Source organism: Chenopodium album, chromosome 9, assembly GCF_948465745.1.
Source record: "Chenopodium album chromosome 9, dcCheAlbu1.1, whole genome shotgun sequence".
Classification (NCBI taxonomy): domain Eukaryota; kingdom Viridiplantae; phylum Streptophyta; class Magnoliopsida; order Caryophyllales; family Amaranthaceae; genus Chenopodium; species Chenopodium album.
In genome coordinates, this window is record NC_137842.1 from 66,416,084 (window position 1) to 66,485,662 (window position 69,579).

General features: G+C 35.0%; 8 protein-coding genes across 10 annotated transcripts; 5 read left to right on the top strand and 3 right to left on the bottom strand.

The window, feature by feature from the left end:
- Nucleotides 1-4,724: 4,724 nt before the first annotated feature.
- On the top strand, nt 4,725-9,057 carry LOC145560244 (putative pectinesterase 11). Its single transcript, XM_081621499.1, has 5 exons — nt 4,725-5,225; nt 6,204-6,363; nt 7,119-7,307; nt 7,553-7,797; nt 8,701-9,057. Exons 1-5 carry the CDS (start codon nt 4,915-4,917, stop codon nt 8,912-8,914), a joined length of 1,119 nt encoding a protein of 372 aa, XP_081477625.1. The 5' UTR covers nt 4,725-4,914; the 3' UTR covers nt 8,915-9,057.
- A 1,147-nt stretch (nt 9,058-10,204) lies between these two features.
- Nucleotides 10,205-17,814, top strand: LOC145560245 (protein THALLO-like). 2 transcript variants are annotated; one of them, XM_081621500.1, is made up of 17 exons: nt 10,205-10,374; nt 10,481-10,640; nt 10,785-10,879; nt 11,119-11,224; nt 12,046-12,191; nt 12,359-12,505; nt 12,639-12,778; nt 13,457-13,544; nt 13,714-13,893; nt 14,722-14,895; nt 14,978-15,055; nt 15,147-15,283; nt 15,403-15,535; nt 16,695-16,969; nt 17,051-17,114; nt 17,214-17,282; nt 17,388-17,814. In XM_081621500.1, exons 2-17 carry the CDS (start codon nt 10,535-10,537, stop codon nt 17,514-17,516), a joined length of 2,067 nt encoding a protein of 688 aa, XP_081477626.1. In that variant the 5' UTR covers nt 10,205-10,374; nt 10,481-10,534; the 3' UTR covers nt 17,517-17,814. The 2 variants fall into 2 exon arrangements, with proteins under 2 accessions (XP_081477626.1, XP_081477627.1); XM_081621501.1 differs by having other exon boundaries at nt 10,206-10,374; nt 15,153-15,283.
- A 798-nt stretch (nt 17,815-18,612) lies between these two features.
- On the top strand, nt 18,613-28,817 carry LOC145560246 (putative pinoresinol-lariciresinol reductase 3). The gene is made up of 5 exons (XM_081621502.1): nt 18,613-18,792; nt 18,902-19,036; nt 20,496-20,733; nt 20,879-21,082; nt 28,495-28,817. The coding sequence occupies exons 1-5, from the start codon at nt 18,613-18,615 to the stop codon at nt 28,659-28,661; spliced, it is 924 nt and encodes a 307-aa protein (XP_081477628.1). The 3' UTR covers nt 28,662-28,817.
- Nucleotides 28,818-30,576: 1,759 nt separating this feature from the next.
- Nucleotides 30,577-33,124, top strand: LOC145558851 (phenylcoumaran benzylic ether reductase POP1-like). The gene is made up of 5 exons (XM_081620197.1): nt 30,577-30,859; nt 30,981-31,115; nt 31,789-32,026; nt 32,217-32,420; nt 32,687-33,124. Exons 1-5 carry the CDS (start codon nt 30,677-30,679, stop codon nt 32,851-32,853), a joined length of 927 nt encoding a protein of 308 aa, XP_081476323.1. The 5' UTR covers nt 30,577-30,676; the 3' UTR covers nt 32,854-33,124.
- Nucleotides 33,125-34,854: 1,730 nt separating this feature from the next.
- LOC145558852 (protein RER1B-like) lies at nt 34,855-39,911 on the bottom strand. The gene is made up of 4 exons (XM_081620198.1): nt 39,647-39,911; nt 39,065-39,450; nt 35,461-35,641; nt 34,855-35,356 (listed from the first exon to the last, which is right to left on the bottom strand). Exons 2-4 carry the CDS (start codon nt 39,406-39,408, stop codon nt 35,303-35,305), a joined length of 579 nt encoding a protein of 192 aa, XP_081476324.1. The 5' UTR covers nt 39,409-39,450; nt 39,647-39,911; the 3' UTR covers nt 34,855-35,302.
- An 8,146-nt stretch (nt 39,912-48,057) lies between these two features.
- LOC145558853 (uncharacterized) lies at nt 48,058-58,668 on the top strand. 2 transcript variants are annotated; one of them, XM_081620200.1, is made up of 5 exons: nt 48,058-48,248; nt 55,607-56,900; nt 57,041-57,066; nt 57,262-57,561; nt 57,654-57,823. In XM_081620200.1, exons 2-5 carry the CDS (start codon nt 55,682-55,684, stop codon nt 57,669-57,671), a joined length of 1,563 nt encoding a protein of 520 aa, XP_081476326.1. In that variant the 5' UTR covers nt 48,058-48,248; nt 55,607-55,681; the 3' UTR covers nt 57,672-57,823. The 2 variants fall into 2 exon arrangements, with proteins under 2 accessions (XP_081476326.1, XP_081476325.1); XM_081620199.1 differs by having other exon boundaries at nt 48,060-48,248; nt 57,262-58,668.
- Nucleotides 58,669-58,811: 143 nt separating this feature from the next.
- On the bottom strand, nt 58,812-61,040 carry LOC145558002 (SNF1-related protein kinase regulatory subunit gamma-1-like). The gene is made up of 6 exons (XM_081619160.1): nt 60,947-61,040; nt 60,525-60,760; nt 60,114-60,221; nt 59,853-60,014; nt 59,393-59,688; nt 58,812-59,294 (listed from the first exon to the last, which is right to left on the bottom strand). The coding sequence occupies exons 1-6, from the start codon at nt 61,038-61,040 to the stop codon at nt 58,910-58,912; spliced, it is 1,281 nt and encodes a 426-aa protein (XP_081475286.1). The 3' UTR covers nt 58,812-58,909.
- Nucleotides 61,041-61,377: 337 nt separating this feature from the next.
- Nucleotides 61,378-65,870, bottom strand: LOC145558854 (glucose-1-phosphate adenylyltransferase large subunit 1-like). Its single transcript, XM_081620201.1, has 15 exons — nt 65,581-65,870; nt 64,909-65,207; nt 64,394-64,516; nt 64,070-64,240; nt 63,875-63,967; nt 63,685-63,768; nt 63,550-63,605; nt 63,336-63,429; nt 63,057-63,242; nt 62,853-62,933; nt 62,647-62,733; nt 62,463-62,567; nt 62,241-62,347; nt 62,038-62,098; nt 61,378-61,907 (listed from the first exon to the last, which is right to left on the bottom strand). The coding sequence occupies exons 2-15, from the start codon at nt 65,134-65,136 to the stop codon at nt 61,806-61,808; spliced, it is 1,578 nt and encodes a 525-aa protein (XP_081476327.1). The 5' UTR covers nt 65,137-65,207; nt 65,581-65,870; the 3' UTR covers nt 61,378-61,805.
- Nucleotides 65,871-69,579: the final 3,709 nt, after the last annotated feature.

Consider the following 69,579-nt stretch of genomic DNA (forward strand, 5'->3'; position numbering starts at 1 on the left):
CTCCTTTGCTGGGTTACATGGAACTGCAGTACTTCCAACTGGGTTCTTCAACGCTGTTACATAACAGGCTTTTGACATAACCTGGCCTCCATACACCTTTTCCACGGCTCCCAGGTTTGACACATAGGCTATAGCCAAATGGTATGTTGATACCACAGCCTGCATGTCATGAATTATCGGTCTGCCGATAATTGCATTATAAGCCGACTTGACATCCACCACTAAAAATTCTGCCATCACATCCCTTGCTTGTGGCCCATCACCCATCCTTACAGGCAACACAATACTCCCCTCTGGCCTCACTGTCGACCCATTAAAACCAATTACGGGATATGATACCGGCTTCAAGTATTGTCTTCCGATATTCATCTCTTTAAAGGCTTGAATGAACAGGACATTTGCCGAGCTACCCCCATCTACTAGTATTCTTTTGACATCAGCACCATTTATCCTGGTTATCAGGACTAACGGATCGTCATGCGGGAATACTACACCTCGTGCATCCTCTTCTGTAAATACAACTTGCGGTATTGATGCCGGCCGAGGACGATTGTCTATATCTAGAGCACACACCAGATGTCGGTGCTCCGCCAAATGTTTCTTTGCTCCACTAATCGTTCCCCCATGAATCGGCCCGCCCGTTATCACATCTACTCTTCCAGTAGATAACGGCGGCATTCCCGTGTCCCCTTGTCGGACTATCCTCCCTTGAGTCCTTTCGGGCCTCGCTTCTATTTGTTGCCTCTCAGCTATTTGCGCTGGTTGTTGATTTCTACCAGTATTCAACCGATACTGTGCTAAGTGCCCTTTTCTAATCAACTCCTCAATATTATCCTTCAACTGAGTACATTCCTCTGTGTAATGTCCCACATCCCTATGAAACATACAATACTTCTTTACATCTCTAGACTTCGCCTTCATCGGAGTCGGCCTTGACCAATCTTCTCTATTCTGATTCACTGAGTAGATTGCGGCCCTTGGTGCATTCAGGGGAGTGTAGGTGCTGTATCTCATTGGGAGTCTTGTCGGCCTGGTATCTTGCCGACTTCCTCCTCCCCTTCCTGGGGCAGGAGCTCTTGACCTGTTTCCTCCAGATGAAGTCCCTTCATACTGACTTGGTCCCTTTCCAGCTGCCACATGTCTACTACTTGTTTTCATCAGCTCTTCACTTTTTATGTAATCATGGGCTTTACTGAACGCCGCTGCCAATGTCGGCAGGCTTTTTCTTGTTAGATATCTTTTGAAATCCGAATCAACCAACCCATTCATCAAAGCCATCACGGCTATCTCCTGTTGCAACCTCGGAATTGTGTTTGCCTCATTATTAAATCTCCTGATATAATCCCTCAAAGATTCATCCGGTTTCTGCTCTACAGCCATCAATTCTCCAGAAGTTCTCTGCCTTACACTATTACTGACATATTGCCCTACAAACATCTCAGTCAGTCTTTCAAAGCTGTCTACTGACCCAATTTCAAGGTTGTTGAACCAATCGGCTGCAGCCCCAATCAGAGTTGTCGGAAATACCTTGCACCAAACTGCATCCGAGTTTGTGTATAGCATCATGTGTCCCTCATAGGACGTTATGAATCTTGCTGGATCCCCTCTTCCATCATACCTACAAGTCGGCATTTTCACCTTCTCCATTGGTTGATCCAAGATGTGCTGGGCAAACGGGGATGCCCTTAACTGCACCACCGTGCGCACTGCTTGCCCTTCCACTTGCGAACTCCTTTGTTGCTGAGTTCTGGTGCTCATAGCACGGCTCGAGGATTGTTCATCCTGCCGTAATGTTGTATGCGTCCTTACCGGCGACTCATGTCGGGGCCTCCTTGACGGGTTCTCCAACTGATTATACTGTTCTTCTTGGTTTCGGTGCAATACTCCTCTTTCTGCCTGAGCAGCTTCTCTTTCAGCTCGTGCTGCCTCTGCTTCCTTCCTTTTCCTACTCATTGCACTCATCACCCTGGCAGCCGTTTCCAACTCATCCGGGGTGAATGCTGCCATAGGATCCTCTGCCTCCCCTCCTCCTGCTGGGGGAGTTATCGGCATATGGAACTGGTTATCCTCTAGGGTATGGGTTTCATCTACTATCTCCACCTGGGGTTGTCCTACTGGTGTTCCATTGTTTCCAGTCATGATTGTTGTTGTTATACACGTGTTTTATTTTTGTGTGAGGTTCTTAGGCGATAGAAGTGATCAACTGCTCCCCTCCTTCTAGCGCCAAATTGTTTCTGTCTGATCCCGACTCCACAGAGAACTTGGACTTGAGATCCTGATACTCCTATCGGCAAGCTGAGAACCTACACAATGAGAAGAAGTTAGCTAACCCCGGGGTGATCCGGGGATAACCACTCCGATGATAAAGTCAGAAAGGTGTTTAAGAAAAAGAAAGTAAGAGAGAGAGAAAGTAGAGAGAGATTAGAGAGATAAAGAGTGTAATTAATGTCCTCATTAATGAGGTCTTACCTACTATTTATAATGGTTTATCTTGACAGGTGGCTCTCATCCATGCAGAGCCTTTTGTGCCAAGTGTCGAGCTTCTGTTGCCACGTGTTACATTTCGGTGGGCCGACATGTCTTCAATCTGTGACATATCAGCATCTTCTCCATGATTACTAAAACCTGATCATGTTTTCATAAGATATCGGTCATGCCAGATATCATCCCATACACTAACCCATCCTCCTCTTATGATAAAAATCTATGTGTTGTTTTCTTTGTGTAACAATTAGCATGTAGATTGTACGAGTTACACCAAGTTGCCAAGTCTTGGAGTAGTAGCTAGGGATCGAATAACCAATAACGCCAACGTGAGATATGCATGTTGACCTAAAATCACCTAATATGCTAATGTACTTATCCATCATTGGTTTGGTATGACATTTTCAAATGTAAGAATGTCAAATTTTGTAATGGTGAACGTAGTTAAACAATCTCATCATTTATGCGTGTCACAAAGAAAGACTGCGCCATCTCAAACACACGTCTACTGTTTATCAATAATTATTGGCTTAGAACCAAATACTTTGACAAGTATTAGAGTTCAGTTTACTCAAAATTCTAGTAAGAATGTCAAACGCAAAATCTGGGATTATAACCTGTAAATTATGTTCAACTCATAATGACCGCCATCTTTCCTGTCAAATAGAAGACTTTAATTAACAGTTGTAATTTAATCATCAATTTATTATATTAAAATATTTATAAAGCTTGAACATTAATCAAAACATCCAATATAGTAGCTTCTTTGGATTGCAGCAATATTTTCTATCCCTTTTTCCTCTACCCCACCAATTTATGTACGACATCATTAATAATAACAAAATAAAATAATCGGTATACTAAAATAAAATGTAATCTTTAATTAACTTAATTTCGTTTAGAAAGGACCAAATCAATTATAATCTCATCTTAGTGACTTGGAATGAAGCTAATCTTCAATTCTTTTCATATTAGCCATTTGAATCTGAAGTCAAAATATCAATGCTTCTAGATTTCATTGGATTGATCATAACACTACAAGAAAATAACCTTTTTGTAGCGATTATTTTAACATTTTCTTCAAAAAAAAAAAAAAAAACATGCGTATGAACTTTACAAGATTCAAACATGCAACCTCAAACTCTTATATTAAATGTTTCACCAATAAGCTATGACATATTTTATGTAGTCTTTGTCAAACAATATTTATATATCTAGTGTTGAAAAGGCTTTTCGTATCGATGTTTAGGATTTAGTGGCGATTGTAAATGATACGATTTCTCAAAGTTATATAAATGTGTAAAAATAGTGTGGATATGTATTATTATGCTTTCCGTATCGATTTTATATGGGAAAACCATGACGATTGTAAAAATGATACGACATCCTTAATTATTTCACAAACATACTTGCATATTGTAGCGAATGAACAATCGCTACGAAAAGTGATTTTTCTTGTAGTGTAACAATTTTGTTATCTCTTTTCCAATATGATGATACATACATTGTCATGTAAATAACAATTCAAAAAGATTTACTACAAATTAAACCGTATAAGTTGTCATGAATATATCGTTACATGCATCACCACATCAAATCATCAATACAATATTTTTATTTCCGATTCAATTATAGATTTCAATTGTGAACAATTTCATAATCTACTTCACATTTGTGTTATTGTATATACATATACAAAATAATTAAGAAACGATTATAGATAGATTTACAAAAAATTTAGAAATGACTAAAAAAAAATGTTAAAGGTCTCATGCAAATTGGAGAACAATAGAACTAAAACAGCACATAATTTGCATGCGACCTTTAACATTTTTTTTTTTGAACAAAAGAACTAAAACAGTAAGTAATTAATTTGCGTTTATACTGTGAAAAATTGGGCAAATTACCTAACTCGAAAACTCATGGCATGGAGTAGTAACTTCTAGTACGGAGTAACTTGCAATAATTGTAATAGACTAATACATAGATGAGTTGGTTCAACTATTCAAGCAGCCATGATAGCACATACATTGCTACCTAGTTATGCCAAGAAGTTCTAAAATTCTAATCATGAGTGATGACACGAAAACGTAGAAATTAAAGCTACCATGCATGCTTGTACGTTGTTGGTAAGAAATCGGCTAACTACATGAAGATCATATAATAATAACCATTACATAAAAGGTCAGCAATCATCACATATACAAATAATTCGTCAAAACCTTATATTATACGTACAAATTAAATATACTCAAAAACATGTATAATAAATACTTTCACAAACACGTACCTTTTGCTTAAAAATCTTGAGCAATAATAATTGAGAGAATTAATTGCACATACTATACTTTCCTTAGCTTTGTTCTTCAACTCTAACCCTTTTGCACTTCCATCGAGTAAGGAGAATTTTGTTTGCAAGAAACCAATCACATGCGCACATGCATGGGAGGAGGTTGTAATTGTGGCCTTTATATTAAACATCTTCGATGCCTTAATCATCGTTGTTACTACTACAACTACATTGTTATCTTGTTTGAAAATATTGTAGTCTTCTTCATTTTATCAACACTTATGGCTTCCTCCTCGTCTTCGGCGGCTCCCACGGACACATCCACGGCGGTCCTTATTCGAGTCGATCAATCCGGTCACGGTGACTATAAGAAGATACAAGATGCAATTGATGCTGTGCCTTCTAATAATACTGAGTTTGTTTATATTTGGGTTAAGCCCGGAAATTATAGGTAATAAATTTTATTTGCAAGCTAAGTTTAAATGCATGCATGCATGATTTTATACGTATGGTGTACAAGTATTTAGAAATGTGAATGTTGATTTTTGAGCTAAACGATAAATGTCTACTGTTAATTAGGTCTTATGATAATTCAATAAATCAGCCTGAAAAAATCCAACACCCCTACAGCCCTACGCCATGCATTAATGCATGACTCAGCTCATTTGATTATTTTTTTTATTATTGTTATTATTATTTTTTATTTTTTTATTTATTTTTTGTTCTGTTTATCACATTTTTGTAGAAATACGATCAATTAATTCATTTAGACTTAATTAGTACGAAGCAACACACAATTAAATCTATCTTTATCGATCCCCTTAGAAGGGTAGCAAAAGAAGTTAATATAGAATAATAGATGATAATGAATTTACATATATATTATTCTACATGACATTATGATGATAATAAGTGTTTATAATAATTAATAAGTCCAGGTATTATTACTTTCCACGGATTATATTGTGTGGTAATGAAAATTGGATCGATCTTGGATAGATATTTTGGAACATCTTACTTGCTTCTTCCTACGTACGATCTATCTATTATAGTTGCACACAATTTTATTTTATATTTAGACCGAACACTATTAATCACTAGTGACTATTGACTAACTAGATGTGAAAAATATTATATGAATTCTTCACAAGCAAAACGCATTTGATTTCATAGGAATTAACTAGCTCTCGGAGCGATCCGAGGATACTATTAACTGTTCTAACTAAATTCATATACTACCTCCGTTACAGGTTATGTGCAACGATTAGACATTTTCCTTCTCTGCTTTATGTCAAATCGTTGCACATAACCTGTAGCGGAGGTAGTAATTATTTTGGTTGGTGTGAGGTTGCATACATGTTTAATCTGAGGCTTAATCATGTTTTGGATATGATGTTAGCATGATTATTATTGCAAATCCTTGTTGCAGTGAAAAGATTGTTGTGCCAGCTGATAAGCCATACATAACTCTAAGTGGAAATCAAGCAAAGGACACCATTATAACTTGGGCTGATGGTGATCACATTTATGATTCCCCTACTGTCTCTGTCTTGGCTTCTAATTTTGTGGGGCGTTACCTTACATTCGAGGCAAGTTTATTTATAGTCTTATGCAAATTTCTATACTATATGTCATATACTCCTTGTACATTTTACAAGTACTCCGGTACTAGTTTACACGTACAACACACAACATTAGAGCACACAAATAAAAGCCCTAAGGTTGTGTTTGGGAAGATAGATTTCATTTCAAATGCATCATTTGAATTATGGAATTTGAGTATTTCAAATGACATGGTTTACCTTGTCATTTGAAATCCTTACCTTCATGGGTTATTACTTGGTAGTTGTATAATTTAGGCAAATTCCTCATTTGAAATTCTTGGACATCCAAACACTATAATTGTCCCAATTCCGGAATTTCAAATGAAATTCTAGAATCCAAACACACCGTAAGGTATTTTCTTCATCTCACAAGATTTTTCCCTAAAAAGAACCACCTCTTAGCTCTGTACTTTGTATTATTAATTATTAATCATATACAAGTATATTTCGTTCTATGATATCCTAAGCATTAACCTGTGTACTCCGTAATAGTTTATGGACATACTTTTTAGGTAAAAAAATTGGTATAAACCACCTTTTTTGTCCAACTTTTTTGAAAAAACCACCTTTTATGTTTTTTTTTTTTTTTTTTATAACTAAACCACCTTTTAAATACCTAATATTTTGATTGCACCACCCCTATTTCAAATCTAACGGATTGCATCTCAACCAATTTTGCCTACTTTTTATTAATAATTAGTACCAGTACTAAACGTTCTCTTGATTATATGTACGTGCAGAATACGTATGGGGCAAGAGGGAAGGGAGTTGCTTTGAGAGTGGCAGGGGATAAGGCTGCTTTCTACGGCTGTAGGATGATTTCATACCAGGATACTCTCCTTGATGATGTTGGAAGACACTACTACAAAAATTGTTACATTGAAGGAGCCACTGATTTCATTTGTGGCAATGCTGCTTCTCTCTTTGAGGTAAGCTTCAATTCTATTCCTACAAAACTTTGATCATTTGTATCAATTAAATTGAACTATATTTGTCATAGTTTATCAATGTTGATTTATTATATAAGTTGAAGATAACAAGACCTTTATAAGATGTATCACATTATAGCAAAATAAAAAATGGAGGGATAATGGAGAATGTTTATTTTTTTTGATAAATTTGTGCTAGCTATATTTTTCTAATTATTATTCGTATTTTTGTATGATTTATACAGAAATGTCATATACATTCGGTGCTAACGACCGGAAATGGAGCTATTACTGCCCAAAGGAGGGAGACACCGTGGGAGAATACGGGTTATATCTTCCTGGGATGCAAAATCACCGGCAAAGGGGTTGGAACAGCAGACCTTGGCAGGCCATGGGGAGCACATTCGAGGGTCATATATACACTAAGTTACTTGTCTAATGTAGTTTCGCCTGAAGGATGGAATAACTGGAATGATCCCAAAAAAGAGAGGTATACAAAGTTTATATATATATATATATATATATATATATATATATATATATATATATATATATATATATATATATATATATATATATATATTAATTCATGTAAATAATATGGAGATGAGGAGATCGATACATCACAATAAGGCATAAGTAATTTCTCTACATTCTTAACGCTTAAGTGGCTTATTAGTTATTTTGTGTAACTTTGATATTGTTGATCAATTCAAATCAACCATTCATCCACTTGACTTTATTCATAACCTTTTTTATATGCTCGAGTTCACTCACAAAGTAGTAATTTTTTTGCTAAATTGAATTTTAAAATGAACAAAAAATATATTTTTTTTTGACAAGAATGAACAAAAAATATTAAATGTGCAAAAATAATCAAATATCTTGCACATTTAATATTTTTTGTTCATTTGTGTCTTATTCTTTCACCCTCTCTTGTGGCTTTGAATAAGCTTTTCCTTACCTTATAAAAAGTAGAAAATTACTCTTATGAATAGTGTTATGCCAATAATTATGCCCTTCAAATGTGTATTTACATACATACCCTCATTAATATGTACAAGCTACTTTTAATGATTAGTGTTTAGACAACTATACCCTCTAAAATATTTATTTACTTTTATGCTTTCATTAATGTTAATTATCTTGAACCTTTATACTACCCACATAGTTGGTTATATATTTTCTCTTATAGTTAATTTAACTAAATTTGTGATTTAAAAGCCAAACCCAAAAAACCTTCTAGATATGGCTAGCTATGACGCGTTAGCTGTCCTAGTAATAATAAAAATAACAACAATACTAATAATAATATTGTCTTGGTGTTTTATGTTTTTTTTTTCTTTTTTCTTTTTTTTTACACAAAAGATTGGTGTTTTATGTTGTGTTGCAGTAATGTGGTATATGGAGAATACAAATGCTACGGACCAGGGTCTAATAGAGCAATGAGGGTTTCATGGTCGAAGAGTCTCACTAATGATGAAGCTGCACCATTCTTAAGCAAGGACATGATTGGTGGAAGAGCCTGGATTAGGCCTGCACCAACCAAGTTTAAGAAAGGCTTCTCTGCCCATTCTGCTGTGAAGCACCATTCAAATAAAAATTAATTTATTACGTCACATTTTAAAATACAGAGTATATCTACGTATATCTTATTATTATTTTTTTTATTTATGTATATATACAATGTATTATAACATCATTATTTATCTTTGTTGATTGTTTCGTATTTATTAAGTTGAAACATGTGAATTTAATTAGCCAATCATAGAAAAAAATATGAGTAAGTAATAATATTTAAAACCCTGTAATTCCATTTTCTAATCGCATTTTTTATTTATTGGCACTAATTTTTTTCTTTTTTTATAAGAATTATATCATTACTTTTTTTCAAAAAAAAGAATTATATCATTACTGAACAACCATATAGATAAAGATATGTAAACCACATATATTAAAAAAAAAAAAAAACAACTTTTACAATTAAAATAAATAGGTGTAATAATAACTCTACTCTTTTTTCCATTCTCTCGTCTTTCAATGTATTAGGAACGAATTCTTTTTGTGAAGAGGGTTCTACTATAATACGAAGTATATAAAAACCAAATGTTAGTATATACCAAGTATATATAATTGTAACTGAATTAGTTACAAATTTACAATGGGTATTTTTATAATATCAAAATGTAAATGGTAATTTTTGTTAAGGTAAGATTAAGCCAATTCAACTTTACATTTCAGTGCTTGACAATAATGGGGAAGGTAAGGAAATACCCTTACGACCCTACCTCATCATCACGAGTTTAAGCTCCACCAAGTTCACCAAACTTGCTTGGTATATACAGACATACAGTAATCGTAAATTGTAAGGTGATGCAACTACAAGCCTTGAACATATACAAAGGGAGTATAAAAAGTTTATTAGGAGTAGCATTGATTTGATTATCAAAATAAAACGACCTTTGAAGACTATCTTCTCAAAATTGAATACACATGTTGTATTGTGATTGGTTGGATTTTTTAAATAAATTTTATAATTTTGTAAAAAAGATTTAATTAAGACAAAAAAAACTAAGCACCCATCTTATCAACTCCTCATCTGTCACTCGCCCAGCACAAAACCCCCACACAACCTCCATCTAATCTCATTCCCATCTTATCAACTCCTCACCTGTTAGGCTGTCACTCGCCCAGCTCAAAACCCCCACATAACCTCCATCTGATCTCATTCCCATGCCTTGGTGGTGGTAGATTGGTGGTGGTATTGGATGTCGAGAAGGGGTTTTTTTTAAAAAATAATTAAAAAGTTATTATTGTTATTTTTTTTAACTTTGAATTAATGAAAGATGTAAAATATAATTAATTTTTAGTTTTCTTTCGGAATTCCATTCCGTTTACCCTTCTCCAACCAAACGCGCCTTTATTATTATTTTCATCCAACGAAAATAGAGCGTAAACCATATACGGAGTACTATTGTTCAATTAGACAGACACAAAACCCCTCCGCAGTTTGCCGCCTCTAAAACCCCTCTGCCCTGCCTGCTTCGCCGCAACTGATCGAAAGCTCGTACGTTAGACTCGAAAATTTATCAATTTCAAATTCATACTACATGCACTATTTAATTTTCCTTCCATTTATTTCTTTTTTGCTAATTTTTTGTTTGATTTTTCAGGGGTTTAATTAATTTTAATTTTATTGGGGGTTTTTGCATTGTTTTCTTGAGAAAATGGGGAAGCGTGGGAATAATCAGAAGAAAAGCCCTCAAATTTCGAAGAAAGCTAAGCTGCATAATAATAAGGATGTAAACAGTATGGAGGATGAAATTGATGCCTGTAATATTTTCTTTTCATTAATTATTGTATTATTTCATGCACTAAATTAATGCCCTTTTAATTTTTTTGGATAATTAGTATTTTTTTTGAAGAGAAAGAGATAAATGGGATGTGGGTATTGATGAATGTTTGTGTTAATTGCAGTTCATAGGAAGAGGGATATAATTCCATTGGATATAAATGATGATAATGTTGATTCTGATGAAGATGATGAAGAGCTGCCCGTTTTTGATTATGAGGTTTGTTTCTTATATTTGTGTGTATGATTTAATTGAGTAAATGCTATGTTGTGTTTTAATTTTGTGATTTTTGATATTAAGCTTAAAAGTATGAATTTTTCTTTGAATTGTTAGTTGTTTATGTTACTGTTTCTTGGAGTAATGGTGAAAATTAAGTGTTGAAAGGGGACTTAAGTTGCTGCTGGTTGTCATAGTAATTGAGCCTTACTTGAATTTGTCTTCTCAATGCTTTATTCTAGGGTATTGATGGGGATGATGATGAAGATGAGGATGACGATGAGTTTGATGATGATGATGACGACGACGATGATGATGACAGCAACTTGACAGGATTAGCTGCCAAAAGTAAGATGTAATTTAGTGTTGTTGTATGTGTTTGTTGGGATGAGGATTGTTTGTTGGTATGTGATTTCAAGGTTATGATTAGAAACTTGTTTTTGGTGAAATTTAAAGCAAACCCATCTTTTGTGGGAAGTTGGGAGTGTTGGGGGTGTGTATTTAGTTACATTGACTGGTTATGAGCTTGTGTGATTGGCGTTATTTAATCTTGAGTAGTTCTTTTATTGTTTCTTTTTATCAGTACGCTTCAATAATGTTGTTAATTGACAAGGGTCCTTCCAAGTGTTGTGGGATGGATGACGCTCTATTGTGTCTTCAAAAGGCATTTTGTTTGTGTATCTGATTAGACGAGTGTCTTGTAATTTCCCAAGTACTGTTGCCATACTCTAGTAAGCATAGACATTTCACATGAGATATGAGATGTTTGCTACCTTTTATGTTGGCAAGACCATAGGTATCTTATACTCCATATATGTTGCACAGTTTCAGGAAGGTTGAATACATCCTCCAGGTCATGCCACCTTGTCCTGTTGGGAAATCAGGATTTACAATAGTATCTATACGAAACTTTTGAGCTTTGTATTTCTTATCATCACGTGCCATTGGTGTAGCATCAACTTATTGGTCAGACAAGATTTATTCTATAATATATTTTTCTAACCTAAAGGAGTCATTTTGGCTGATTTTTTTTTCTTCTATTGTTAACTGTTGCATACGTTTGTGCTTCCTGTTGTCCATCCCATATTCTTTCTCTGTTATGTTAGTATGTTTTTAAGCTATGTTTGTTGCCATATCTTATTACTTGGTGTACGGTGGATTATTCTCAGTGGCAAGGCAGCAGAAATTTATGCGAGAAAAGACTGGTGGTGTTGATGATGAGGTGGATGATGATGCTGAAGAGGATGAGAAGATACCAAAAGTGTGGTCCAGTAAAAAGGGCATCCACTATGGTGGTGAAAATACCGATTTTGAGGTAATTCATTAATGAGCTGTTGTATCAATCAGATAGAGGCTTGAGATGTAATTGTAGTAAAGAACCGGGTGCTGATAAATTAAAAATAAGTCACTGGAGTTTAACAACAAGGAACTCCCATAAGATGTTTATCAAACCAGTTGATCGTGTCTTTGTTAATATCTTAGTTACAATCAAGTGGTGAGGATACCCCTGCAGAGGAAGAGGAAGAGGTGATAAAAATGCAGAAAGAAAGGGCAGAGTCCTTGAGGGCTGAGGATTTTGGCCTCCTGGGTGATGAGCAAGATGGCAGTGATCAAGAGCCAACTCTAGAGGTAATTATTGGCTATAAATCTGTCAACTATTTCCCCCTTTTGTTTATAAAGAAACCGATGCTGTAGATTTGGATGTTGACAATTGTTGGAGTCTCTTAGTGTGTTATTTATTCTATACTTTTTATAATTTTAGGAAATGATGGTCAAAGGAAAGACTAAGTCAAAATCTTCTAGTAAAAAAGAAGCTGAAGTCGATGCTGTCCTGATGTTTGAAGATGTGAAGAAAGATTTGAATGCATTATCAAGGGATGAGCAAATGGATGTTGTATATAGGTAAGTACTTCATTTTCAAGCATGTCTTTACTCTGGAATTTTGAATTTGTCATGTTAACTCTCTTGTACACCTATGGATTCCAAAATTCTGCATGCATTGATCCACTTCTATAGTATCAGGTATAAATTGTAAAAAGTATGTTACTGTGGAATTGCTAGGTGCTCATGTTATGCTTGGAGCATTAGGGCTTTATATTTGGAGCTATGAAATTATATTTGGCTTACATTTTCACTGCATAATGTAGTATTATAAACCCTTGGCTTCGTGTGCGTAACATGATTGTAATGCATAAATGTGAGAATGAATTTTCAGAGTTAAAATTCTTTGTTTGGGTAATGCATGACTAGCTGTCTAGACTGTAGAATACAGGTTTTAGAGATATCATACGTGTTTGATTGAGTATTATACACATGATATGAGATATTGGATGCGTTCAATAGTTAAGAAAAATATTGGATTTTGAGATATATAGACTAAGTAATGTTTGGTTGGATATTGATAGAGAACGCAAATAATCACTGTTTCTGGTAGCTTTGAGAAGTCTCTTCCTGGTTTCCATAACTTGGTGTTTACTTCAAATGCTAATGGTTATGTATTTGAAATGACTTTAACTTAACTAAGGCACTAAATGAATTTGAAACTGATGTCTATTGCGCTTACTGTTCTTTCTGCTGCAGTTCGGCTCCAGAATTAGTTGGATTGCTTGCTGAGTTAAATGATGCAACCAAGCAACTTGAGACCCATGTCAATCCCCTTCTTTCTAAGGTATATGTTATACTTTCATATAATTTTAAAATGTATGTTGATTTTCTTCATGTAATCTGCGATGTATTTTAGCTTGGTATGCTTGATGCCTTTGTACTTGTATTTGTTTTTTCTTTTTTAATTTCAACATGCCATTCAGCATACATTGAGCCTTTTTGGCTGCTTGCAGGTTAGGAAGGGGGAGAATGCGAAGAAAGAAGGATTACATTATCTGGAAGTGAAACAACTCCTGTTGCTTGCTTATTGCCAAGCTATTACTTTTTACCTTCTTCTGAAATCTGAAGGGCAGCCTATTCGTGATCATCCAGTTATTGCCCGCCTTGTGGAGATCAAAAGCTTATTGGAAAAGGTTTTTTTTTTTTTTTTTTTTTTTTTTTTTTCTTTTCTTTTCTTTTCTTTTCTTTTTCCTATTGTTTATTTTATATTATTTTGTTCAACTCCGGAATTTGGAGAAGTGCTTGATGAGCTGTTGAGTTAGCTGGTCTTTTCCCTTAACTTTATGGTCTCTTTGAGAATGCTTGCGCAACATGTATGGCATTTAGATGTTGGGGTTTCAAATTTTCCAAGACAGCTTTGGTCTGGGAGAGTTTAGGTCATCATTTACCCAGGCTCATCTTGATGGGATATTACAGGGTGGTTGTAAATTTTTTTCCTACTATATCTAAACTTAGTGTGCATGTTTGGAGTGAGCTACTTGTATCTCTTTCCCTATTAGTTCTGTCTGCAGAGATTTTGTGAGGCCTTGATCTCTTGACCAACTATCCCAAATCCTTCTACTGTTATCCCTCTGCTATGATTCCTCTACACTTCACGTGTCTGAACTAAATTATTTATCTTCCTTCCATTATTTTCCATGTCTTGATAGTTGCCTTAATTTCTATTGTAGTGGTATCTGCCATTGCTTGCTAATATTATATGCTTTTGGCTGTCTTGGGCTTACTTCTTTCCCTTAACTCCTTTTTGTGGATTCTATTTTGCTTGCAATACAGAAATCCTGACCAACATTTATGGTTATATTTGTTTGTGTTTATGTTGCCTAGAGTGACTGCATCGTGCTTTTTGCCTAGTGTAACTGCTAAATATCAATTCTCTGATTCATTTCCATCTTTTTATTTGTGCTCTGAAACCTAGATCTTGAAAATCTAATTTTTCATTTCACTCTCTTGCTCTTGTTTAGATGAAAGAACTTGATGTGCATATTCCAGACAACCTTGAGGATGTGTTGGTCCAAACAAGTGATATTGCAAGTGCTCAGAAGCCAGTCGTGAAAGGACATGAATTATCGTCGGATCTTTTTGCTAAACTTGATGAGCTCACAGGGCCATCAGTTGAGAAACAAAAACCATCTAAGGTGATCACTTTCGTAAACTTGATTACTCAACTTGATTGTTTTCTTGTTTGCTAAGATCTCCGATATCTATACTGTACTGCAGTTAAGGGAAGCTGCTGAACCAGTTCAAAAGCAATCTGTTGAGGTTAATGAGAAAAAGCTTAGGATGATAAAAGACCAGGTAGAGTTTTCTAGTTTCTATCTCTTCTAGCAGCTTCTCATGTCTGTATTTTAATTTTAGAAGTTAAGGGTAATGACGTGTTGTATGGCAGGAACAGCCAATGAGCTCAGAGAGTGTGCAAATGTTGCAATATCGAGCTGAACTTCAGAAACAATTGAAGCAGAGAGCCGATTCTGTTGCGCCCAAAACCGACAACAGCAAGAATTTGAAACTAAAGAAAATTCCTGGGTATATTTTGTTTGCTAGTTTAACACAGATATTTGCTATGTGAGATGGACCTTTTTTCTTTTTCTTTTTCTTTTTTTTAATATATGATTATGTTGTGGTGTGATTGGTAAAATTAACAGAAAGCTTGAAACAACTGATGATTATGATGATGATGTCATGGCTTTGGACGGTGCTACTCGTGGCAGTAGGCGTGCCTCCACTCTTTCTAGTAAACTCTCCCAGATCGTTCCTGCCAAGGGAAACAGGCTCAAGGTACATTGTTAACCTTTTTCTTTTGGCAATAACGCCTGTGTCAATATGTTGATTGCAATGTGCTTGATTTTGTAGCAGCATTCCCGTACTTTGATAACTTAAAATGATATAAATGCTAAAATTTCTCATGCCTTGGAGAGCATGGTTTGGCAGTTCTGGTGGCCATTGGATTCTGATCCTTCCCTACCTGATGTTTGAGAATAGTGGAGCATGGGATATTACAGTTTTTTTTTTTGTGTCCTTGTTAATTGAAGTTGTAAAGTAACATGCCTCATCGGCTCAGAGCAGTGATGATGGAAATTTTGAATATGTGAGAAGAGGTCTTGATTGTTGATAATGAGTTCTGATCCATTGCCACCTTCCAGCTATATGCCGTAGGACGAGGGGTGTCAATCTGTTGATCATGAACGTTTTCCTGGTTAAGGCCCACACACCCCCCCCTCTCTTCTTTTTTTTTTGGCGAGTAGACTTTGTAAGCTTCATTGTGGCTTAAGTTTGTTTTTCTACTTTTTTAAAGAGAGTGGTGACATTCTAGCTACAGCTTGTGAAGGACTGTTCACTGCAAAAAAATACTCTGTCTAGAGATATTAGCATCACATATGAAGTAAGAGTAAGAGTATTATTTTAGCTATGCCGTGTGATTGGTTTTTACCATGATACCCTTGTCTATATAGAGTGATGTAAAGACCCGGAGATTATGGGAATAGTCAAACTATAAGTCTGTAATAATGGATCTTTGAGTAAAATTCTTTTATATGCTGAATTTGAGGTGGTGGGAGTCTTGGGACTATGTGACTTTTATTTCTGGACAGGTATACATAGTCAACTTGTACTGCAGTAATTAATCAGCTCATTTGCTCAAATACTATTTACTGCCAAACTTGATACCTTTGCTCTGAATCACACTATCTGTCTGTGATCCTATTCATTATGTCTACATTGTCCAGCAATTGCTAGTTTTCCTAGTATCTTCTTTGCTATTAATCAGGTCAGAAGATCCACCATCCCTCTCTCCCCCCACCCCATGAGGAAATTTGAATTTATTTGTTTCACATTAGATCTCTGTATAATCAGACTGCTTATGTACTGTCCGCGAAAACCATTCTCTGGCAACCTGGTATAATGGTATTAACTGTTAATTTCTCGCAACTTTTGAAAGGGTGTTTCTGGCGATGATGACTTGCCAGAAAGAGATGATCTAGGAGAAAGGAGATGGAAACACGAACTTCGGGTTTTGGCTAGAGCTGGAATAAAGTCAAAAGATAATGATGATGCTGAACTTGATAATGAGCCAGAGAGTTTAGATGGCAAAAATGGTACTGGAGCTAATGCTGGAGATAGTGATGAAGATATTAATGAATCAGAGGACTTCTACAATCTAGTTAAAAAACAAAAAGAAGCCAAGCTTAAATTGAAGGCAGCAAAGTTTTCAAGGTGAGTTACTGAACTTTTTTCACTTCATGTACTTTTCTAATTGGCTTCTTGGCATGTTTCTCACAATAATTTCTCTTTCAGAAACCCACAAGATCAATATGAACTAGAGATCACTGCTGATGGAAAACGTCACATTTCCACGCAGGTAAACTACAAGCTCATTATCTCCTGTAATAAGTATGGCAAATTGCATAGATTCCTATGGATTGTCCTAATATTTATTTTTATAATATATATTTTTTAGATGGAGAAAAATAGAGGACTTACTCGTGATCGAAAGAAGCAAATAAAAAATCCACGGAAGAAGTACAAGGTATTTGATTAGAACTATTGTTTTGTTCATCTTGTGAACTTTGTTAAGCTCATCTGTGATTGCTTGGTTTCCTCTCTCTGATGTGCTCTTTTTAAATTTATGCAGTTGCAGCATAAAAAAGCGGTCAATAGCCGCAAGGGGCAGGTGCGTGAAGTTAAGCGACCGAAGCTTAGCTATGAAGGGGAACTTACTGGGATCAATCCTAGGATTAGTCGAAGCAGGAGACTGGGATGAAGTTCAAGTTCTGTTATTTGTCTGGGTGATAGATGATGTCTAATGTGTTTGGAATTGGGTAGGGTGGAAGAGTCTTATTACGGTAGCTAGAGAGTAGAGGTCTTTTTTTTTTTTTTACAAAGAAAATTTTGAATGATTTGTATACCAGCCTGTCTCTAATTGAAACAAACCATACTGTATGATTTAATCCATTTTTGTTTTTTTTTTTTTTAATAATATTATTTATATATTTCTGTTCTGCATTAAATACCATGTAAAAGACAAACAAAAAGAAAATATAGAAAGTAAAATTACTCTATATTTTTTTTTGACACACATACTCTATATTATTTTTACTACGAGTAGTATGACAGTTTTTTTTATTAGTCTTATCATTATAGTGAAAATAATGATATACTATTATAATTAATATTCCCACATCTGCTTTTTTTTTTTTTTTTTTTTTTTTTTTTTTCACTATTCTTTTGAGGTTACTCCATCCATCTCTAATTCTCTAGTCTCTAGATGAAAGTTTTTGTGCTTATATTATTGATAGATATATTCATATATATGAGCAGTCAGCTCACCATTAATAGATATGAGCTTGTTTTGACTTATTAGAACTTATCGTAGATATGAGCTCTAATTTAGAACATGTGCTCGATAAAATATACGAGCAGAACAACAAGTACTCCATAACATATTTACAATGAGCATCATACATGTGGTAAAGATTTTTAAAGATTACTTCATTAGTTCATTGTACATTTCCCCTATGCCTTCCCCTATGTGCTATGTCCCATACATTACCATTTTACTATAATAAAATTAAAAGTATAAACTAAGGTCCGATGAGAGTGTGAGGGATAGTTCAAGTGGTTAGAGACCCCCTCCCGATTCCCAGTGATACTGGGATCGAAACTCATCACCCGCCCTTCAAAACCTATCAATTTTTACGGGTTTGGAAAGAGATTTGATGTTAAAGCCCGGCCTGAATGTTGATCAACTCTACAGAAGCCTCAACCTCAAACGCCCATAATTAAAAAAAAAAAAAAAAAACATCGAAAAACTTTTAAAAGGGCAAAATTAGTGTGATGATATTTCCGGTAACCGGAAAATGGAGAATAGCCGAATATTAATAATTGGAGCAACCGGGAAATTGGGTTATCAAATCGCAAAAGCTAGTATTGATGCATCCCACCCTACATTTGCTCTTATCAGAGAAACAGCATTTTCCGACCCTCTAAAATCTCAGAAACTCCAAATTCTTTCAGATGCTGGTGCCCTTCTTATTAAGGTCTTTTTTCTTCCCTCTTCTTATTTTTTTCTGGGTATTTCTGGGTAATTCAGTAATTTTGTGGGTATTTCTGTATTTAATTATTTATTTTTGCTAATATTTGTTGAAGGGTTCTTTGGAAGATGAGGAGAGTTTACTTGAAGCAGTGAAAAAAGTGGATGTTGTAATTTGTGCTATCCCATCTAAGCAAGTTCTTGCTCAGAAGAGTTTGATTCGTGCTATTAAACTTGCTGGTTGTATAAAGGTCAATTCTTTTTCATTAATTATTTATAGTTTGAATTTTGATACTTAGATAATGTGATACAGTAGATTATTGTTTTCGTGCTGTTTTGTTTAATTGTTAATTAGGTTTGCTGGGATCATGGAAACATGCAAAACTACATTTATTGAGAAAAAGATGATTTAGATGTGGAGAAAAAGTATATTTAATTGCAGTTGAGAACACGTACAATTAGTAGAGTTAATTTTCTAATGCTTAATCACAATTATTTTAATCATTGTTTTGGATTTGTTTAATTAGTGTGATTGCTTTGTTTGTGACTGTGGTGAGCATTTTATAATAGTGGTGGCATAGTGGTTGTACTAGGATGTACTCAGCAGTAACAAAGGTTGTTGCTCTTTTTACTTGTATTTCCTCATCCGAACTTTAGATGAGCTTTCGAACTTACCTGAACTTATATGAAATTATAGTGAACTTGCGTTTAATAAATCTTATTGACCTTTATCTAAATATTATTTGTCAAGATTTCTTAAAGGTGAATAGAACAGTCATGGACTCATGGCTATATGTTTAATTCACACTTGCTCACAATTTCCATATTGCTCTCCAAATCTTGTGCTTAGAGTAGATCTGAGTTGATTAGTACGTAATTCCTAATATGATTGGATCCCTTGTTTATTTTCCAGGGAAGAATTGTGTGTGATTAGAATTCAATGAAGATTTATTTAGGATAGATAAGGTGTAAGGTAAATGACTTAGTTAGAGCTGTACACTTCATGGATCCCCTCGCTCAGCCTAAAGGTCAGACCTGAGGGCAAGGGCAATGCAAGGGAACCCTACCCTTAAGGCCTTAATGTATCGCTAGAAGGATCTGGTCCAATGACTTCTAGTTATGAGAAGCTTACCACTACATCAAGTTTGGCTTGGTAGAGCTTAATGAGGGTTCATGTCAGTTTAGTCACGAACTCTATTTGAGAATTAAAAGGTTTTAAGGTCTTTTTGATATAATTCCCAGTTTATCAATATGAAAAACTCTTTGCATGCCAATCATTATGTAAGGACCTACCATATTACCATGACTTGAGGTCCTACTCATTGTCATGGAAATGGAAAGTTGGAAACCGCTGCTAGAACACAGAATATAGTCTTGTTGCATTTCCATCCGATACATAAATCAACTATATCCCATTCAACACGAGTTTCTTAGTGCTAAATCAGTGGAAAACAAAAGGAAAAAACCCCTTGCTGTTCGAGTCATCCTAAATGAAATAGAAATTAGGATAACATTTGTTTTTAGCTATCGTTCTGAAGTCTGAACAACGCAACTATCATATGATCATGGGACTATACAGTGATTGGAGTCATGATGTGACAAAAAAAATAAGAGTGTACTTGGATCAAGAGTGCTAATTTTTTATACTTTTATGCCAGATCATGCTTCTATATGCAATGTTGTATCCTTAACAGTCCTATAATTTCACAGAGATTCATTCCTTCGGAATTTGGATCAGATCCAGACAAGGTGCAAATATCTGGTATGGACCATAATTTTTATTCAAGAAAAGCTGAAATAAGGCGGCTTGTGGAAGCTGAAGAGATTCCATACACATACATCTGTTGCAACTTCTTCATGAGCTATTTACTCCCGTCTTTGGTTCAACCTGGGATTAAAGCTCCTCCAAGGGACAAAATTACAATCTTTGGAGATGGAAATGTCAAAGGTCTGTCAAATTGCAGTTCAGCTCCTTTGTCTTATCCTGTATAGGCTGCATAAGAGATTTTCTAGATTGATATTATATTGTATTGTATTGTTATTAGGAATTTCGAGAATGCAAGAAGTAATTGTTTTCTTACTCTCATGTATAGGTGTGTTCGTGAAAGAAATTGATGTTGCTGCCTTTACAATTAGTGCAGTGGATGATCCACGTACCTTGAATAAGGCGATGTATTTGAGACCAGAAGGTAACGTTTACTCCATGAACGAACTGGTCGGTGTTTGGGAAAGTAAGATTGGGAAAGAATTAGAGAAAGTATATGTTTCAGAAGAAGAGCTCCTCACCAAAATCAAAGGTATTGTAGTGCTTCGGATTCTTGACTTTTTGTTAATTCACTTATGAAGTGTTGTTCTGCTGGTCTTGTTCATGGTTATACTGAGAAACAAAACTGAAATAAGTCACTCTCACGTCCCTAAATAATGTGACACATTTGATTAATATAGACAATCTAAGAGTTTAAGTAAAAAAATCCACTGCTATCCTTCACCATTTTTGAATTTTTACATCACTACCATGACTAGAGCTGTCAATTTGGGTAAACGGGTCGGGCTTGGATCGGGTAAGGGTGGGTCAGGTCAACTCGGGTTGGGTCAATTTAGATTAATTCCATAACCTATGCCAGTCGGGTTTGAGTTGGGTCATGCTTGAGTCGGTTCACATCGGGTCGTACTTCTAATCGGGTTTGGGTCGGGTTAATAACAGGTTGGGTTACATTCGGGTCGGGTGAACAATAATTCGGGTTTTTACGGGTTAGGGTAATTCTCGGGTTCGAGTCGGGTTTGGTTCAAGTCAATAATTTGCGGGTTAAAATCAGGTCGGGTCATTCTCGGGTTTGAGTCGGGTTCGGTTCAAGTCAATAATTTGCGGATTATAATAAGGTCGGGTCATTTTCAAGTCGGGTCATTCTCGGGTTCAAGTCGGGTTCGGTTCAAGTCAATAATTTAGGGGTTATAATCAGGTTGGGTCATTTCCAAGTCGGGTCATTCTCGGATTTAAGTTGGATTATGTTCAAGTAAATAATTTGCAGGTTACAATCAGGTCGGGTTATTTCCAAGTTAGGTCATATTCGGGTTCAAGGTTTAACTAACAATATATTAATAATTATCATTTTTATCAAGCTAATTATTTCCTTTGACTGTAATATATTTGGCAATATACTAGGGAGCTATATTCAATAATTTAGGAAGATAATTATCTCCTTTGACCATACAACAAATATATACAATATTTAACTCGTAAATTTGAGGATGATGCTGCTTTCTTTTGTTGGCCTGCCGGACTTGATCTTCCAGGACAAAATGCTTTGATCAACAAAAATAAGGTGGTCTAAATTGCATTTAAGGTTGGGTAAATAATAGATATGGTAAAATACTAAAATTCGGGTCGGGTCAATAACAAGTCGGGTTGAATTTGGGTCACATCAATAACAAATCGAGTTAATTTCGAGTCGGGTTTGTAACAGGTTGGGTTAAATTCGGGTCGAGTTAGGAACGGGTCGGGTTGAATTCAGATCAGGTTAGTAACAAGTCGAGTTAAATTCGGGTTTTGACGGGTTAAAACGGGTTTGGGTCAATTTCGGTTCACGTCAGGTTCGGTGCAAGTTAATTAAATTGGTCATTGTAAACCGGTAAATCGGTGCAAGTTGTAAACCGGTAAATTGGCAGTTTTAAAGCAAATTGAATGGTTCCACACACCCAATTGGATTGGAAGGTATTAGGGACCATGGTAAACATTTCGGCAATTTTTAAAATCGGGCGAAAAAAAGCCAAAAAATTCCAAAATTGAAAGCTAATTTCCACATTTTTTGAGAAATTCTAGAGGTTTTTGGGCCCGGTGTCGAAAAATCTTGAAATTCTATGGGATACATCTCAGGGTCATATAATGCCGTGTGGAATCATATATGAATATTATTTGTTGTCATAAATGTTCGTGGTAGGCTTGAATTAATGAAATCGGTGCAAGTTGTAAACCGGTAAATTGGTCGTTTAAAGGCAAATTGGATGGTTCCACCCACCCAATTGAACTCCCGGAGTGTATTAGGGACCATGGTAAATATTTCGGCAATTTTTATTTTCGGGCAAAAAAAAAATGAAAAAATTTCAAAATTGAAGGCTAATATCCACGTTTTTTGAGAAATTTTAGAGGTTTCGGGGCCCAGTGTAGAAAAGTATTTATATTTTAGGGGATACATCTCGGGATCATATAATGCCGTTTGGAACCATATATGATCATTATATGTTGTCATAAATGTTCGTAGTAGGCTTGAGTTAATGAAATCCGTGCAAGTTGTAAACCGGTAATTAAATTGGCCGTTTAAAGGCAAATTGGATGGTTCCAACAACACAATTGGACTCCCGGAGGGTATTAGGGACCATGGTAAAAATTTCGGCATTTTTTATTTTCGGGTGAAAAATTGTAAAAAAATTCCAAAATTGAAGCTTAAAATCCACGCTTTTTAAGAAATTTTGGAGGTTTCGGGGCTCGGTGTTGAAAAGTCATGAAATTTTAGGGGATACATCTTGGGGTCATATAATTTTGTTTGGAACCATATATGATCATTATTTGTTGTCATAAATGTTCGTGGTAGGCTTGAGTTCATGAAATCGGTGCAAGTTGTAAACCGGTAAATTGGTCGTTTAAAGGCAAATTGGATGGTTCCACCCATCCAATGGGACTCCCGGACGGTATTAAGGACTATGGTAAACATTTCGTCAATTTTTATTTTCGGGCGAAATAAAGTAAAAAAATTCAAAAATTGAAAGCTAATATCCACGCTTTTTGAGAAATTTTGAAGTTTTCGGGGCCCGGTTTCTAAAATTCTCGAAATTCTAGGGAATACATCTCGGGGTCATATAATGTCGTTTGTAACCATATGTGATCATTATTTGTTGTCATGAATGTTTGTTGTAGGCTTGAGTTAATAAAATCGGTGCAAGTTGTAAACCGGTGAATTGGTCGTTTAAAGGCAAATTGGATGGTTCTACCCACCCAATTGGACCCCCAGAGGGTATTACAGACCATGGTAAACATTTCGGCTATTTTTATTTACGGGCGAAAAAAGTCAAAAAAAATTCCAAAAATTGAAGGCTAATATCCACGTTTTTTGAGAAATTTTGGAGGTTTCGGGACCCGATGTCGAAAAGACTTGAGATTTTAGGGAATATATCTCGGGGTCATATAATGTCGTTTGGAACAGTGTTACCCGAAACGCGGGACGATAGCACGTTCCCCGTACCGGAACGTTCGTACCCAACGCGTTCCAGTTCGCGATCTAATTCGTCGACGACGGAGAACCCAGTTGTAGTACGATCTAAGTTGTAGTCTAAGAGTGACAATTGGGTTGTCATTTGTTTATAATTTCGTGTATAATTGAAAGTTTAAAAGACTTTCAATGTTTCATCAATGGGGAAGGAGATGAAGAATTGTGGAATGGAAGAGTGATAAGGCTAATAACTGATAAGAAAACAAGTCTAATAAAGATTGTGGACCCCTATGTCCTAATGTCCCCTTCTTTTCCTATTTTTTTTTTCCTTTTTTAATTGTCTACACAAGTATAGCCATGGGAATTGAGCAATACATTAAATGCAATTTCCAGCTTTATCTTTCTTTTCTTTTTTTTTTTTTTTTAATGTATATATAATTAATTTATGGTAAATAGTGGAGTATCAACTATAAAATTATAAATTACAAAGCACTGATAAAACAGATGACCATACGTTCCGAGAACTCTAAAGGCTACGTTCCACGTTCCCGCACCCGTACCAAGTTTCGGAACGTCCCGCGTTCCATGTAACGTTGGTTTGGAACCATTTATGATCATTATTTGTTGTCATAAATGTTCGTGGTAGGATTAAGTTAATGAAATCGGTTCAACTTGTAAACCGGTAAATTGGTAGTTTAAAGTCAAATTGGATGGTTCCATCTACCCAATTGGACCTCCGGAGGGTATTAGGGACCATGGTAAACATTTCGGCTATATTTATTTACAGGCTTAAAAAGTCAAAAAAATTCCAAAAATTGAAGGTTAATATCCACGTTTTGAGAAATTTTGGAGGTTTCGGAACATGGTGTCGAAAAGACTTGTGATTTTAAAGAATATATCTCGGGGTCGTATAATGTCTTTTGGAACCATTTATGATCATTATTTGTTGTCATAAATGTTCGTGGTAGGATTGAGTTAATGAAATTGGTGCAACTTGTAAACCGGTAAATTGGTCGTTTAAAGGCAAATTGGATGGTTCTGCCCATCCAATTGGAATCCCAGAGGGTATTAGGGACCATGGTAAACATTTCGGCTATTTTTATTTACGGGCGAAAAAAATAAAAAAAAATTCCAAAAATTGAAGGTTAATATCCACGTGTTTTGAGAAATTTTTTATGTTTCGGGACCTGGTGTCGAAAAGATTTGAGATTTTAGGGTGTACATCTCAGGGTCATATAATACTTTTTTAAACCATAAATGATCATTATATGTTGTCATAAATGTTCGTGGGAGGCTTGAGTTAATGAAATTGATGCAAGTTGTAAACCGGTAAATTGATCGTTTAAAGGAAAATTGGATGGTTCCACCCACCCAATTGGACTTCCTGAGGGTATTTAGGACCATGGTAAACATTTCGGCATTTTTTATATCCGGGCGAAAAAAAGTAAAAAAATTCCAAAATTGAAGGCTAATATCCACGCTTTTTGAAATTTTTTGGAGGTTTCGAGGCCCGGTATCGAAAATTCATAAGATTATAGAGGATACATCTCGGGGTCATATAATGCCGTTTGGAACCATATATGATCATTATATGTTGTCATAAATGTTCGTAATAGGCTTGAGTTAATGAAATCGGTGAAAGTTGTAAACCATTAAATTGGTCTTTAAAAGGCAAATTGGACTCACGGAGGGTATTAGGGACCATGGAAAACATCTTGGCGATTTTTATTTCCGAGAAAAAAAAGCCAAAAAATTCCAAAATTAAAGACTAATATCCACGCATTTTGCGAAATTTTGAAGGTTTCGGGACTCGGTGTCGAAAAGTCTTGAAATTCCAAAGAATACATTTTGGTGTCATATAATGCCGTTTGGAACCGTATGTGATTATTATATGTTGTCATAAATGTTCGTGGTAGACTTGAATTAATGAAATCGGTGCAAGTTGTAAATTGGTCGTTTAAAGGCAAATTGGATGGTTCCACCCACCCAATTGGACTCCTAGAGGGTATTAGGGACCATGGTATACATTTTGGCAATTTTTATTTTCGGGCGAAAAAAGTCAAAAAATTCCAAAATTTAAGGCTAATATCCACGTATTTTAAGAAATTTGGGAGGTTTCGGGGCCCGTTGTCGAAAAGACTTTAGATTTTAGGGGATACATCCCGGAGTCATATAATGTTGTATGGAACCATATATGATCATTATATGTTGTCATAAGTGTTTGTGTTAGGCTTGAATTAATGAAATCGGTTCAAATTGTGAATCGTTAAATTGACTGTTTCAAGACAAATTGGATGGTTCCACCCTACCAATTGGACTTGCAGAAGGTATTAGGGACCATGGTAAACATTTTGTCAATTTTTATTTCCGTACAAAAAAAATGTCAAAAAATTCCAAAATTGAAGGCTAATATCCACACTTTTTGAGAAATTTTGGAGGTTCGGGTGCCCGGTTACGAAAAGTTTTTAAATTTTAGGGGATATATCTCGGGGTCATATAATGTCGTTTGGAACTATATATAATCATTATTTGTTGTTATAAATGTTCGTGCTTGATTTAATAAAATTGGTGCAAGCTATAAACTGGTAAATTGGTCGTTTAAAGGCAAATTGGGATTAATTCGGGTTAATTCGGATGAATTTCATAACCTATGCGGGTCGGGTTTGGGTTGGGTCATGCTTCTTATCGGGTTTGGGTCGAGTTTAGGTCGGGTTAATAATTGGTCGGGTTACTTTCGGGTCAGGTGAGTAATAGGTCGGGTTTAATTTGGGTTTTCACGGGTTAAAACGGGTTAGGGTAATTCTCGGGTTCGGTTCAAGTCAATAATTTGCGGGTTAGAATCGGGTCATTCTCGGGTTTGAGTCGGGTTCGGTTCAAGTCAATAATTTGCGGGTTATAATCAGGTCGGGTCATTTTCAAGTCGGGACATTCTCGGGTTCAAGTTGGGTTCGGTTCAAGTCAATAATTTGCGAGTTATAATTAGGTTGGGTCATTTCCAAGTTGGGTCATTCTCGGAGTTTAGTCGAGTTATGTTCAAGTCATTAATTTGCAGGTTACAATCAGGTCGGGTCATTTCCAAGTCAGGTCATATTCGAGTTCAACTAATTATAAATAGATAATTATCATTTTTATCAAGCTAATTATTTCCTTTGACTATAATATATATGGCAATATATTAGGGAACTATAGTTTATAATTTAGGAAGATAATTATCTCCTTTGACCATACGACAAATATATACTATATTTAACTCTTAAATTTGAGGATGATGCTCCTTTCTTTTGCTGGCCTGGACCGACTTGGTCTCCTTAGACAAAATGCTTTGATCAACAATAATAATGTGGTCTAAATTGCATTTAAGGTGATTTGAAATCTCGTCAAGAACAATTTGGGTTGAATTTAGGTCGGGTCAATAACAAGTCGTGTTGATTTCGAGTCGGGTTAATAACAGATCGGGTTGAATTTTTGGGTCGGGTTAGTAATAAGTCTGGTAAATTTTGGGTCGGTTCAAAAACAAGTCGGGTTAAATTTGGGTCAGGTCAATAACAAGTCGGGTTGATTTCGGTTTGGGTTTGTAACAGGTTGGGTTAAATTCGGGTCGGGTTAGGAAAGGGTCGGGTTGAATTCAGGTCAGGTTAATAATAAGTTAGGTTAAAACGAGTTTGGGTCAATTTCGATTCAAGTCGGGTTTAGTTCGGGTTAATAATTTACGGGTTACATTCGGGTCGGGTCGGGTCGGGTCATCTCCAGGTCAGTTCGGGTTCGAGTCTCACATACTTGGGTCAACTTGGGTTTAGGGTTGGTTTCAGGTCGGGTTTGGGTCACCATTTTTTGGGTTCATATGGGTCGGTTAATAATCGAGTTTGAGTTGGTATTTCGGGTCAGGTCAACTTTTGACAGCTCTAACCATGACTATCCTTCACTAGGTGTTATTCATGCTTATACAAGAGAAGCGGACAAGCCATATATATATAAGTTTTTCCCAATGACCCTATAAAACAGGCTGCTTTAGATCTGATATCATTTTCTAGCATTGTAAGTAAATACCACGACAAAACTGTCCAACTACAATAAATTTTTATTATAGCTCCCCTTACCGGCCTACTATTTTGAAGAAGGTATAATTTTTTGGGACAGGAGGAGTATAGTGTATGGGGTTTGTAGTGTTGTGATTTAACCAAGAAGCTCAATTTCTCAATTCTTGAAACTATGGCACTAGCTAGTAACTGTTCAAAATTTGTAGTAACTTTCTTCTTTGTAAACTATATCTTTATCATTTCCCGAAGGTTCAATTGTTCAAGGTCTTGGGGCCCTTGAGTGACCAACATGGTCTAATTAGGGTGATGGGGTTGAAAGTCAGGGCATTCACCAAGATTAAAAAAAAGTACTTAAAGCTCTTCAATAATATGGTATTGTTATATTCTTCAGTAGAAGGGGGATGCATGCTGTATGGTTTAAACCATAGGCTTTATAGATTTCTCTAAGACTATTCCTCTGTGTTGCAGAAACCCAATATCCAAACAACATGGAGCTTATCTTCATATACTCTGCTTTTGTGAAGGGGGATCAGACCTACTTTGATGTCGAGGCATCTGGTGGCGTGGAAGGAACTAAGTTATACCCTCACCTTAAGTACACTACAATAAGCCAGTATTTAGACACCCTTCTGTGAAACTTAGTGTTTATCAATCAAACTGGTTATTTGTAGGTTGAGCATGTGTGGTTACCGTATAATGTAGGTAGAATATAGAGGTCCAGTGACGAATTGAGTTACTGGAACAGAACATTGAAACTCATGCCTTGCCTAAACACTTATATTTATCGTCAAGGCTCCCTTATACTCTCTTTTTTTTTCCTTACATACAGGAGTATATTCTAGAATGTGGATTAGTGACCGCACAGTTTAATTAAAATTTACACGAGACAAATTGAATTTAGAGTTATACTAAAAGGAACTTGAGACTAATTGAACTTGGGTGTGACCGTGCGGATGTACCTTGAATTACTAGTAGGTTCACACCTTTGTGGGTAAATAGACAACCTTTTTTTTTTTGAAATATTTTGGAGGAAAACAGATTAATTCTTGTGAAACTAATCTGGTTCTAGTTTTAATATAATACTATAATAAAAATAAAAATAAAAAAAATGATTGGAAGCCAGGTTTTAATTTGTAACAATAGGTCCCATTGATAATTAAAATGCAGTATTTCATTTTATAATATGATGTTGATCACTTTGCTGCATATAGTATAAAGTATTGTTCTTATGGTTGCACGCTGAATGGGTGACTCAATTATTTATAGTCATGAACCCATGTTAGAGCACACTAGCACAGCATTACAGAACAAAGTGATGACTAAACTACTCTCTTTTAGTCTAATTATCATATTTTGCGTGTACTTAAAGATGAGTAAATCTTACTGAAGCTTCGACCAACCACCAGTACTTTATTTTAGCCACACAAAATAAATCAAAAGTAGTCTAAGGAACTATATGAAGGTCACCAACATTAGTCTTGATGATGATGACCAACTAACTACTTCTAGACCAAGACGTTTTTCTCTTTTGGTAACGATGTGCAGCATTATGTATAGTTCAATTCCATATCGTAGATGATTTTCTTAGCTTGTCGTTAAATACTTCCTCCTTTTGGAATTAGTAGTCTTGTTGATAGTGTGATTGAACCTGTACGATGATAGTTAAATCCGCGTGAAGGACAAATGCAGTATATAATAGGAAGTAGATGCTTCATATAACAATTTACCATAGTTGGATCTTTGGGTTGTATTCATTATCTCTTAACCACATTATTCGATTAGTTACATTTTAGAAATCACAAACTTTTAAAAAAATCGGGTGTACAATAATTATTGTACATCCATTATAAAGATCTCTTAAAATGATAAGAAGTTACCCCTGAAATGAATAAAAGTTATCCCAATATATATATATAAAAGTAACCCAATACAAATAAAAATAATATACGCTTTATTGGTAAAAAAATCGCATTTTAAATGACTAAAATTCAATTATTAGTGATTGAAAGTAATACTATTACCCTTATAAAACTTTTCTTGTCCTACTTATAAAAAAAATCATATTATGTTCAAAATTACCCAAAAAAGGGCAAAAAGTTACCCTAAATTGGCTTAAAGTTACCCTTATACTGCTCGATGTACACTAATATTAGTGTAAACCGGATGTATACAAAAGTATTTGTTTAGAAATCCTGATTATATTATTTTGTTATTCAGATTTAGCCCAATTAGGTATTAAACGAACTAAAAGTCATGATTTTCCTAAAATAAATTATAAAGTGTAAACTAAATTATGTTATTCGGATTTAGCCCACATTATACAATGTTGGATTATTTTTCCTAAAATAAATGGTAAACTAAAAGTCAACGACATCTCAGAAAAATGAATACAGAGTTTTTTTCACCCTTAAACAAAGATAACGTTAACATAGACATGTTAATGATCAAAGAAATGAAAGTGGACGTTATTCATAACAATGTACTTCAATTTAAACACAAGGTCATAACCGTAATTACATCTTCTTTAAAGACTTTAAATAGCATGACTTGAAGTTCTCCTAGAAAGTACGATCATCATTCTCTAGCTCCTTTCTAGTAAAACTCTAGTTCACAAAATTTTCATAAAAAAAAAGAAACACATTATTTGACAATGGCCGAGAAGAGCAAGATTTTGGTGATCGGAGGCACAGGATACATCGGAAAATTCGTTGTCGAAGCGAGCGCTAAGGAAGGCCACCCAACATTTGCTCTTGTTCGTAATGAGACGCTCTCTAACCCTGCTAAGGCTTCCATTATTGACAACTTTAAGAGTTTAGGTGTCAATTTGGTCTTGGTACGTACAAAATGTTCTAAGCTAGCTTTTACTAATGTTTTTTTTGTTGTTTTGATTTTTATCAAGGAAATATGATAGATGATGTTAATTTGGTTGTTTACTTGTATGTTATTGTATGTAGGGAGATGTTTGTGATCACGAAAGTTTGGTGAAAGCAATTAAGCAAGTAGATGTGGTAATCTCGACTGTTGGGTACCTTTTGTTGGCGGATCAAGTGAAAATTATTGATGCAATTAAGGAAGCTGGTAATATTAAGGTATTGATCCTTCACTCACTTTATTATGAAGAATTGTATGTTGTTTCAGGAGCAAAATTTGATCTAATTTGCGGTATTATTATAGAAATTGTGACGACTTTTTTTCTTCGAACATTTAAAATGATGTGTGAATATTATTTTTCGTACGAAGGTCAAAGGGAATGCCAAGCCTTCTTGATCTAAATCATACTAATAGTAGCCTAGTTGTTATATATAAACTGCTGTTGAAGTGTTTTAAGAAGTTGATCAACTAAAATTATTGCAAACCTAAATGTGTCTTAAATGAAAGTTGTTGATGTAATGGACAAATGGAGCCTAATACAATATACAGACTGTTGATGTTGAGACATTCCACTGAATTTTCGGTGCCTTTTGTTTTCGGTCCATATTTTTTTCCTCTTTTTCAAATGGTCCCAAGGGTGAGTGTTTGTCTATGAGAATATGAGAATTAGTGGTACTCCAATCTTTTCTGTTGCTTTGATCTGATCCAATTTTTACTCCATCCTATGAAATCACACTATTAAATAAAAGATCAGTAAAAAAAATTTTACTTCGTATTAATTATACAAACATAAACTCCAAATGATATTGAAGATTATGAGAATCAAAAGTTTCTTTGATCTTAATCCTTACTAAGTATGCAAATCTTATCTTTGGGGTGTATACTGTATAGAGGTTCTTCCCCTCGGAGTTTGGTGTGGATGTGGATCGTACGAGTGCTGTGGAGCCTGCAAAATCGACATTTGCAATTAAATCCCAAATCCGGCGATCAGTGGAGGCTGCTGGAATTCCCTACACTTATGTGTCATCCAACAACTTTGCTGGCTACTTTCTCCCTAGTTTCTCTCAGCCTGGAGCCACTGCTCCGCCAAGAGATAAAGTTGTCATCTTGGGTGATGGAAATGCTAAAGGTAATCTGATACACAGTTTTATAATGTTGTCATTAGTAAATAGTTGAGTGATCTTGCAATAATGTTATTTAAAGAATGAACTTGATTTAGTCACATGTTTTAATGTTTACAGTTTTCATAATGCTTTTAGCCTTTTTACTATGTATCTAACGTTGATGATGATATTCTTTGTCCAAATGGTATATTACAGCGGTTTACAACAAGGAAGACGACATTGGAACCTACACCATTCGAGCAGTGGATGATCCAAGGACCCTAAACAAGATTCTGTACATCAAACCTGCTGGTAACATATTGTCTTTCAATGAGCTTGTTTCGTTGTGGGAGAAAAAGATTGGTAAAACTCTTGAGAAAGAGTACATTCCTGAAGAACAAGTCTTGAAGAATATCCAAGGTATGTCGCTTAAATATGCTTTGATAGAGTATATAAACCGATCATGGACTTCAATCATTAGTTTAAGCTTAGAAAGGTATTGCGTGTAAGGTGTAATGTACTATGTGACATTTCATACTCGCTAGTTAATCAGTGGCATGTTTGGTAGCACTATGTGACCATTGCACCCAATACCTTTTGTTTTAAACAACTCTTGATTAGGATATCAGTCTAATTGATATGTCTAATGTTGAGGTTGATATATTGGTGTAATCCTACTATTGCAGATTCTCCACCTCCAGTCAATGTCATTTTGGCTATTGGACATGCTGTATTTGTGAGGGGTGATCAGACTAACTTCGAGATCGAGCCATCGTTTGGAGTTGAAGCTTCTGAACTCTATCCTGATGTCAAATACACCTCTGTGGACGAATACCTCAACCAGTTTGTTTAGGATTTGAAACATCTTGGCAATCAATTTTCCAAGGTTTATATCTATTCAAGATGCAAGTGTTTCTCCTACCTAATTATAAACAGAAAACCATGAAGAAAAAAAAAATGAATTAAGGGATCAAATTTCTCAGCTTTCTTCCCTTTGTATTATGAACTATGATCACTTGTAATATATGATGTAGCTAAATAATATATCCACCTGGATGTAATCATGGAAGTGTGATGGAACTATATATTTTGTGCATTAGATAGTGTTGTTGAAATGTGCTACATAGTCCATACCATAAATTATTGTTTTAAAAGGGCTTAGCAAAACTGACTCAATTTGAAATACCTGACTTGCTAATCCGATTTTGATCAACTCAAATGACATTACCCAAATTTTATTCATCAAATTTATCTAGTACGGAGTATCAAAATACATACGTAGTAATAAAATATCATAAAAAGTATAATTGAAAAAAAAAAAAAAAAAAAAAAAAAAAGAAAAAAAATCAGCATGTGATGTGTCAGCATTACATTAAATAGTAGGTGGGTGACAAGTAGTGATAGACCACTACCAAGTATGGGCTCCCTTGGTCCATACCTAGGGGCAAAAATGAAATTTCATGTAAATTCTTAGACAGTAACTCATTTGTTACTAAGCGGTAAAAAAAAAAACTCTCTTTCCTCTTTTCCCCTCTCTCCTCTTTTTCCACCAAAATGCTCACTGGAAAACCTTTATTTTATTTTTTAAAAAATTCTCATCAAAAAGGTGTTGGTGATGGTGGTCGTAAAGTTTATAATTCGGCGAAATTTTCACCGGAAAACCAATTCAAAAACCTTTGAGTGAGAGGAGAGAGAAAATCACCACCACCATCATCTCTTCGTTTTCATCTTCATCGAGTACAGTGTACAATAACAGTATGAAACCATTAGATAACAACATACAAATAAAAATAACAGTATACAAATGAAAAATAACAGTATATACGTTAATATTAAGTGAGCACCGACAAACAATTAATGTCGTCGACTTCAACTTTCTCACATCCAAATTATTCCGAATTTCAACAGTACTAAGCAGAGAACTCGCCATTTTTCATGGTTGAAGTAGTAAATTTGCACTCCGGTGGAAAATTCATCGTCGATCTCGTGATTAAAGTAACAAATGTTTAAAGACCTTGAAAATCCTTCGCCGGCGTTCGACTATACTACCTTTCATCAATTAAAATCCACATAACCTTTTGTATTTTAATCAATCACACAATTTGCTACTCTGGTAGAACACCGCTCCTCGTGGATGAAGACTTGAAGAGTAATATAACTCCGGTTGATAAGTATACTCCGGCAGAGAAGAATACTCCATAGCCTCACCCTCACTCCTCGATTTTTGGGTTATGTTTGTTTTTTACCCACTTTTTCCTTTTTTATTCAATTTACATTAAAATTTTTATTTAGAAAATAATATTATACTGTGGTTTATCAATGGTTTTGGACACTAAATTGACTATGGTAAGTTGTACATTGCTAAACAATCTTAAAAGAAATAGCAAAGCTAATTAAGATTATGTAGCGGTAGGAGGTGTATTCAATACTTAGACATGGTAATAAGTTCATACTATAAACTACCTGCTTTATAATCATGCCAAATAATTTAAAAAAAAAAAAATCAAAAACAGATTTAGAATTATACAATTGCTAAATGCACTAAATCTACCAATGATCATAGTTTCAAGTTTTCCAGTTGAGCTATCAAAATCAGCTCTGAAATTCTACAATAAAGATTGATGCTGAAGTTTACAATAAATGGAGTGAATAGGTCACAAACTAGCTCCAATTGGAACTTTTCAAAATTTAATTGCCCTAGTCAATATTATTGACCCTTCTCCAAACTTGAAAGACTTATTAGCCTTTATATGAGCTTAATTGCCCTTATATGGCCTCTTTTTTTTCTTTTTTCTTTTTTCTTTTTTCTTTTTTCTTTTTTGACAAAATGTTTTAAGTAAAGAGGTCAAAAGACTAAGCACCAAAATTTTCAATTAAACCAAAAACTTTTGCCACCAACAATATATAGCAACATAGTATGCAATGCACTTCAAGTAGCACAGTTCATATATAGTGTATTCAAAATCTAGAATAGTAGATGTATTCGAGAAAAAAGAACAAGAAAATAAATGAATAAGGGATGTGCCTTGCTAATAATACTTGGAGCTTTAATACACCGATAAATCAATACGGTTAAGAAAACAAGGCCAGGTCCAATCTAAGCAACAACAAATCTCCTGGTGAGAGGAAAAGCTGCAGGGTAATAAAATGCAACCAGATACCGTATATACTTCTGAAAAACGCAGATAAAAAGATATATTTGGTCTGAATCTTCACAATATGCCCCTTCACTCTTGTCCTAAACTAATTTTTGAGGAAGGATTGATCTCTCACTTCTCCAATACCTGCGAATTCATGATTATTCAGTCAGCGCGAGAACCACTGGTTGATGCAGCAGGTTTCTTTCCTCCATATTTCTGTGTCAAATTATCAGAAAGTAATTAGAAGATTATATCATGAATAAAGAGTCAGACTGCCAAAAACAAATATACAGAAATTGCAACTATAGAGGAACACCCACCTGCTTTCCGATGCTGAAAGGAATATATCTGTACTTGATCATGTGTGCTATTTGACGCTTCATGGTGAGAACAAACAGCACAACCCAGTAACACAGCAATATTGGCCAGAATACAGGGACATCGAACACAGAAAAGAAAGTCAAAACAAATGCTATGCAGAATGACTTAGTAATGGAGTGCCTGCAGGGAAAGAGAGGAGATTGTTATAAAAAAAATATTATATATATATATATATATATTAAAAAAAAGACCTATCTATGTATATCTAAAAAGTACTAAGTTGACAGCTAAGTGCTTTCTTGAAGTTAAGAGTGTTAGACACTTAGCACACTCCATCAGTCATCACAATCCTCACAAACAAGATAACAATTCTTAAATATCATCAACTCATCAGTTATTCTCATCGGGAGCCAAGATCATCAATATAGTCCTATGCCAAGAAGTCAATCCTGTGATGCTCCAAGGCATCAGAATAATCAACTGTAAAACAAGAACCAGATATAGTAGGCAAGCCAACATGTCCACTACTTCAGTCCTAAATCAGCTCCTCATTTCATTGGTAATAACTACTATTATCTGATCAAATTCACATAGCAACTTCAACTAACCCAAGTTAAGACCAAGTAAAACCAAAAGGATCTACCAACAACTTACCGATCCTTGGAAAAGCTCACCGTGCACAATGTACAATTTACATGAAGAAGAGCTTAAACCACCAAAATAGTACATACGCAGGATATTAATACTATTATCTAAACTTCCTTCACTTTTGAGTAAACAAGTGACCAATATCATTTCTAGGCCTTCCATAGTCCATTAGTTTATATTAATACAGATTGATAAAATGTTTCTTCTTTTTCAAATTCTACTTAATGTAAAATGAAACACTCCCTCCATCACAAATAATAATTAAAAAAATAATTCTTCCCACCCCTTTTCGACAGTTAACAAATTTTAAGAATCAACCTCCACTTCCCAATAGTCATTGATCTGTTGTAAGCTACAACCTTCCTTAATTTTCAAAAACCAAGCAAAAAGTGGCATACTATTTCATTTCCATGATAACCTATGTAATAACTATATTCCCTAATCTCTCCTAAAGATGACCAAGTACACACCAGGTTATATTCATCACCCATATTTTGTAATCAAGAGTCAAGGCCATCCCCCATATGTAGACTGTATACCATGAACATAAACCTACAATGGTATAACTGTACAAGGTAGCTAAAACAATCAGTTGTAAAAAGGATCAATTACACAAGAAGCCAGCAACTTGTATCCAAACGATAGCTCCCTGCTTCATAGATAACAACTTATGCTAAGAACAGTGGACCCCCATGTATATTGAAAGGATTACAAAGATGGTAATGCTGATCTTTGGGAAAGCTCATCAAGAGCATTACAATGCAACAGATTTGAGAATGTACAGTACAGGAATGAGTACAAGTGTGTTAATAACAAGCACCACAAATCATTGAACTAGTAGAATATTTATACAATCCAAAGTCCTTCGCTAAATATATCCGTCTTGATAATGGTAGCAACCCAAATCCCACGGTAGTTCTCTAGAGTCCATATTCCACTATTCAAGAATCAAGAATTCATTTCATAGAATAGATCTGTTTCTCAGCTTCTAGCTGATTCGATACAACTTATCTGACCTATTTATTCAACCATATTCCCCATATGCCCTTCGTGGTTCCATATACACCAATAGAAGAAGAAAAAAAAAAATCTATCTTCTCACATGTCAATCCAGGCATCCACTAAAATGTCTATTCATCAAGAAAACTAAAGGCCCAAATCAAAAATTGGAACAAAGACATTTCATTGATTTAAATGGAAATTTTTTCACTATGTAGGTTTTGTGATACACTTCACTGAAATGTTATGAAAGCATAAATGCATAAACTCAACCGAAGCCAGCAAATTTTTCTTACAAGACATAGACTGCTCTTCTTCAGCAATTGATCAAATGAAAGGTCTGACAAGGCCAGGTGCAGAAATTTCTTACTTTGATCCTTTAAGCAGTGGGTGTAGTATAATCTGCTCTACAAGGCAAGGATTTCTGATGTAATTACCAAATGTCTACAAGAAACATAACAACATCTCTACCAAGGGTCCTTCAACATTCTCAAGTAACAGTAAGATATGAAAGAAACCATAGCCTCAACCCAGAATAGAGACAAAGGAACACCAATAATCGTAGCCATAGAAAACATCAATCTTAAAGATTAACCACATGAGATAGTGCAATAGCCAATAAGGAATGAAGTAATAAGCACAAAAAGGCTTGTCCATTGAAAATTTCCCGATGCCCTCAACAAAAATCTTAACTTCAGACATCCTTCCTGAGGTCAAAAGAGTGCCAACTGCCTTTCAAATTGCATGTAAGTATGTTACTAGGATTGGAGCGATTAATCTAGGCAACATATTCACCACCCTATCTAAAAAAAAAGTTTCAACATGACTGTTATCATAACAAGGATATCAATTTCAAAGCCTCAGAATGGCAGTAACTTGTTTACAAAATGCACCCCATCAACTATTACCATTAACAAATAAACACACAAATCCCAGCTATCTCCCAATGCCTCATCAAATATTGTCCAGACTTCAAAGCCCAAAGCTACTATAATGATCACGTATCTAGAACTTTCAATAATCAACAAAACTGTACAAACCAATAGCCAACAACTCCAAACTCAATTCTTTAAGAACGAAACCCCCATGACCTTGATCTCCAACCTATCAACTTCACTGACAAACATTATCAACAAGTACTGCAACTGGCATAGTCCGCAAAAACCATTGTTGCATTCCCAAACCCAAAGTCTACAATGCTAATAATGTCCTTACATCATCCAACAACTTAGCGTCTTACTACAAACATTCCTCAGCCAAGATTTAAGGAAAAACAAAACAAAATCCCTATTTTGATGAAATGTCTAGGTTGGCAGATGGCAATTGAGTTGCCTCAGAGTTTTAGGGGGTGGAAGTCCATGGCAGCAATGTGGCTAAACATGACAAGAATTGTTACAAAGCCTTTAAGAAGTGATTCTCAAATAACATTTCCACACAATGCCCCTCTTTCACCAACAACTACTGCCATTAAAAGATAAACACACAAATCCCAGCACTCTCCAAAATTCCTCATCAACTATGGTCCGAATCAAGACTTCCAAAAGCCTGAAGCTACTATAAAGATCACTCATCTAACAATTTTGAAGATCAAGAAAATTGTACAACAATCAATGACCAACAAGGCAACAACTCCAAACTCTATTCTCCAAGAAACAAAAATCTCATTACCATGATCTCCAACCTATCAACCTCACTGGCAAACTCATCAACAGTAATCCAATGGCAATAGTCCCATTAATTTTTTTAGTGCCGCGAAACACATTGTTACATTCTCAGACCTATAATCTACAATGCTAATCATTTCCCTAAGTCATTCAACAACGTTATATACATTCTTCTACCAAGCTTTAAGGAAAACCTAAATCAAATCCACCACAAAGTCAAACCAAAAACAAATCAAGATTAAAGCTGCAACTGTACAAATTAATCAAAATAATAATAATAATAAGAATTTACCAGAACTTAAACTCAGGGAGACGACGAATGAAGGGCTTGAATTCATCAGAACCTTTAGTGGGTAAAGTGGGGCCATCAGAAACCTCAAGCTCAGGATCAACCAAAGGGGATAAAAACCCAATTAGCAGATTCAAGAGGTAGATCCCAAGAGCATATGTAATTACATAAAACCCTTCAACAAAGTAAACCCTCAATCCATAAATCACAGCAAGAACTAGGGTTCCTACCCACCTTGGAACTGCATGTGGGGTCGTCTTATCTAAGTAATACTGGTAAATTCTCGAAAGTTCGTGAAGTTTCTTGCTTGCCGGAGATTCTGAAGATGACCCACCTATTCCCTCCATTAATACACCCTAGATTTATTAGGGTTTGCGGCAATACAAGATCTGCCCACCAAAAATTACACAAAATTAGGGAAATTTATGGGGAAATCAGCTAAATTAAAGAATTTTGCGATGTGGGTTTTTCTTTATTTATTATAATAAGGTCGAAATAGTGTGATCTGATTGTTTTCACGAGAAAAAGATGAATCTTTTCTTGTAAATTGGTAATAAATGGAGGAGAGAGAAAAGTTTGATTTACCTGTAAGAGTTGAAGCTTTGGAAATGGCGAGTGAAATACGAGTTAGACCGACAGTGGTAATGGTGAAAAATGCGATGCTTGAAAAGTCGCAGAGTAGAATTGAGAGATTTGGGGATTTTTATTTTTAATTTTTTTATCTTCTCTTTATCCCGATTTTTTCTCTCTCTTCAATGCTTCTTCTGCCTACCAATCTCTGGGTTTGCTCGTATTTATTTTCTGTACTAGTTAAATTTGTTATTCCGTTTTATTATTCCAAGTTATTGCAATATGCTAGCGTATGGAAAATCCCTAATTTGACGAAATTTCTAGGTCGGTAGATGGCAAATGAGTTGACTCGAGTTTAGATTGTTTGGAGCAATGCCGTTAAACTTGACAAGAATCATTAACTAGGTTAGGTCCCGTGCCATGCACGGTTATATATTGCCAAAAAAAATTATGTACGTATATACTTATTAGTGATCATATATTGTAATATCTCGTTTTTAGTCATTAACTTTTGTCTATCTCAATTGTATCCTTGTAACAAACATTATGTTTGCCACACAAAAACTTATAGTAGAAGATTGTATTTTTTAAAAATATTTACAAAGATTATATTTTGATATTCTATTTTTCATATTAATTAGTTAATTGAATGTGAATATAGAAAAAAAGTAAATATCGTTTCTATTTATATCGTAATTAAATTTTACAAATAATTTCCTTAAATAAATTTTCTATTAAATATTTTTTTTACAAAAATACTAAGGACACACCAGAAATAGACATGTGTCATTGCTGGTGTGTCTTTTAGTATATAGTTATTGATATTCGATTTTAATTTCATTTCTCATCGTTTTATTTAAGGTTAGAAGAAATTTATATCAAAATTACAATTTATATAACAATGGTAATGATTCGGGCCTTGTATAGAAAAAATCCCAACTGAAGTACTCATGCAAACTTCCACGAGAGATTAGTCCACTCGCCAAAGGCGGTGGGAACTCCTTGTAGTAGTACCAAAAGATATAACACTGGTTATACATTAACTTTTAACTTAGAGTATTGTAACTTTTAACTTGTTTTATTAAGGAAAAATAGGTGAGTCACTACTCTATCAACCAACTTCACCCCATTGATATCGTCATTTTCCAATCAAACACGCTCTAATGCATCCAAGCTGTCGATCTACTTGAAGATATTTTACTTAAAGACTCTTTTTATTAAATTTTAATTTCAACTTATTGCAATTTGTTACTCACTTTTATTAAATTTATATGTATAATTTAGTCTATTAGCTATTGATTTAAATTAAGTATACCTAGGAATATCCTTTTTCTCCATTTGATAATGTGTACTAAAATTGTTTCAATTATGTTGCACCTTCTTGTCAAAAAAAAATGTTGCACCTTGGTGCTTTTCGAGCCATGCTTTTTATTTTAAGAAAAAAAAATTGTGCCTTAGGAAGTTACACTTGGAACCTATTCTCTTCGGCTTAATTTCAGTTCAGTCCAATTCCTAATTTTCTTCGCTCATAAATAGTTCAGTTCAGTAAATCAAAACAGGACCTTGGTCACATCGTAAGATGAAAATTACCGGAAAAGAAAAGAGGGCTCAAGATAATTTGTGTCACCTTGAGATTTTTTGACATGTAGAGAATTGACTTATGCATTCTTAAAGAGTGTCTTCTCTACTTTAAAATGAGCATTTATCCTTTTATATAAACCCGAAGAAAAGTATTTTAAAAATTCATTGAAACACAAACTCTTACATCAACGAAGTCTCGTAGATACCTTTTTCTATATGATATCTCCTATTGGCTATTCCGAGATCCCATAACATTATCCCTCATATTCCTTCATCATCTATCCTTACATCTTGAAAGACACCGACCCACCATCTTCTTTGAAACGAAATTTAATGATCTAGTTCACAATAGCTCAAGAACAACACTAGTAGAAAAAACGCATTAGGCAGCGGTTCAAACCCGGTCTAAGGCACCGGTTTGAACCGCTGCCTATTTGAGGGGTGCCAAAAACCCCCCTATTTGGCACCGGTTCAAAACCGGTGCCATAGGGTAGAATAGGCACCGGTTAACCGGTGCCTAATACTGCTCTCCCGCTATTTTTTTTTTGGGTGGTGGATAGTTTAGGCACCGGTTCCTGCCTAACCGGTGCCTTTTGTATAATTTTTTTTTTTCGTTTTTTTTTTCAATCGTGCAATAATATTTAAAAAAAAAACCTGCAATAATAATACCCTGTAATTCCAGCAATTATATTAAATATAATAATTAATAATTTTATTATTATAATAACTAATAATAATATTATATACAAAAATAATATTAGATACAAGAATTCAATTATATATATATATAGATATAAATATTCCCAAACGCAATACAAAAAAAAAAAAAGTTGCTTACATATACAAATAATAGTAAGTACGTATATATATACTACGTGGCTCTTAATGTAGTTAGCAATACACAGGGGAATCTTATAAGGGATTGTTGGCATCGATTGTATCATCTCCATCACCAAGACTGACAAAGGGCTATTACATCCTTGTACTACATGGTGGGCATCAGTGTCCAGGGACTCCTGGCAGCTGTTATTTTTAAATAGATACATTGCTTCCTCTAGAACCTGCTGAGTAATGAAAAGAATATTAAACAGCATCCAACTTTAGAAATTTTGCGCGGAATTCAAGATTGCAGCACTTGAGATCATTAACAAAAATTACAAGCTAAAATATGGCAAAATATTCAGGGACATTGGATAATGAACAGAGTCTGAAACCAATATTATCTTGACAGCCTTAAATTGAAAATATTCTTGCTTTCTGAAACTAAACTTCACCACAAATCACCTAATCATAGGAATCTGAATACTTACACATATAATAGAAGAAAGCAGCACTTCGGAAACAAGAAAGAAACTGTACTACCTGAAACAGAGCAAGAGTTCCATGATAAAACATAGCATTTAGAGTTTTAGACATTGAAACCAACTAGACATGTGTCCTGAGAATCCATCTGACAAGCAAAAGTGCTGGACTTATGAACTTCCTCATGGGCAATTGACTAATTGATTTAGGATATACTGTTACCCAATATCTATGGTCTATTTGACATTGAAAGACCAAAGGAGGCTTCCATATAGCAATAGCCAAGTCCAAGACTCCAAAATAGTCACATAATTATAGCCTTTTGCATGGGTTTTCACCAGATGATTTCTTATCAGTTGTCACTCACCCTTGTAGCCCACAGCGGATTGAAAAACATTCATAGCCTAGCAAGCCCTACTTTAATATCATTAGTCCTACATGCATGCAATGTATCAATTCCATAAGTATTAATAATATATCACATTCATAAAATAAATGAATAAGCTTATTAGTGGCAAATAAAAAATGTACATGGCATACGTATAAATTCAATCCAACTCCTTTTAGAAAAATTTATATGGGTAAGCTATATGCCTATATGTATGAAAATATATCATTCCATCAATATCCTAAGCTATATACTACGAAGTAGTTATTTATAGAACCAATCTTTTCTTAGATTCTTTTCTATCCCAAATCTACCTGTTTTTTATTTAAGAGAATAACAAGGGAACTTCCGATTATTTACACGACTCAGGGGCTCCCTTATAGAATAGAGATAATTCCAAAGGTCATTAATATAACTAGAGAAGGGCAGCCAATAAACAACCCACCTGAAGCCTGTTTGTCAGAATAATATTAGGGTACATAGCAGCAACATCCAAATGATATATCAAGGGGGATTCTTCGCGTACAGGTTCATCTCGTAAGCAAGAAAGCTGCAAACCAGAGAGAAGTAAGAATGACTGCATAATGAAATCTAAAACTATTGTTTCATAGGGAAGCCAACAACATATGATAGTGGAAATAACAAGCACAAAACAAGCTGATCAGAATCAGTTAGTTGCTGAAGATGCAAGTGATCAGAATCAGTTAACGAGATGAAATAAATATATAAGTTAATGAGAATCACCATTCTTAATCTACTAAAAGGATTATGAAAAGGTCTAGCTTCTGTACAACACACGTTGAGCATCTGACTAACCTGATACGCAGATGGGTCGACTTTGAAACTAGTTGGAAGATCGGATCTAAAAACACCACTCTCGAGGCACTCCACATGACCACCAATGTAAGTCTCACTCTCCAAGAGTTTATAGGGGAAAAACTTGAACAAGGCAGGATACCCTCTAGCAAATATAGGGGAAAAATCTCCTAAATTGCAAAATATATCCAAAATTGTGGATTGCAAAGCATCACACTTGTAACCACATAGCTAGATATGTTAACCAATTTATTGAAATGACAACATCCAACCTATTCATCACTTAATGAACTAATTTTTCAGATAGAGTTAGTCAAAGGACAACATACTTGTAACCACATAACAGTGAATCAATTTATTCTAACACTTTAAACACTATAATCCAAAGTTTTAATTTCTATTCTTCTAGTAGAGTATATCAACAAAAACATCAGAAATTAACAAACTTTTCAACAGTTACATGGTTAATATAATATAATTAAGCAAGAAACCATATAAAATAAAGAATTGAATCAGGAAAAAATAAGACCAATTCATTTCATTAGAAAATGCTGAATAACAACATCATATGGTTTTTATCATTCCTTTCCAATTTTAAACTACTATATGAATTCCAAATCCAAAAACAACATAAAACTAATCACTAAAAAACTTAATAAAAATAAAACAAAACATAAACTCTGCCTTTAAATTATTGTTTCTTTATAACTGTAACATTCATTGATTGATTGATTCACTCAGAACGAGCAGCATACCTCTCAACTTTCTCATCATTCAAATTAATCCCAACCATATATACAGAAAATTTAGTTGAAAAAAAAAATATATATGTATTTCCAATAGCATTCATATAGCATGCATTCAACTAGCAGTATGATTCACTAGTATTCCACCATCCTCATTCAGAAAATTCATCAAACAGTTGGTAGGCAATCTAATCCCAGCATAAAACTCAATAAATCTCTCAATTACAAATTGCATTAGCCCATCAATCCAACAAAGCATAAAATTTCTCCAAACAGCACAAAAAACCCAAAAAAAAATGTTAAGAAAAAGAATTACCATAGTCAGTTAGCCGCCACCATAAGCTTTGGTATAAGAATAAATTTGGCTTCAATATTGAGCAAATTGAACTGAAACCCTAACACTTGAGCAAATAACAACGAAATTCAAACTCACACAAAAACAGCAAACCCTAAATCTAACAAAAATCAATAATCAAACAAATTACTACCAAAATCTAAATTCGATTTAACATACGCCGATAATCAAACGAATTACCGGCTTAACTATTGTTAACATCAACGATACCGAGCTACCAAGCAACCTTCAGCAAGAATTCAGAAACATTGGAGGTCCAAGTAACGTCGGCGTGGAGGGGGTTGAGCTGAGGGGAGAAAGAGAATGGCAGGGGAGAAGAGAATGGCAGGGGAGAAAGAGAAGGCCAGGGGTGGCGGCGGTGATGGTGGCCGGCGACTGTTGCGGCGGTGAGGTGAGGGGTTTAGAGAATGGAACAGTGAAGAAGATAATTTTGAACAGCGAAAATGAAAAGAAAGAGAAAGAGAAGGACGAATAAGGAAGAAAGAAGACGCGGTTTTTTTTTTTTTCAAATGAGGCACCGGTTCATTTGGCACCGGTTCAAACCGGCGCCTTTTACATTTTTGGCACCGGTTTGAATTGAACCGGTGCCTTTTCCCTTTGTTTAAAATCCCTCCCAATTTTGGGCAGGTTTTTGGCACCGGTTTGGGCTGAACCGGTGCCATATGGGGGGTGCCAAATGCAATTTTTCTACTAGTGCAACAAGATCAGAGTCGATCATCAAAGATAGCAGTAAGGCCCTTGTTAAGGCTTGTACATTCAACCTCGATACCAAGACATTTTTAGCAATATCTAAAGCTCTTATTAAAGGAGTCCAGGTTACACTCCAACAAAATATTCATAAATTCAAATTGAAGATGACAATCCACTAATTATCAACTTAATAAAAGACATTAAATTAGGGCAATTTTTGGCCATGACACATTGAGCGCATAAGTGCATTATTGAAGTGTTGTCTCCTTACTTAGTTTAAAAGTTGTCCATCATATATATCGACCAAAAGACCAATTCGCTAATGTAGGTCATTCAATAATTGATAGTATGAATATTAATGATGTTTGATTGTAATTATTCTAATTGGTTTACTATTCTTTTTCCCGATAATTAGGAATTCACTTCTCGAGGAGGGCTAGCTAAAATCTTTTCCATACCCTTGATAAATATTCAAACTTAAATTTTCATAATTGATTAACCCTTGGTTACTAGTACGTTACTACTCTCTTTCCCCTTTTATTTTTTATATAAGTGGATATGCTTTAGCTAAAGATTTAAAGTACTAAAAAAAGTACCAATATCTTAGGGCCTGTTCTGATTGACTGAACTGAACTGAACTTATTAATTAGTGATTTTTAACTACGGATTAGTGATCTTTGATTATTTATTGATTATTTATTACTATACATATGTGTATATACAAATGTACATATTAAAATATTTACGAAAAATATACTATATAATTATAAAATTTATGGAAAATATATTAAAAACTTGAATCCTCTAAACATTTTAAACACATATACTATTTAATTTAAAAATAAAATAGTATTATGACAAAAGAACACAAAACACTTACATGTATCTAACCCATTTAAACAATTTTTTTTTAAAAAAAAAAACACGAAAAGCTAACAGAGGCAACGACCCAACAGTCCAACACCCTAACCCACTCTCTTTAATGTTTTAATTAGGAAAATTTGCAAATTGCAGTCATTTAAAGTTCGTATTTTGCAAATTGCAGCCATTTAAATTTTTTTTTTGCAAATTGCAACCCAAAAGCTCGTATAAATTGTAAATTGCAGCTCGATTTACATTTTTCATCGGTTTACATGTTGAAAATCTTCGGCTAAGGTTTTAGGGGTCATTTTAGTCCTTAGAGCCCGAATTGAGCTCGGAATTAGCAAAAAAATAACGTAAGTATCTCGTTTGGCGTAACAAAAATGTATCGATTTGTGGGAAACTGTAAATATGAGACACTTACGTTATTTTTTTGCTGATTCCGAGCTCAATTCGGTCCCCTAAGACCTAAAATGACCCCTAAAACCTTAACCGGAGATTTTTCAATATGTAAACCGATGAAAAAATTGAATCGGGCTGCAATTTACAATTTATACGAACTTTTAGGCTGCAATTTGCAAAAAAAAAATTTAATGGCTGCAATTTGCAAAATACGAACTTTAAATGGCTGCAATTTGCAAATTTTCCATTTAATTAATACATGTATCTAACTAGTATCTAACCCCAAATTATTATTATTATTATTATTATTATTATTATTATTATTATTATTATTAATTTATTATTATTATTATTATTATTATTATTATTATTATTATTATTATTATTATTATTATTATCATTGTTGTTGTTATTATTATTATTATTATTATTATTATTATTATTATTATTATTATTATTATTATTATTATTATTATTATTATTATTATTATTATTATTATTATTATTATTGTTATTGTTATTATTATTTATTGATTATTATTATTATTATTATTATTATTATTATTATTATTTATTACTTATTGATTATTATTATTATTATTATTATTATTATTATTATTATTGTTGTTGTTGTTGTTGTTGTTGTTGTTGTTGTTGTTGTGGTTGTTGTCGTCGTCGTCGTTGTAATAAGAGCTTAAAAGAATGAAATTTGGCTTTATATCATTAGCAATATCATTAGACATAAATTAAGAGCTGAACTGAACTGAGCTGAACTGAACTGAAATGAACTGAACTGAATTTCAACAGAAGAGAACAGACCCTTACTTTAAAATTGACTTTATAAAATGTCAATTTTCCTAACATAACACTCTTTGATTATAACTTTGAACAACAATTAACAAATTATTGCAATATTTCTCGTATCTTTTTATTTGTTATTCCACTTGCTTTATCAGTTATCACAACACATAGTAATAAACGATTGTGAATTTTCAAAATTAATATCTCTAATATAAACACAATAAATGTAAATTTATGACACAACCTATTCATTTAATTAAAAAATCTTCAAAACCAAAAACGGAAAATTGCCAATAATACCTAACACACATTACACTAATGGAAGAGGGGAAGAAAAACTTCACATCAGAAAAACACTTTGTGTCTTTGTAGAACCAACTTGTAAGTGTAGAACACTAGAACCATATGAATTGACACCATGACCTTTTCTTCCATCGACTGCCCTCATCAAAGCAATATCATCCACAAAATCATATTCTTCATATTAAGACCATACATTATACACTTATTAAAAAAGGTCCCAAATTCCATGCTTACCCAAATTCCCAACAAGTTGTACAACTATTGTAGTAATTACTTGAAAAGGAAAATCATATCCATCTCCATACTTCTGAGTTCTGACATTATTTGTTTATCTGGGTGCAGCAATTTTCTCCTAACTTTCTTCTTCTTCAGGTCAGTTCATCTTCATTACTTTGAATTCCCTGCTTTTATATTTAAATTTTGATCTGCCAATTTGTAGGATTTCAATGTACTTGTTTTGTATTTTTGGGATTTTTTTCTGTTCTTTTTCATTTGTTGAATGTGGATTTTACAATTGGGTGAATTTCAGTAAAGTGGGATTCAATTAAGTTCATATGATCTGAATTTTGGTAATTTTATTTGTTAAAGTACTAAACTTTTGTCGATTATGGTAAATTCGTGATAAATTATGCTGTGTGGATTTTAGTTAGCTTAGATAGTTAAAGTTTTCAGCACTAAGCTAACAAACGCCAAAAGCGCTAAGTACACCTGACCGACCGAGTAACCCCTAACCATGATCGAGTAATCCATGACCGACCGAATAACCCCGGCCATATCGTGTGGCCAGCCACATATAAAAATTTGTATAAAGATTTTGGAGGGGTGGTATCTAAAACCCGGGATCATATCTCGTTTACATCATTAAGTTCTCGGAGCATGAAATAGACTTGTAAGCAGCTAGACCCAGATGGGTTTTTTGTGACCTTGTTTGAATTTGAATAGTCTATGGCTGCCTATCTTGAACTTTGGAGCTTAAATTTGCTGGTCTGTTGTGAGGAAATAAATAAAGGAGTAAACTTTGTCAGACGTGTACATAGCAGATACCAGACCTTAATTATCCTTTAAGAAACTAGGGACCAAATATATCTTCTGGGCACATGATCCAAAGCTTTATTGATAATTCAACAACGGAGTTTACACAATAAAATTATTAATCCCGACTAAAAATGAACGAAGTAAATCTATATATATATATATATATATATATATATATATATATATATATATATATATATATATATATATATATATTTTATTATAATTATATTGATCACAAACTAGTATTATAGTGATGTACTTACTATTATACTACTAAGCAATAAAACAGAAATTACTTATCTCTTGATGCGTGAACTAAAGTGACAATAGTCGCGTCGTGGAAAACCACTGACCTAAAAGACGATTCCGCGCTACCTCCCGGTGCAGTAGACTAGAAGCGGTCACCCTCCACGATAAGCACGGCGCCGGAGTTTATGTGCACTCACAAACCCGACTGGAACTCAGAATACTTGCCCAGAAAACAGAACAGAAGAAACTCGTGTTTAGATAATTTTAGAGAGGAGAGATAACTGAATGTGTTGTGTGTTTTTGACTGGAAAAGGCAACGAGTATATATAGGCAGAAGAAGGGAGACATGAAACGTAAAACGAGGTACAAATCTGGCTAAGAAAACGACCAGATTCATTCAACCAGTCAACAACGTAAGCAGGAAACAAGGAATTAATTAATCAGCTATAATCAAGGGATTAATGATTGACTTAATTCCGTAATCCCAACAGTCAGAAAAGAATATTCCCAATAGACAGAAAAGAATATTCCCAACAGACAAAAAAAGAATATTCTGTTTAACAAGAAAAAAGAAATAAAATTCCTCCAAAAAGATAACAAGTACCCACGCCCGCGCATCGCATTCCCCAAGACCCAAGTCCCGAGGCCGACCCGGCTCGGCGCGCGCGCGCGCGTGTGTGTGTGTGGAGTAACACTTAACTCCCACTCACTCAACTAAGTAGTGTTAAGACACTACAATATAAAAACAAGGAAAAACCTTTCCCCCCAACCAATGTGGGATTTTTCCCTTTCATTTGTTTTTCTCTCTCTCTTGTTTTCCCCATCCCTCTTATTTTATATCAAGAACTTCCAACAATCCCCCACAGGTTCGAAGATATGAAAAAGAAAGGAAGGAAAAGATGAATTCTGGGCAAAACAAAACAATTGCATAAATGTCAATGTCTCGCGACTTGAATTAACACATAGTGGACATCAAGCTATGATCCCTCACCTACCAAGTGACTTTCGTCTTGAACTCAATAGGGAGTTAGGAACCCGTCACTTTGAGCCACACAATTGAACATGTATAATATTATGAAATTCCGCGAATAAAGGTGACGCATTATACTGGCGAGCCTGGATGCTCATAGGTGCTCTAGAGTATAAGCCCACGAAATACTCATAGGAAGCGGCCACACTTCCACACCTAAGTAGGTGAACTCCATCAAGTGTGAGCTACAACACACCTCCAAAAATATGGATATGGGTTCATTAAGAGCCATATGCTCAACCTCCTTCTCATTTGTAGCTAAGCACAACAAACATCTAGAGATGGTCCAATAAAAACAAAATGTGCTTCCGAATTATTATATAATGTCCCCCTTTGAACTCATGGTGAGTAGGAGTTCACTATTTCACAATTCATACAACGGGCTTTAGCCCCATCTCTTCCGATGTTTCCAAAACTAGTTTTTTGCATAGGCCTTTAGTTAACGGATCCGCAATGTTCTTTTCGGACTTAACATAGTCCAGTGATATCACCCCTTCAGACAACAGATTTCTGACGGCTTTATGCCTCACACGGATGTGTCTCTTTTTCCCATTATAGGCATGGTTGTGAGCAACAGCAATAGCAGCTTGCGAATCACAATGAAGTGCAACTGAAGGAGCTGGCTTCCCCCACAGCGGAATATCTGCAAGCATGTTCCTCAACCATTCTGCCTCATGACCTGCCAATTCAAGAGCAATAAACTCAGATTCCATAGTAGACATAGCAGTACAAGATTGCTTACAAGATTTCCAGGATACAGCTCCACCACCAAGGGTGAAGACATAGCCACTAGTAGAGTTAACTTCATCATTATCGGATACCCAGTTGGCATCACAAAAACCTTCCAAAACTCCAGGAAATTTGGAGTAGTGCAAACCCCAATCCGCAGTACCCTTAAGGTACCTAAGCAACCTCCTAAGAGCAATCCAATGATCACTGCTTGGGTTATGAGTGTACCTGCTCAACCTACTAACAGAATAAGCAATGTCAGGTCTAGTGTAGTTCATTAGAAACATAACACTACCAATAATTCGAGCATACTCAGACTGATTAACTGGATCACCATTATTTTTCTTTAGATGGAAACTTGGGTCATATGGAGTCTTAACTGGATCGACATTAAATGAGTCAAACCTTTTAAGAAGCTTTTCAACATAGTGTGACTGATTAAGACAGATGCCTTTTGGAGTCCTTTTGATTTTTACTCCCAAAATCACATCTGCCTCACCCATGTCTTTCATTTCAAAATTCGAACTCAAAAACTGTTTTGTCTCATTTACTCGATCCAAGTCAGTCCCAAAAATCAACATATCATCCACATAAAGACAAATAATTACACAACCATGACTATCATGCTTAAAATATACATAAGAGTCACCTTCATTAACATGAAAACCATTACCAGTCATAGTCTTATCAAATTTGTCATGCCATTGCTTTGGTGCTTGTTTGAGCCCATACAATGACTTGACTAACTTACAAACCTTGTTCTCTTGGCCTGGAACAACAAACCCTTCAGGTTGGACCATATAAATCTCCTCATCCAAGTCACCATTCAAAAATGCAGTTTTGACATCCATTTGATGAACAACAAGATAAAAAATGCAAGCAAGAGCAATTAAAGTCCTAATGGTTGCAATTTTAGTAACAGAGTAGTAGGTATCAAAATAATCAATGCCAAACTTTTGGGTAAAACCCCTTACCACTATCCTTGCCTTATACTTGTCTATGGATCCATCGGCCTTTAACTTTTTCCGAAAGATCCATTTACAAGTAATGGGCTTACAACCTCTAGGAAGTTCAACCAATTCCCAAGTGTTATTATTGAGAATTGATTGTAACTCACTATCAATTGCTTCTTTCCAAAAAACAGCATCAACTGACCTCATTGCCTCATCATAGGTTCTTGGATCATCTTCCAAAACAAAAATATGCACAAAATCATCATCAATTAAGGAAGATTCAGATAAACAGGAAGTAATAAAATCAGGACCAAAACTGTTTTCCTTTCTTGCCCTTTTGCTTCTCCTTGGCTCTAAAACAGAATCATCGTTAGTAATAGGAGCATTAGCAATAGGTAAACTAACAGAACTACTAGCATGCAATTCACTATCATTAGAAGAAGACATCTTCAAAGGAAAAATGTTCTCAAAGAACTCAGCATCTCTAGCTTCAATGATATGACCACCTGCATAAGAGTTGTTAGCACCTTTAACAAAGAAACGATAAGCTGCACTTTGGTAAGCATAGCCAATAAAAATAGCATCAACAGTTTTGGGACCAATTTTATCCCTCTTGAAACTAGGTATGCCTACTTTTGCTAGGCACCCCCACACTTACAAGTATTTCAGGTTTGGCACTCGACCTTTCCATATTTCGTATGGAGTCTTGTCAAGCTTCTTGTGAGGAACCCTGTTCAAAACATGACAAGCAGAAAGAATAGCCTCCCCCCACATGTTATTAGGAAGCCCAGAACTAATAAGCATAGAATTCATCATATTCTTTAAAGTTCTATTTTTCCTTTCAGCTATACCGTTTTGTTCGGGTGAATAGGGAGCCGTCGTCTCATGAACAATGCCAAGTTGCTCACAAAATGCCTTAAGAGTGTCAGGGCTGTACTCACCACCCCTATCACTCCTAACCCTTTTAATCTTTTTGTCCAATTGGTTTTCTACCTCAGCTTTATATTTGAGGAACATTTCCTCAGCTTCGTCCTTAGACCTGAGAAGATAAACCATGCAAAAACGTGAACAATCATCAACAAAAGTAATATAATACTTTTTACCCCCTCTACTTTCGTGATTATTAAAATCACCTAAGTCACTATGAACAAGCTCTAGTACTTCAGTCTGTCTATCTACTGATTTAAATGGCTTCTTTGTAAATTTGGCTTCAACACAAACTTGACATTTTGAAAAATCAGTATTAGAAAAACTTGGAATCAAATTTAAGTGTTTAAGCCTTTTAACAGAATCAATATTAACGTGACCTAATCTAGCATGCCATAAATCAATAGACTCAGCAATATAAGCAGAAGAAGTACTAGCATTCTTATTCATAGTGTCAATTTTAACATCAAGAGTATAAAGCCCCCCATTACAAAATCCCTTCCCTACAAATTCCCCATTGCGAGTAAGAACTAATCTATCAGAATCGAAAGAGAGCTTCAGTCCAGCTTTCATGAGTAAACTGCCAGAAATTAAATTCATGCGCATTTCTGGAACATGCAAGACATTAGTCAGAGTAAGCAATTTTCCAGAAGTGAGAGTGAGAACGATCTTCCCTTTGCCTTGGATAGAAGCAGAAGCTGAGTTGCCCATGAAGACATTTTCACCTTCAACCTTGTCATAGGTAGTGAACATGTCCTTGTTGGCGCAGATGTGCCTGGTAGCTCCAGTGTCAACAATCCACTCAGTAGCATTACCTGTAAAGTTAGCTTCTAAAACAACAACAACAATAACGTCAGAATCCTTAATAAGATTTGCTTGACTTTGCCCATTCTTCTTCTTGACCCTGCAATCTTTAGCCTTGTGACCAGTCAGACCACACTCAAAACAAGTACCCTTAAACTTGTACTTCTGAATCTTCCCTTTAGGCTTAAGGTTACTGTTTTTGGCTTTGGACTGGTTGTTTGATTTGGGTTCAACAAGGTTGGCTTTGGCAGAAGAAGAGGAAGGAAAAACAGAAGGGGTTTTGTCTTTGATACGGTTTTCCTCCTCGATTTTGAGGTGGGCAGCAAGTTCCTCTAAGGTTAGGTCTTTCTTTTTGTGCATGAGTTGGTTACGAAAATCCTTCCAAGAGGGAGGGAGTTTCTCAATCAGAACAATAGCAAGGGTAGTATCACAAATAGACAGACCTTCAGCAGTCATATTAATACAAACACTCTCATAAGCATGAATCTGATCAATAATAGGCTTATCATCAACAACTTGAAAACTTAACCACTTACTAACACAATAACGTTTAGTACCAGCATCATCAGTTCTATATTTTTTCTCTAAAACATCCCAAATATCCTTAGCATGATAAAAACCCATATAAATATCCAACAGACTATTCGACATATAATGCAACAACATGCCCTTACAGGTTCTATCATCCTTAGCAAACTTAACATCACTTTCAGACAAATTATCCTTATCATCAGGTTCAACAATATCATCAAGAACATATGCAACATCAATTTGCTCCAAATAAAAACGCATCCTAACAGGCCAACGTTTATAATTCTTTCCATCTAGAGGTTCTAACTTAGACATATCAGGAATCAGAAACTTGGAAGCCATAATCGTCTTTTAGATTGTTATACTACTAAGCAATAAAACAGAAATTACTTATCTCTTGATGCGTGAACCAAAGTGACAATAGCCGCGTCGTGGAAAACCACTGACCTAAAAGACGATTCCGCGCTACCTCCCGGTGCAGTAGACTAGAAGCGGTCGCCCTCCAGGATAAGCACGGCGCCGGAGTTTAACAGAAGAAACTCGTGTTTAGATAATTTTATAGAGGAGAGATAACTGAATGTGTTGTGTGTTTTTTACTGGAAAAAGCAACGAGTACTGGCTAAGAAAACGACCAGATTCATTCAACCAGTCAACAACGTAAGCAGGAAACAAGGAATTAATTAATCAGCTATAATCAAGGACCCACGCCCGCGCATCGCATTCCCCGAGGCCCGAGCCGACCCGGCCCGGCTCGGCGCGCGCGCGCGTGTGTGTGGAGTAACACTTAACTCCCACTCACTCAACTAAGTAGTGTTAAGACACTACAATATAAAAACAAGGAAAAACCTTTCCCCCCAACCAATGTGGGATTTTTCCCTTTCATTTGTTTTTCTCTCTCTCTTGTTTTTCCCCATCCCTCTTATTTTATATCAAGAACTTCCAACAATTACAATCAAGGGTGTAAAGGAATAAATTCAAATGAGTAAGGCTGCTGATTTTTGATGTCAGATCACTGGTGGGAGGTTGTCCTTGGTTGATGGCACAGTCAGTCTGCCTCTGACATAGGTCATAGGACTCACTTTGTTCTTTTCCTCTTTGTAATAATCTAAGGGTTTTGTGATAATTTTCAATGTCAAATCTTCTTTGTTTTGTCTTAAGCAGAAATTTTAAGGATGTACTTAAGTGTTGGAAGTTGGCTGCATTCCAATTCTCTGTCATGTTATATTGATATTACTGGTTCTTTAGCAAACTGTTGTTGAGTTCATTTGTTGTTCTCGGGAAATTTTCGTTCAATTCAGGATTTTCTATAAGGAGTTAGCAATCTTAGCATAGTACCTGACTTGATGGAGAAACTTGATTGATGTACATGAGCTCACCTTAATGCAGAGATATATGCCTGAATGTTTGATTAACTTTGAATTTGTTTATTTTTCTGTAAAATGAATTTTGATTGCATGTATGCATTTCAGGGGGAAATTGCATCTTGAGAGTAAGTAAAGTGCTTTAAGGAAGAGTAGAAAAGGATACTTGCACTTTCCAGCTACATGTCTGATCATGCTGCTAGGCCTTCTCATGACGAGGATGCAACATCGATGACATCCTTACAAGCCCATCAGCCGAGCTGGATGACCTGCTGGATAAATAACAGTTCTAAGCCAAGATCAATCGCTGACAATTCCTCATTTTTGCGCTACAATAAAGGACATGCTGATACAAGAGGCTCCCTGGTGCAAAGTGGGCTTAAGACAGAAGATAGTCTTCAATCTGGGAAAGGAATAAGTAAAAGTCCTGAAGAAATAAAAACCGGGGGATGTGTTAATGAGGATTTGACTAAGAAACTGGGAAATTTTAAGAATAAACTCAGTAATTTATCTTTTCCAAGTCTCACCCTTGGCCAATACAAAGAGAGTGCCTCAACAGTTGGGACAGAAGTTGATCACGAGTTTGGCCACAAGTCCATGGCTCTAACCTTAGCTGTTGGTAAAGAGGATACTTCGAGGGATTTCAATTTGAGGAATAGCAAGCAACAAGCTATGTCGAATTTATTCCAAGAACAGAAAGGCAAAGGTGTATCAAGATCTTTTAACAATAACAAATCTGATGCATCAAAGCCAGTTGTGGTATTTGAACGACACTTTTCGAATGATAATTTCACATGTTTTAGTCAGGATCGTTGCAAGTATCAAAAATCCTCTTCAGTCCTGTTTCATGAAAAGAAAATGGGAAATGACCTTTGTCGTGATTCTGGAATGAGTGATGAAGTACGTTTGCAACATGGTTGTCCCTCAGGGAAAAAGAATTTTCAGTCCTTTTTTCTCAAGCAGCAGTCTCAAAACGGGGGCCAACCCCTCGATAGCGTTCCATGTTCTTTCCGCAATGTAGAGACTATGAGGATTTGTACAATGGTTGATTCTGTGGAGAATTCACCTGGAGATCCTCCCAAAATTTCTCAGAGAGCCCATCACATTCTATTCACCAAAGAAACTTGTGTTAATATGTCAAAAGGACATCAGGTGATGGTTGAACCAACTTCAGCTCATCAAGAAGAGAAGACATTTGGTGGGCCTTTTAGCATGTTTACTAATGTTGCTCCTCGTTCAAGAGGAGTGAAGATCCAACCTCTGTGGACCTCCACTGATGATAGTGAAGAGAAGGAAAATACTGCAAATCCTTCCATCTGTAAAACGGGTTCAAGGAATGAAGCATCTGCTGAAACTAATGGAATGCAAGTAGAAGCTCCTAAGAACCGGCAAAATCTATTGGGTATTTTGCAGCTCTCTCAATGTAGTTTTAGACTTTGCTGAACCATGCCTTTATTTCTTGTCTTTAGCTAAGCAGGAAGTTGAGCTGTTCTAGAGCAATTCTCTTAAACTAATTCAGCATGTTTCTTTATTTTATCACAGGTATGGAACCATCCCCATCAACTAAGGTATCTATTTCTTAATTCTTGTTGATTATGGGTTGCATGATCATTTAACAAGAATACTTGTACATGCAATATCTACTAGTTTTGAGGATATTGGTGTTTCGGGCATTTCATTTGGAATAATTATAAATTGTCTGACAAAAATGTGCTTCTCCAAATTATATAAGCTCATGTAGTTGCCTGATGCTTTGCATTCAGGATGATACTATGGCTGAAAGTAGCCCACCAACTGCCTGTGATTCAAGCTCAGAGAAAACCAGAAGCAAAAGGCCTATCACAGAGATACCTGACATAAATGAAGAGGCAGAAGAGCAACCTGGGCTTCAACCTGCAGTAAGTTCAACTGATGGAAAAGACCCAAGTACTTCAAGAGTCCGTAGCTTGAATGCTAAACAGCTCTTCTCATCTCATGAACAGACCTCAAGGTCTAAGAGTAATACCCGACAAGAACGTTCTCTTGGCCCAGATTCGGGTAACAGATGGATTAAGCGTCTGAAGGTAAGTTCTTCTGATTCATTAGGGGTTGGTACCAAGAGTTCAGATATGGGGGAAGGCTCTTCGCATGAGAAATTTAATACATTCTTCAACAGAATAACAAAATACAATAGAGAGAGCTTTGACGCCAAGTTACGCAAGCATCATGGCAAGGCACAGATGGAGATAGAGCAAAATGTGGAGGCTCCAAGAAATGGTGGGTCCTCATCCCTGGTGGCAACAAACAGGAACCGAAGTATGCTTGGTTGTTCTTGGATTCAGAGATGGTGTCAGAAGAGTACTGCTCCCCCGCCAAGTAATGCTGAGCCCCTGGTGATCTGTGAGCCTCATCGCTTGAAGATAGGGCAGGATGAGCTTGCAAAGAAACAGTTCCCAAGTATTGCTGCCATGGCATTGATGGGGAAAGCCATGAATGGACTCCAATCATGCGAATTTAAGAAAAGAGGATCCATTGTAGTTTGGAATACCAAGGAGTACTAAGATACGTCTGCAATGAACTACCAAAATTATACCGTTAAAGAGATGCTCTTGGCAATTGTATAATGTGGATATATAGAACTATCCTTAATTTATTTTTTAATCCAACAATTGATGGACAGGATTATATTTTAGAGCACACTAGCACTCTACATTTTTCACAGTGGGGTTCTTTATAATGGCGGATCATCCTGCAGAAGTGTCTTTCCTCCTGGATGCAGCCACTCTGTGGCAGGACCTCTTTTTTTGGGTCTAGAATCCAAGTAGGCATCATTTTTCTGCAACCGAGCCTGAAATGATTTGAAGACAATGGTGTGTCATTTCTCAACAACGAGGGATGATTTAATTCTTTGGAGGCTATGTGAGGCATAAATTTCTTACTCGGCATCTCCAAACAGGTTATGGAGAGTTCCCAAATGATCCCCAGTGTTTCTGCTGTAGTTTGATGTGGTCAGTTATCTTTTGTCAATTAATTCATTATAAAGGGATCCTTAGTTGATATTTCAATTTTATTGTGCTTTCTTTGTAAATTTTTGTACTCCATTTGCCTAGTTTGTGGTTTGAGACTATGTAGATTGCCTTTGGCATGATAATTTTCATTCGGATTGTTTATTACATGGCTGATGGTTATAATCGCTGCTGTGAAATTCAGTTTAACTCCAAGCATCTGACTGGAGACCCTAAATATCATAATTGAGTCAGCTTGAGCATTGAGCTCCACACTACACATAATCGTACAGTTTTAAGATCACACAATAATAAGAAGCCTGACTCGACAGGGCTTATGACATTCAACCGACCTGATTAGAACAGTCAATTCTACAGCATCTTCACTTCACCTTAAATTACAGAAAGAAAAAAGGCACAGAGGGGCTTACTGGTCAGACACTAAGGTACCATTTTCTATATGGCATCCAGTTTTCTGTAAAGCGAATTCAAAGAACCCACCTCCATTGATCCTCGATTCCAAACAAGGTGGAGCAAACTCTATGATAATGTCTTTAAAGGTAAGGGCAGCTATCATTCTGTTCGATTCATCAACTATGAAGCTGGACTCATTGTTTGTCTCTGTCATTTTTACCATGACCTGCTTAAGGGTGTCGGTTTCTTTGTGGATGACTGGTGAATCCATTCTCGGGATAAAATTATTTCTTAGGCGGAAACTTTGGGCCACCAGATCATGCTGCTGATTCTCAGTTATAAGGTTGTAGCTGTCCTCATTGCTGGCTATTTTAATGAACTCTGCCAAAGTCATAGTCCTATAACAAGAGCAAGAGAATCTGTTTTAGCAACAACTCGTCGAAAATGAGCCTGCAGTAGTACAGTTACAGGTAATACAACTAAGGATGTAACTCACTTGGATTTAGAAAACAGTTGATAGTTGTTTAGAAGGGTGATGTCATCTTTTCTTACTGTTCCAATCACCTCTCCAGTCATTCTGTCTACTGCAGCAACAGTAGCGAATCTGTTTTCCGACATAACTAACAATGCTTCTGAAATACTTTGATCTCCATATACTTGATAGACAGAGTTCTTCCTCTGAAATCTGTCATAGACATTAATGTTGCTTGGATTAGTGTTTTCAATGTTTTTTCTAATATATACAATCCTTGAACTTGTTTTAGTACCGAAATTTTGACAAGGAAACGTTAGCTATGCTGTCAAACCACTCTAACCCACTTGATCGGAGAAGGAACTTGACTACAGCATTCTGCTACCAAACTGAAGATAATAAGTTCTCTGCAGTTGTATAAAATGAAAATCTTTGCAGTCTTACTATGGAAAATCTATCTGTAAAGCTTTGAAAAGAAGATTACCTGTGAAATGAAACCGATAACTTGATCTGTAGCTCGTTCTATGACAGGCAGAACAAGGAGCTGATGCTTAGATAGCAGCAGAAGCACTTGAAAGAGAGTATCGTCTTCCAAATGCACAGGAATGTATGGATCCCATAGGAAGTATTTCGCTAGCTCTCCTACCTATTGAATTATTATATGATGACATAACATGTTTATTAAAAAGTCTCTAGTAGGCTATTGTATAATTCTTCCTTCGGACAGAAGAGTTGAAAATTGTACCTTAGCTTGCTTCAAATCAGGATTCTGATCTAGCCTCGAGATGAAGCCTTCGAAAGCTCGTTGTCCAGCTTCGTTTTGGCTTTGACTAGTTTCATACTTTTTAAGCCTCTGCAATATTTCATCATCACTAAATGACCACAGTACCAGGACTGAAAAACTGGACAAATTTAGAAATTGATGAAGTAAATAATGTTTATTATAAAAAATAAACAAGCAAGAGATTGTTTATTTATTCCATTGGTTCATCTGTTTATACAATTGAAATTAATCTTGTATGCATTGATATGGTTATCTGTTGTTCATGTACTAGTGTACATATAACATATGGAGCTTGTGCATACAAATAAACGATAAATCGTGACTGATATCCAAATAAACTATCTGAGGACTGGATTTTTAATTTTTATGTACCTGTATGCACCACACGATCATGGAAGCAAAACTAATGACACCGATGTAGCGGTCCGAAAGCCTTGAAATGGCAGCATTATTAGCACTAGAGTTGTCTGTGATGAGTGCTACTGCTACATTCTTCTCATACAGCAAGCGTATTGCATCTCTTAGTGAATCCCCAGCCTTTACTTCCAGTACTTGTGCCATCAATATATAGTTCAGCAGGAAAGAATAAAAAAGAAGGGGAGTTAGATCTATTTAGATAACATAAAACATTATGTGAACAAAAAGATCACATAGTACGACTTGTGACAGTTGTGAGTAATATTACTCCCTCCATCGAGATTATAGTCACGTTGATAATGTAATACGATAATGATCTAGTAACGTACAAACATGACAACAACTAGATAATTGTCGAAGAAATGAAGGGTACTAACCAGGTGCATCTCTGATGCCAGGCAAGGAGGAGATGGAGATGTTGTTAAGGTAGGTTTGGAGAGCGGAGGAATAGTCTTTTGAATGATTCTCCATCTTTTGTTTTTCAAGGAGAAAAATGATGGTTACATTGCTTGCAAATTTGTAACTGAATAACTAATTAAGCTAAATTCCGTGTTTTGGTTTTGTTCCTTGAAATTTTCACTATTTGCCACATGGCTATGAAAATCATCACATCATTTTATTGATTTAGTTGACATTAAATACCACAAATGCTGCACAGATCTACTAAATTCTTAATTTTAAGAAAATAACTGATTATTGAATATTAATTCTAAGTAATTTATTTAAAAGAGAAAAAAAAAATCCATAAATGTGGGATAGTATGGTCAAGCAAAGGATAGAGTAAAAAATATAAAAAAGCATGAAAGAATTTGTGTAAATACCAAAAGTGTACAACTTTTTTATTGATGTATAAACTAAAGTTTGATACAAGATTTCAATCTATGATTGTTTGATAGTTGAACACATTATTATTCCCTACTCCAAAAACTCTCATTTCAGACAGAATGTTGCTATATAATGTAGTTCTAGTAGTAGTAGTAGTATGATTATAAGCATGAGGTCAGCTTATTATTATTTCTCCACTTTTCTCTTTTGTACACAGCATAGCCAAGCTGGTCTCTAGTTGAACAAACAAGGCATACGGCGATATATGATCTCTGGCAGCTCGTTCGTTGTAGTCCATGCTCATGGTACTTCTCGCCTTTTGACATAATGTCCTCTGAAGGTTCCTAATCCGAATCCCCTGTTTCAAGCCTTAATGTATGAAAGATGTTTCATGCTGAACTTGGAAGATGACTATATGATGGTGCCATCTTCAATGGTTGCCTTCTCCACTACAATGGTGATTCCTGATCGAATATAGAACCCTTGTTCTGGCCTATCAGCTTCCACAACACCCTTAAAATGTAGCGAAAAAAGACAAGTGTTCAGTCTTGTGCTTTACAATAATGTGCATGTTCTCAATAAAAGCATTAAAGAATAAACAAAAGGCATATAAAGGTGGATATATAAGGTCAAGTATGCTCACATCTTTGTTGGTGATGATCACATCTTTACCTATTTTCGCATTCTTGTCAATGATACAGTTCCTGCAAAAGGAAAGAATTGCCTTTTTTAGACACACATGTAATAAAACTGTTTTCAAATGCTATATTAATCTGAATTATTTTCAGTAGAGCAAAAAAATACTGTTAAGTGTGATCAGCAATCCAATCTGACAAGATTGTGTACCTGATTTTCGTGTTTCGGCCAATCCCAATTGGTGCCTTACCCTCCGCCAAAAGAGATGCAATCTCAGATTCAGTTTGATAGTAGTCTGCACCCATCATCAAGGTATCCTGGAAGGCCAAAAGAACAGCTTATCAGATATTAATGAAAGAGCAGGAAAAAAGAAGAAAAAGAATTTCCATGCTACTACACAGATTGAGAGATAGGAAACTTCTAGATCTATACCTTAAGCTCTACACCAGAGTCCAAACGTGACCTTTCTCCCACGATAGAGTGCTCAACTGTACATTCTCGCAGGAAGCATCCATGGGAAATAATAGCATCCTTAATCTGTACAGTTCAAATAAGGTCATTAATCTACTAGTGACTGCATCTACTATGAAACAAAGGTTATTAGAGTAGAGCATACCTTGCACTTGTCCATTTTCGTTGGTGGTAGGAACCGAGGGGATGTGTAGAAGGGCGTCTTTGGGTCATAAAACTGAAATTTTGGTGACTGTTTGAAAATAAAACAAGATGATTTGAATTGTGTTATTCAACAGTTTATCTCAATGTCAATACAGGCATGTTTTATAAAGATGACTTATCAAACTGTGGATTAAGAAGTTTGATCACCTCTTTGGTGAGTGCTAAATTAGCATCAAAGAAAGTCTTCAGGGTTCCGATATCTTCCCAGTAGTCTCTGAACAGATATGCCTGATAAGACACAAAAAAACACTTCGTATATCAGAATGCTGATATCATCTAAGGTGATTGAAGTGTACTAAATCCAACAAAGAGAAGGAAAATCAGCATGAGACCATTTTAACTATGACATACCTGAATATTCTGCTCCTTGACAGCAGAAGGAAGGATTTCAGACCCAAAGTCATTGGATTTTGGGTATGACTGTTTCAGAAGCTTAAGTAAAACATCTGTTTTAAACACATAAACTCCCATGGATGCAATGTAAGGACTACTTGAAGCATCTTCTCGAGATAATCCCAGAATTTGTGTGTCCACTTTCTGCAGCAAACCAAACATCGAAAAGGATTTAGTGTTCACCAAATTAAGTTGTATAGACAAAGAACATAAAAAATCGTAGAAAGATTGGGTCACCATTGCTTCCAGATCAGCTCCCTTAGGTTTCTCCCAAAATTGGACAATTCGACCTCTGCTGTCTATCTTCATCAGTCCATAATCCGATGCACGGCTGGAAGAAGGTGTAAATTTGAAGCCAGATACAAACAGGAAACTTATATAAATATATGAACAAAGAGATTTTCAGATTACGAAAGAATATCAACCACCAAAGACGGAAGTGCCAGCATACCTCTCACCCACAGGAACACAAGAAACTGTGATATCAGAGTTTCTGTCAATGTGATTCTGCAAGTAAATTATAGTAAAAATCATTATATGATGATCAGTTTATATGATTGAAATCAAGAAGAAACTCAATCAATACCTGCACAAGATCCATATAGTCCATTCTATAGAGCTGATCACCAGACAAGATCAGAATATTCTCAATATTTTTATTCCTCGCGTCCTGTATGTATTAGAGACATTCAGCACATACCCTTTTACCACAGTCCAATATATCTGAATCTATGTTTCCAAATAACAGTAAAAAACTATGAAATCAACTGTCCTACCTCAAACAGCCATATAAATTGTCTGACAGCATCAGCTGTTCCTTGGAACCAGTTCTTTCCAGCTTCTCCTTGTGTTTGTGTAGCTGCCAAAACCTGTAACATAATTTCCGGTCATTTTTTCTACTCACATATGATTAAAAAAAATTCAAATCTACATCTTAAATTGGGCTATGGTATACTGCATCAGAAGTTTACCTCCACAAATCCATCACCAAAGTTGATACCATTCCCATGATAAGTACGGTATATGTGGCGATTAAGGGAAGCTGAATTGAACTGAGTTAATATGAATACTTTGTTTATACCACTGTTGATGCAGTTACTCATTGGAATATCAATAAGCCTGTAGCATCCTCCAACAGGAACCTGCATCATACTTTATTTAATATACATGGTCCAAACCAAAAACCTGATACAAAACTTTATTTGTTGCACAACATTTATGTGCATAACATTTACACAATTGGTCCATAATATTACTCTTCATAGTTCTATACATATTTCCAAAGGTCTACTTACAGCAGGTGTTGCTGTTCTGCTGGTTAGTGGAAATAACTGAGCTCCTGCACCACCTCCCAGTATAATTGATGCCACATTTTTAGGATCAGCACTTTTCCTTTCGACGATTGGTGCCTCCCTAATCTGCAATAAATTTAAATGTTTTGAAGGTTAAAATAAAGAACCTACTAATTTTTCTTTGGAATAGTACACTACACTCATCATATGAAATACTTCGTATTAACAATAACAACAGATTGAACTACGGGTGGTCATACAGATATACAATAATAGATTGAATATGCGTGATCATATTATTTTAGACCAAACTGGTCATACAAAAATATATTGAACTAAGGCATAAAAAAATACGAGTACAAACGCAGAACGTGTTTACAAAAATAGATTTAATGACGTCGAAGTGTGACACTTTACACACATACAACGATATAATGATCAACATAACTTGTACAAGGGCATGAATCAAATCAAATTTAAAAGACTGAAAAGATAAATTACAATAAAATTGAACTTACAAGTGTCTCAGTGACATTGTTTGATGTCAAGACAGAAAAGGCAACACCAGAGTTAATCTTTCTGCCTCTTTGATCAGTCTTCAAGCTCCTTGGCAAATGATTTACCAACACATTGCAGTTTTTTAAACTACCTCTGATTTTCTCTCCCCAAATACAATTTTCTCCATAATTTTTACCAGTTCTTGCTAATTTGGTATTTGCTCCAATTGTTGCACAATAAGAATCCATCCCAAAAATTCAAACTTTTTTCCTTTTTTGGGTAATTTTTATTTTTAACAATGACCCACAAATCAGAAGACCTGAAAAAAGATAAAGATGATGATGAAGATTGAAGAATCCTAAGAAAACAAATAAAGTACCAACTCCAATCTAAGCAACCAAGTAAACCAAAGTAAAGAAATTAGATCACAAAATTGTACTTAATTTCTAAAATAATAGTTCCATGTGTTATATTGGTACTACAAAAACTATAATTAAAACTCCATTAACCAAGCAAACCCACTAAAACAAGCAACATTATAAACAAACAACAAATAATTTGCAACATTATAAACAAACAACATATAATTTACAATATCATGTCACATAAAAGTCGTGACAGATGTACTCGAGACATGAGATCAAATCTCGCGCGTAAAAATATAACAAGAGTGGCATAAGGAAAGTTCTTACCTTTGAAATAGGAATTACACCCAAAAGTTGCAAAGATCAATAATAATGGAGAATGAAGAAATGGTAGAAGAAGAAGACTAAATAAGGAGGCAAACAAGCATGAATGATGGTGAAAATATGGGCTTTATTGGCCTGTGAGCCCTCTTTTCACGAGAATCCTCTTCTTATGATAACTGGAAAATTATTTTGTTATTTTTATATGCCTTGAAAAACTAAATTTATTGACAGTGAAATCTTCTTCCTTATTTGTTTTTGTTCTATTTTCTCTCTCTTAAAATGTGCAAGAGTGAATTTTTATTTCCTTAAGGCCACTTTGAGTTTGACCCAATAAAATAAATTTATAAAGTAATTTTTGGTTTGTAAAATGTAATTACTGGCTTTCAAGATGATATCATTGCTTTCCGTGTATTGCTGCTTAAAAATCCCACTCATTAGTCACTAGTAGCCAAACACCTGTCCATATTCAGAGACAGGCAGACAAATTAGGCAATGTTTGATTAACGTGGAAAAAAAAAAATCTTTCTTCGTTTTCAAATAATTACCGAGTAATGTATATCTTCAATTCACTTTATACGCCGTATTAGCACAATTTTTAATGAACATTTTATATCAATATGACAATGATCGTGGTATAATTGAAAATTATAAAAAATTTGATATTTGAAAATGTTACTCTATATAATAAGAGAATTCTAATAAGATATCACATCTTAATTTATTTCTATTATTTTAACCATAAAATATACTCCGTAAGTAAACTTAATTTATTTTGTATGCATGAATAGTAAGTGAGTCGAACTTTGACAAATAAAATTGTCACGTTTAATTGTGTCAATTATTCGAGGACAAAAAAGTATTTAGCTTGTTAATACATTTAATTTTCAACGAGAAAACTAATTTGAAAATACATATACTTGTATATTGAAATTATTTTTAAAAAATCTCTAATAATCATTTTTTTTCCCACAAATTATAATATGTAGTTAAAAATGATCGTCAAATTAGAGTTGTTTGATAAAGTTTAATTAGTTTATTACAAATCTGAAAGAGTAAAACTTGTATTGGAAATAAGATTAATTAGTTGGTTTGTGTTGATATGTAATATCATTTTTTTTTTTACCGTGCGTTAGTTGTTAATACAAAGTTTCTACGTACATCTAATTATACTCCGATCCGTGTGTGAGTATTAAAACTCTTTGTTAGAGTTGTGCACGCATCAAATTATAACACCGTATGTTCTTGGGTACTTGAGATATGAGATTCAAGGGCATGAAACAATTAGTGCTACCTCCTAATGAGTTAGTAAATTGTCCTAAATACACATTGTACATTCCTTCTTCTTCTTCTTCTTCTTTTTTTTCTTGTCTCGATCTTTATTTATTTGCTATTAATGGTATTTAGAGTGACTTTTTTTCCTTTAAGCATGTAATGCACGGCATTATCCTTGTCTAGCAAATTGGCATTGCTACAAGGGATAAGAAGTGGAGTTTTGGACCAATCTATTGGCTAGTAGGATCGTTAGTACATTAATGCAATCCCTTAATCTTTTTAAGCATATCTAATTTTAATTGGAGCTTGACCTTTTCCAAAAGTATTAAAAAAAAAAAAATAGAGAAAAAAAAAAGAAGTTGATTCAAAGTTTTTGACTGTTTAACCACCGAGAAAGGAAGGACTATCCGCTGTCTTGTTCGTTGGTTCACATTTGAGGTGTTTGATACAAAATTGACGCTTGATAGGGATATATTTGTGATATGTCCTCTTGTTTTCTCAAACTCCCTATCTAAATTAAATGAAAATCAATTATGCTGAAATTGATGTTGCAAAAAAAAAAAAAAAAAAAAAAAAAAAACTAATTTTAAAATCTAATTGTCAAAGCAAACATTAGGCTTTGTAGTTGGTTTTTCAAAAAAATTGATACTAAGGGCCTGTTCTCTTATGTTGAATTCAGTTCAGTTCAGTTCAGTTCAGCTCAGCTCCTAATTTCCTCCTCTTATAAAATATTCAGTTCAGCTCAATTCAGTTCAGTTGAGTTCAGTCAATGAGAACATGCCCTAAGATTGTATAACGATAAAAGCGTAATGATAATTTAACTAGTCAACTACAACTATTATAAAGAGTTGTTTCAAAAACCTTTATTGTTAATTATACGATATGATTATATGAAAAGAGGAGTAACGACGATGTGATAAATCATCTTTTGCAAGAATAGGATATATGAATTTTGTTTGTTTCAATTTTCTAAAAGAAAGATTTGGAGTTAGATATACCGTATAGCTTAGTAATGTAACATTCTTCGCTTCTTGTATTATTTCAATTACGTGTTAGGAATAATCATTGGAAATTTATATGTAAAATTGAATCTATATACGAAATATTTGTGTTTAGTTTTCTGCATAAAGAACCAAAATAGAAAACTGATATAAATGAGATTCTATAATCTTTAGTTTTGATACATCATCTACGAATAAGTAAAATTGAGCATACATTGAATTGATAATAGAATTATTGGAAGCATGGCCTATAAGGTTGATAAATGATAATGAATCAATGTAATCTTCTGGTTATTTTCTATAGCTCAAGTGCTCAACTAGTGCAAGTATCAAACAAGATTCACTATTGGGGAAATTAACCTAATATAGTAATCTTGGAAGACAAACTAGTATAAACGCTACATATAGTAATGTACTTATTTTGATTTCTTTTCATAATTAATTAATTATGCTAAGTAAAAAAAAAAAAAAAGGAATAATAATTTTATGGAAAAAAATTTAGATTTATTATCTTATACTTCATAATTAAACGTTCCCTAATCAAATTTGGTTTTTACATTACATGTTCATACTCCGGTGTTACACGACCAACAAAAAAACAGCGATATTTTATTGTAGATGAATGATTAGCATACACTACCACGAGGAAACAAAGTATTGAGTCAAAGAACTACTGTTAGGTAACAAGGATCAATTATACACTTGATTTGGAAACATAGAAGGTAAGGACCATATTTTTTAGTACAGTATGATTTAACTTGTGCAAAATGAAGGTAAACTACAAAGGTTGGAGTTTACCAGATCACAGGATGCCAATAATTTTCTGGGAAAAAATTGAAAATATCTTCCTGACCGCACACGTGTCAGGAATTCACGGTTCATATTTTTTTCCACAAAAAAAGTAGAAATTTCTTAAGTTATTTTATTGCGATTGGGTCCCAGCTGGACATATCACAGAAGTGGGCCCAACAAGGATTAAAGCCCATAACACAAGTTAGGGCCGTAGAATGTCAATTATAATTGGCCCACAAATTCCCACATTTAATAGAAGTCCAATATCCCAAATTACACAAACAAAGTGGTCAGATAGAAAGGGACACAGCAAGTCCGAACAAATACATGTTACACAATAGACTTTGGCAGTTTGGCTTGGGAAAAGAAGTCAAGAATTGCATCTCAAAACATGATTTTTTTTTTTTTTTTTTTTTTTTTTGCTATGCACAACTTTGATTAATGATATTTTTAATTAGGGCTAATGCTATATAAATATTTAAGATACTTACTTTTTTAGTATACAGTTGAGAATTCATAGACAGTTTAGGAGTAAATTGGTGTATAAATGTTTATTTAACTAGTCTTTTGTTTCGTACAATGTACGGGCTTGTTATTGGTGTTTTTTTTTTTTTTTTGGTGCATGTAGTTTTATTTAATCATGAAATAGACAAATAGTAGTATGGAGACATCGGGGGTTTTGGTCGTGACTTATTTTGTGAGGAACAATAACTTTTTTGTTGTTGTTGTTGTTGTTTTGCATTATAATATGTTGAAGTTGGCATTCAATGGATTGGTAAGCAATCAATAATTAGGAAGTTAGATTAGCAAAATATTATTGAATATATGTTTAAGTAACTATGTTTACATAAGATAGTTGGGGAATGGCCGAATGAGATAGCATTCTTCATATTGTAGCATCCACATTTTCCCGTCATGTCTTCATATTTAGTCTCCT

What these genes read in the sequence shown, in the direction of transcription:
- LOC145560244 (XM_081621499.1), top strand. Translation starts at nt 4,915, where the DNA reads ATGCGCACATGCATGGGAGGAGGTTGTAATTGTGGCCTTTATATTAAA. An exon ending in ATGCTGCTTCTCTCTTTGAG is followed by an intron (nt 7,308 to 7,552) that starts GTAAGCTTCAAT and finishes TGATTTATACAG; the next exon opens with AAATGTCATATACATTCGGT. An exon ending in AATGATCCCAAAAAAGAGAG is followed by an intron (nt 7,798 to 8,700) that starts GTATACAAAGTT and finishes GTTGTGTTGCAG; the next exon opens with TAATGTGGTATATGGAGAAT.
- LOC145560245 (XM_081621500.1), top strand. Translation starts at nt 10,535, where the DNA reads ATGGGGAAGCGTGGGAATAATCAGAAGAAAAGCCCTCAAATTTCGAAG. An exon ending in TCAATCCCCTTCTTTCTAAG is followed by an intron (nt 13,545 to 13,713) that starts GTATATGTTATA and finishes GGCTGCTTGCAG; the next exon opens with GTTAGGAAGGGGGAGAATGC. An exon ending in ATCCACGGAAGAAGTACAAG is followed by an intron (nt 17,283 to 17,387) that starts GTATTTGATTAG and finishes AAATTTATGCAG; the next exon opens with TTGCAGCATAAAAAAGCGGT.
- LOC145560246 (XM_081621502.1), top strand. Translation starts at nt 18,613, where the DNA reads ATGGAGAATAGCCGAATATTAATAATTGGAGCAACCGGGAAATTGGGT. An exon ending in CTGGTGCCCTTCTTATTAAG is followed by an intron (nt 18,793 to 18,901) that starts GTCTTTTTTCTT and finishes TATTTGTTGAAG; the next exon opens with GGTTCTTTGGAAGATGAGGA. An exon ending in TGGAGATGGAAATGTCAAAG is followed by an intron (nt 20,734 to 20,878) that starts GTCTGTCAAATT and finishes TCTCATGTATAG; the next exon opens with GTGTGTTCGTGAAAGAAATT.
- LOC145558851 (XM_081620197.1), top strand. Translation starts at nt 30,677, where the DNA reads ATGGCCGAGAAGAGCAAGATTTTGGTGATCGGAGGCACAGGATACATC. An exon ending in GGGTGATGGAAATGCTAAAG is followed by an intron (nt 32,027 to 32,216) that starts GTAATCTGATAC and finishes GGTATATTACAG; the next exon opens with CGGTTTACAACAAGGAAGAC. An exon ending in AGTCTTGAAGAATATCCAAG is followed by an intron (nt 32,421 to 32,686) that starts GTATGTCGCTTA and finishes CTACTATTGCAG; the next exon opens with ATTCTCCACCTCCAGTCAAT.
- LOC145558852 (XM_081620198.1), bottom strand. Translation starts at nt 39,408, where the DNA reads ATGGAGGGAATAGGTGGGTCATCTTCAGAATCTCCGGCAAGCAAGAAA. An exon ending in CTCCCTGAGTTTAAGTTCTG is followed by an intron (nt 35,642 to 39,064) that starts GTAAATTCTTAT and finishes CTTTCCCTGCAG; the next exon opens with GCACTCCATTACTAAGTCAT. An exon ending in CTTTCAGCATCGGAAAGCAG is followed by an intron (nt 35,357 to 35,460) that starts GTGGGTGTTCCT and finishes AATTTGACACAG; the next exon opens with AAATATGGAGGAAAGAAACC.
- LOC145558853 (XM_081620199.1), top strand. Translation starts at nt 55,682, where the DNA reads ATGTCTGATCATGCTGCTAGGCCTTCTCATGACGAGGATGCAACATCG. An exon ending in GAACCGGCAAAATCTATTGG is followed by an intron (nt 56,901 to 57,040) that starts GTATTTTGCAGC and finishes ATTTTATCACAG; the next exon opens with GTATGGAACCATCCCCATCA. An exon ending in AACCATCCCCATCAACTAAG is followed by an intron (nt 57,067 to 57,261) that starts GTATCTATTTCT and finishes CTTTGCATTCAG; the next exon opens with GATGATACTATGGCTGAAAG.
- LOC145558002 (XM_081619160.1), bottom strand. Translation starts at nt 61,040, where the DNA reads ATGGAGAATCATTCAAAAGACTATTCCTCCGCTCTCCAAACCTACCTT. An exon ending in TGGCATCAGAGATGCACCTG is followed by an intron (nt 60,761 to 60,946) that starts GTTAGTACCCTT and finishes TTATCTAAATAG; the next exon opens with ATCTAACTCCCCTTCTTTTT. An exon ending in CTGATTTGAAGCAAGCTAAG is followed by an intron (nt 60,015 to 60,113) that starts GTACAATTTTCA and finishes ATAATTCAATAG; the next exon opens with GTAGGAGAGCTAGCGAAATA.
- LOC145558854 (XM_081620201.1), bottom strand. Translation starts at nt 65,136, where the DNA reads ATGGATTCTTATTGTGCAACAATTGGAGCAAATACCAAATTAGCAAGA. An exon ending in GCAGAACAGCAACACCTGCT is followed by an intron (nt 64,241 to 64,393) that starts GTAAGTAGACCT and finishes AGTATGATGCAG; the next exon opens with GTTCCTGTTGGAGGATGCTA. An exon ending in GGCCGAAACACGAAAATCAG is followed by an intron (nt 62,099 to 62,240) that starts GTACACAATCTT and finishes TTCCTTTTGCAG; the next exon opens with GAACTGTATCATTGACAAGA.